The sequence below is a fragment of the Poromitra crassiceps genome (genome assembly GCF_964638095.1).
Source record: "Poromitra crassiceps genome assembly, chromosome: 25".
NCBI classification, from domain to species: domain Eukaryota; kingdom Metazoa; phylum Chordata; class Actinopteri; order Beryciformes; family Melamphaidae; genus Poromitra; species Poromitra crassiceps.
Window position 1 is genome coordinate 1,107,168 of NC_139649.1, and position 66,116 is coordinate 1,173,283.

Here is a 66,116-nt window from a genome sequence, read left to right on the forward strand (position 1 = left end):
AGGAATTTGTTTTCTGGAGGCACTGAAGATGTATGTGCTTCACAACAGGGTTACGGTGCAGGATGGGGCCATTTTGCCAATAGAGCTCAACAACAGTCACGTGACTTTTTTCGTGACGTCATTGCCCCGGAAGTAATTTCCCCATTCTTCATTTTCTCCATATAGACATTTCGAAAATATCCTTATAGAACGAGTTTGAAGGCTGGACCCAAGCCGACCCCGTGACCTACTGAATCATGAGTGACCATAAAACATTCGGTTTGAGCAAGAACAAAAAATAACAACGGGGGAATGACGTCACGAAAAGTCACGTGACTGTGGAGCTCTCTGTCTGACCTGTGACTTGCAGTCATGGGAGGTTAGACCTCTCCAGCCAAACCACCCCTGTTAGCGACGTTATTTTACATTACATTACATTACGTCATTTGGCAGACGCTTTTATCCAAAGCGACTTACAATATCACGTTTTTGTCGGCAATAGAGCAATCAACTATGCAACACAGTCTACGACAACTACAACTTCTGAAGGAACAGTGGTACAAGTTTAGTTCAGTTTTTTTTAGTTCAAGAAGGGCCCAGATGGAGCCTGAAAAGGTGTGTCTAGTCTTTTCCGAAATATCGGCAGTGATTCAGCTGTCCTGACTGAAGGTGGAAGCTCGTTCCACCATTGAGGTGCCACGGACGAGAAGAGTCGAGATCGGGATGAGCGACTTTTGAGCCCCCGTAGTGAAGGAGGGGCGAGGCGTCCTGCACTGGTGGAGGAGCGAGGGGAGCGCTGAGAGGTTTGGAACCTGACCATAGATTGTAAGTACAGGGGGGCTGTCTGGTGTACAGCCCTGTAGGCCAGTACCAGTGTCTTGAATTTGATGCGAGCTGAGATGGGAAGCCAGTGAAGGTCCCGGAAGAGGGGAGTGACATGAGAGAATTTGGGTTGGTTGAATACCAGATGGGCTGCAGCGTTCTGAATGAGCTGAAGCGGTCGGATGGCTGCAGCAGGTAGCCCAGCCAGAAGAACATTGCAGTAGTCCAGGCGAGAGATGACCAGTGCCTGGACCAGGAGTTGTGTTGCTTCCCTTGTGAGAAACGGACAGATTTTGCGGATGTTGTACAGGGAGAACCACCATTATCACAGTGCTTTACGCTCCACGGTGGCCTGGCTTGCTTTCGATAGCATCTTGGCCCCAGTGGACACACCCCCATTGTTCGGTTAATGATGTCATCTTACGGGAAATGCCGAGGCCCCGCCCCTCGCCGTCCGCTTTTTGGAGCGAGGCAGCGGAACGGGCGGGGTCAAATCAGTGTAAATACCAGCACAGAGAGATGGGAGGAGGAGATCTGAGTCCAACCTTTCCTATTAACGTGCTTTGTTTGGCTTGGCTAATTCAACTGCAGCTGCCTGTTACTCATTTAGAATTGTGTCTTAAAAAGTTTCAAAGAGCAACTGATGGTATCGTTCTTCTAAGCCGATTTGTGGAGGCCTTTCATCAGTATGTAGAAGTGAATACACTGCCACATGGCGCTGAGGGTTAGCATCTGGGGCCGGTGGTCCCACTGAGCCTAATGCATCTTGCGGGGGAGCAGGATGCCGGAGGTAGAGCTCACGTTACTGCAGTAGTACCTCCAGAGCCTCAGACACAGCAGCTGAAGGGGTTTCCCCAGCAGGCTTGATATCCTTGCCACTCAGATCCTCTCGCTATTAATAACACAGCCCTTCTGATGCTATTAATAACTCCTTCTGATGCTATTAATAACAGCCCTTGTGATGCTATCCCCCACAGAGCTCTCTCTCTCGTTCTCTCCCTTCCTTTTCCCACTTGTTCCTCGTTCTCCCTGCCCTGCTTTAGACCCTCCTCATCTGCCCTGCTTTAGACCCTCCTCATCTGCCCTGCTTTAGACCCTCCTCATCTGCCCTGCTTTAGACCCCTCCTCATCTGCCCTGCTTTAGACCCTCCTCATCTGCCCTGCTTTAGACCCTCCTCATCTGCCCTGCTTTAGACCCTCCTCATCTGCCCTGCTTTAGACCCTCCTCATCTGCCCTGCTTTAGACCCCTCCTCATCTGCCCTGCTTTAGACCCCTCCTCATCTGCGGGGGCATCGGCGCTCCCGCTGCCACACGACCCAGTGTGGAATTCCCTCCCTCTTCCTGAGTTTCCTGCCGCGGTAAAACGCCCCTCCTCACAAACGCCCCTCCTCACAAAGGCTCTGAGGGAAGAAGGCCAGAGCAGGAGAGGTGTCCGAGGAGAGGAGAGGAGAACGAGGCATTTCACCGTTTGTTTGAAGGCGTTTTGCGGATAAGCTGGTGGAGGCTCCGTTTAGCCCAGGGGATGATGGAGTGAGCGAGAGGTTTAGCGGCTCACAGGGCAACATGTGGTGTCTGCACTGTGCCTCTGACAGGACTCAGTCCTTACTCGAGCTGGAGCCAGACAGCTGGTAAGCACAACCTTTGTGTGTGTGTGTGTGTGTGTGTGTGTGTGTGTATGTATATGTGGATACACACCTAATAGTTGCCTCATGCTTCTACCCATGGGATCAGTCTATGCTTTGGGTCTGAATTTGTCTCTTGATGCGGGTTGTACATTTCATTAATGGCCGGTCCTTTTATTTAGGGACCGCTGTGGGACCGCCGCCAGACTCAACAAAGATCAATTGAGACTCAACTAAAGTGCTGCGACCCTTTTTACTGGATGAATTGCCTTGAATACATTGGGGCTTGAGGCCAGGCCGGTGCTGCTGATCACATTCAGAGGGAGCACGCTTTGTGTCAATTAGGGATGTTCATTTTGAAAAATTTCCATTATCGAAAATCGGGAAAATTAACGATCAATTATCGATCATATTAATAATAATATTTTTTAATATATATTTTTTTTACAAAATTAATACCTATGGCAGAAAATACGAAACACAACGTGTTCTCCTCAATGAACTCTTTATTTCAATGTGTCTCCTCTCCAACACTGCTGTCCCCGGCGCATGCCGGTGTGAATTCCCCATGTTTAAAACAGTTTTGTTGGCACAAAGGCCCGTGCCCAGCCAGAAAACAGACTATATGAAGCTCCACCTCACGTTAGTCGGCTGTGCAATGGAGTGGGGCGAGGAGGAACGAATTCCACCCAAACCTAGTCAGAAAAAAAAAAAAAAAAAAAAATTATAATAACAATAATCGATAAAAATTCCACATGATCGATTCAATTCCTTAACGATCAATTATCGATTTTCGATAATTGATGAACATCCCTAGTGTCGATAATGTCTGCTTTATTTAGGCTGCCACTGAGTTTCCTGCTCCATCTATCTATGAGCCACTAGTTGATTTTCCCGCTGCGTGCCGAGCATGTCAATTCAGCTCAGTCACATTTTACTGACCCTCCTATTTCATCAACTTCAGCGTGGAAAAGTTCACTGTGAATACAATAAGCAAAACTAAGAAAACTGCAGAAAAATAGGTGTGTGTGTGTGAGTGATGGGGGGACTATGACTATTCTTCCTGGGGTCTACAATACACACATATACAATATAAAAAAAAGAAAATCGGTGTGGATCAGTTTGTTATCTCGACGCCTGGCAGCTCAATGTTATTGATTCGTCATGGTGGAGTGACACGAGAGGAGGTAGAGCAGTGAATCTTCGCTGGCCTCACAGTTCGATTCGATCACGATGCATCTCGATGCAGCTCAAAGTATCGCAGCTCCAAGTATCACTTCCTCAATTCTCTATATTATTACTGCACATGGCTACTTTCTCATCGGTTACTACAAGCATTCAGATATATATCAACTCCCTTTTTTACTTAGAAAGTGCTTTAAAATCTGAATGTCAACATAAATTGAATTTGTAATCAACGATTCAACGATTCATCTGTCAACGAGTCGATTCACACGTCCGCATCGTGTTGCATCAGTTAAACGGTTAATTTTGACACCCCTAGAGGAGGAGGCTCATCTCGAGGAAGCCACTCTCCAGAGATGGTGCTGCTGACACTAGAGAGCTGTCCTCACATCACCTCCATCGCCTCAACTTCCTCCAGAAACACATTATTAATAGAAATCCCGTCCGGCAGCAATTTAGGCATGTGATGCGATGGTACCTTCTGCGCTTTTATGTATAAATGATCATCTTTCAAAGGAATAAATAGCTATGATCTACAAAGAGGCTGGATGAAGTGTGCCCATTTTCTGTGGCTTTCATCACCATAAGGAGCTGCTGATACCAGTTTTAAGACTTTAGGTTGTTAAGCTGCACGAGGTAATTTTGTACGTTGGCAGCGAGGTGACTGCACACACACACACCTAAGGCCTAAACACCCCTTTCCTTTTAGATCCGTCTAAAGCTGTGTTCACACCCAGATATTTATTTTTCTCTCCGTCGCTCGATTCAACCCTTTGGAATCTCTCTGTCGCTCTGTTTAAAATCGCTCATCAACAGGCACAAGAATTGACGACATCTGGGGGCTATAACGTTACGCAATGTCATGATATTTGTCACCATTTGCCACCGTAGTTGTTTCCAAGCTAAGCCTATCAGCGTGCTCCTAACGCGAGCTCTATACCGGTAGGACAGACTTCACTTCATGTCAGCTGTCAGCCTGTCAATCAGCTGTCAATGCGGTTTGTTGCCACACAATAAACCAGCGGTTTGTTCCAAGCCAGTGTGATCCTTGACTCGCTCTCACACGGCAGCCAATCAGCGTTGAAACAGCGAGCGACTGATGCCAGCGTAATTTCGCTCGAGTCGGGATATTTCATCTCGGGCGACGAGCGAATTTTCTCCCTATCGCTCTGTCTCATGTCGCTCGGACGACCAGCGATTTTTCTCCCGGGCGAATATACGCTCAATCGCTCGTTTGCATTGACTTTGTATGTAAACTCGATGCCAGCGAAAAACTTTAATAGGTCGGTGTACAAACTGCTAGTGGGTTGGTTACGGGTGTAGCCTCAGCAAGTGGGACACCGATTAGAATGAAGAGGACCAGAGGAACATATGCCAAGGGTGTTTATTTAAAGCAGATCCCTTGATGATGATGTACAGGCAGATGCAGATGATTTTGCCTAAACACAAAAAAGGTATTAACAAAGGTTTCAATCAAACAAGGGAAAACATTCAACTGTAAAGTAATATAATAAATCTAATTCAAATATACAAAGGAAATAACTAACTATAACAACAACTTACTGTCAATGATGCATCTGCACATTAGTGAACATCAAGGGAAGGACAAACAGCCTCCTCCACTGCTGTCTGGAGGCTCTTAGAGCCTCTTAACACATTCACTGCCAACAGTTTTTTTTTTACTGTTCTTCTGCCAAGTTTTTTTTTTGAGGATTCTGGCTCATCTTTCAAGAGCCGAGGATTCTTTTCTGTTAGGATTTTGTGAACACAAAATATCTCAAAATAACTAATAGAATGTGTGCTTTCTCTGTCTAAAAGAGTTAGTTTGTAGAGTTAGTAGTTATGTAGGCATTAGCAGTTGAATACAGCATGGTTTCAGCGTCTGAAAATGAAAGGTGAGAAAAATGCCTTTTTGTGAAATTCGATAGAACAGTCACTTTAACCATTTATTTTTGGCATCAAAGACATCAGACATCTAAACAATTTGTTCTGAACAGTATTTTCCTCCATAACAGCAGGAAACCCCCCTCTCCTTCAAACTCCTCCCTCCGTGGGCGTTCTCCTCCTCCCTCCTTGGCTCTGCAGCGGGTGTGTCACAAGCGAGTTTCTGCTGCCTGTCTGCTGCCTGGCGGCCCCTCGTCGGGCGAGCCTGGATGGGGCTCGCTCGTTTCTTGGGGTTTCGGTTGAGAGCTTTGATGAAGCTTTTGCGATTCTGGGCTTTATGCTGCGTGTTTCAAAGTGTGTTCCACCCAGTCTATTTTTGGAACCCCCCACCGTTGTGCCCCACCGTTGTGCGCCAGCGCGAAAGCGTTTTCGCCAAACCATTCTACAGTATGAGAATGGTTTCCTCACGCTTTTCCCTGCAGTTTTGGCTCGCTTTCTCTAGTCTGGAGAGCACTGTCGCCACTTAGTGGGTCGGTGGAATGGGTTGTACACGTTCGGTGGCTCCCATATTTTTATAGGAGACGTAAAAGGGTTTGATCCACGTCCCACCGCCAATTTTTTTTTTTTTTTTTTTTTTTTTTTTTTTTTTTGACGAGTTGACTCGTCATTGGCAGTCAACCGTTGGTTTCTGCTTGACGAGTTGATTCGTCAACGGCAGTGAACGTGTTAAGTGCAGGTGTGTGGTGGTGATCAGTCCAGAATTAGGGGCAGGTGTGCTTAGGTGAGGGAAAATGGCTGGAGGTGAGGGAGTGATGGGTTATGGGAATCGGAGTCCGACAGTCACTTTTGTACAGTCGGTGTGAACACAGCTTAAGCAGAGGTCTGAACAGCTGCAGCTCACTTCTTCACTGTGTCGAGAGTAGATAAGGAGAGGAGAATGACTAAAGGAGGAGAGCAACAGCCCTGTTCTCCGCACATATGCAGATGACATTTCACTTACCATTACATCAGAGGAGGTCAACCCCTTCCCTTCACATAGGTGTCTGGCCTGCCATCCCTCTGTCCATCTGAGGAGGAAAGTCACACTGACTCCCAGCTTCTCTCTGTCCATCTGAGGAGGAAAGTCACACTGATTCCCAGCTTCCCGCTGCCTTGACATATTCTACTAACCACGGATCTTATTCCTCCTCCTCTGCCCCTTTTAGCACATTTTCTCTGCTTTAAGGGATTTTTTTTTAGAAGCTTATTAATTTGAATGAGGCTGGATGAATGCTTGGCACAAGGCTGTATAAGACTGGTCTGACGGGTCTGACCAAAGTCATCTCTCTCCATCGCGCCCTCGCTGTCCTCTAGTCTGAGGGAATTGGATCAGTAATGCATTCACTGTGCTGGGGTGACTCAACCTCTCTGTGCTGCGGGGGAAGCAGACTGGACTCATGCATATTGAGATATAAAGTGCCTTGTCGTCTATTCTACAATGGATCCTCAGCTGCCTTTCCCCGTTTAGGTGAAGCTGTCTGTCTTTATCGGGAAATTGTAGTGTTTTATTGTGTTGCTCCTCCTTCGTCTTACTAAAGCGCATGGCACACCAACCAAACATTCTCCAACAACAGCTGTTGGCAGTTGTCGGAGAATGTTTGATTGGTGTGGCATGGGCTAAGCACAGACGAGCGAGGATTGAACATGTGGAATCTGACCAAACATCTGTGTTTGTCTGTGTCCAGCCACCGTGCGTCTGCTTTAAACACCAGAGGCATTTCAAGCAAGGGTCAACCTCCGCTTCTGAAAAATGAAGCCAATGCGGAAATGCCATAACCCTGCATTCTTTCAATTGGCCTGCAGGGGGCAACACCACTGGTTGCAAAACAAAAAGGCCGATCACTGGACAGGTCGCCTGACAGGTCGCCAGCTGCATGCTGTGGCGTGCAGTTGGTGTGATCGGTCTCGCCTGTTAACAAGGACGCCAAAATGAAACCACGTCCGCGCTGCGTAGCTTCAGCGTGGCTTCGGCGTACCGTGTGTTCGGACTGTAAGATGACGGTCAAAATGACAAACTCAAGGCTTCACAAACCAATGATGGGTGACATAGTGGCTACGTCCATATTATTATATGGTCAATCATTTCAATCATGCTAAGCCTATCTGCCTTCTAAACCAATGAATATTTCATATTGTACTTCACTTTAGAATTGAAAGTGCTACGACGAATGCATGGGGAGGAGGATGACGGTGCAGGGAAGCTTGTCAGGATGAGTACGCATCTCTATCTATTTGTGGAGTGTCCTTCTCAGACAGAGAGAGAGCATTTTGTCTGATGGGAGATGTGATTGCGTGCCAGATGACCCCCACCTGCCTCAGTGTGACTAGGCAGAAAGGACAGGTGAGGACCCCCACCTGCCTCAGTGTGACTAGGCAGAAAGGACAGGTGAGGAAACACACCTGCCTCAGTGTGACTAGGCAGAAAGGACAGGTGAGGACCCCCACCTGCCTCAGTGTGACTAGGCAGAAAGGACAGGTGAGGACCCCCACCTGCCTCAGTGTGACTAGGCAGAAAGGACAGGTGAGGAACACCTGCCTCAGTGCGACTAGGCAGAAAGGACAGGTGAGGAAACACCTGCCTCAGTGTGACCAGGCAGAAAGGACAGGTGAGGACCCCCACCTGCCTCAGTGTGACCAGGCAGAAAGGACAGGTGAGGAAACACACCTGCCTCAGTGTGACCTGGCAGAAAGGACAGGTGAGGACCCCCACCTGCCTCAGTGTGACTAGGCAGAAAGGACAGGTGAGGACCCCCACCTGCCTCAGTGTGACCAGGCAGAAAGGACAGGTGAGGACCCCCACCTGCCTCAGTGTGACTAGGCAGAAAGGACAGGTGAGGAAACACACCTGCCTCAGTGTGACCAGGCAGAAAGGACAGGTGAGGACCCCCACCTGCCTCAGTGTGACTAGGCAGAAAGGACAGGTGAGGAAACACACCTGCCTCAGTGTGACCAGGCAGAAAGGACAGGTGAGGAAACAGGTTAGCTATCATACAGTCTGGATTCAACCATCAACAGCTATGATGCAGTCTGGATTATACTGTCTTAAAACGTTCTTTTTTGTTCTCCCCAAAATTGGAAACACGGAGCACGTCCTTTGCATGTATATGTTCCACTGCTCACTGGAAAAGCTCCTGTGCATGACAATAGTTTAGCCGGAAAGAGAACTGCTTCTAAAGTCACACACTGCTGGTCTGTTGGCACAGGATTATAGCGGGCACTTTATCCACGCCGTTCATTTCACCTTGCATGCATTTTGTGGCTTTGAGCCTCAGCAGAAGCTGTTGGTGGACATCAAATCTCTTTCCCGTTAACGGACGGCTTTACCGGTAATCAACCCACTTTGTATCATTCATAATCTCAGTAATAGAAGCACATGCGCAGTGTTTACCTTCTCTCTGTGTTTTCCTCACGGAGATCTCCCATTTCCTCCTCTGCCAAAGCGCTCCGTTCTGATGCGTTTTTACATCACAACACGTCAGAACGGAGCTGCGGAAGTTCTGCTGGAGAGGCAGAATCTGCTCCGAAGGGCGGCTGTTATTGTTTATTTAAATTTTTTAAGTATCTGCACATCCGCAGAGAATCTCATCGAGAGCCTTACCGAGCCTTGATGACTTGCAGCTGGTGGGGGCGGAGTTTCTGCAGACAGGAGCTAGGAGCATTTTTCTCCGTAAGGTAAACGGAGAGAGAAGGCAAAACACTGCCCATGTGCTTATAATACCCAGATTATATATGATACAAACAAAGTGGGTTGATTAGCGGTAAAGCCATCCTTTAAGCATTTTATTTCAGGCTTTATTTTCTAACCTTGGCACATTCTCACACAGGGAGAAAGCTATTGTAACGTCCCGGTCAGGGACGAGACACGAAAGGATGAGAGGAGATGCTATTAGAACCTGCAACAGGGCCACTATAGGCTATAACCCACGTCCTATTATACAGGAGACACAAATGCTAACTATAGGCTATAACCCACGTCCTATACAGGAGACACAAATGCTAACTATAGGCTATAACCCACGTCCTATACAGGAGACACAAATGCTAACTATAGGCTATAACCCACGTCCTATACAGGAGACACAAATGCTAACTATAGGCTATAACCCACGTCCTATACAGGAGACACAAATGCTAACTATAGGCTATAACCCATGTCCTATACAGGAGACACAAATGCTAACTATAGGCTATAACCCACGTCCTATACAGGAGACACAAATGCTAACTATAGGCTATAACCCACGTCCTATACAGGAGACACAAATGCTAACTATAGGCTATAACCCACGTCCTATACAGGAGACACAAATGCTAACTATCGCTCTTCAGCTACCCGGCATCGAGACTGAATCATAATAACACCATTCTCCACTTCCTGTACGCTCTCTCAAGTGGTGCGTTCACGTAGTAATACAGCTGCACCACAAATACACAAACACCATTTACAGGTTTGTCACAGAATATTTGACAAGGCTGCGCAGCGATAGATGTTTCAGGATGGATGTCCTTATTCTGTTCATTCTCACATCGTCCATCAATTGGGCAGATTTTGGATGGGGTCTGTACCAGCTGATAGGAATGTACTAGCTGTCTGCAGCATGGAGTCTGTACCAGCTGATAGGAATGTACTAGCTGTCTGCAGCGGGGTATGACAAACTTTATGGTAGGAAAGGTCACCTCTTAAGCACACACTCACTGTCACCCCGCTACTGACTTGATCTATGCTTTGATAAATTCTGTTTTGCTCTCAGAATGATTGCCTGCGCTGTTTTTTTCTTCTTTTTTTTCCATATTTTATTTTGTAATTTTCAGAACCGCGCCGTTGATACAAGGTCAGACAGTACACTGGCGGCAGTATGTGGGCACATGTATTTTGGGGTTGTAAAGCTATATACTTTTGGAACGTTTGGAAACAGAATGAAATAAACATGTGTCTCGAATTATGATGATTTATGACAATATGACAATTTACAACATTAAGTCAAAAAAAGTGGAAGTAAAAATGATATAGCCAAATAAAATTTAGGGTGGATCTTTAACAGCCCTCTTTCACCATTTGTGTTTGTCCCTGGGCATCATGATGAGTTTTCCTCTACTTTATGATGGTCACACTGTAAGCTCTAGTAGCTGTGTATAAGTTATGAAGGAACTGCTGTGTGCCTCACTCACACTATAAATCACCACCACAATGTTTGGTATCGCTTACAACTACTTGTTGATACAATTTAGTCCTTTCCTCACATACACACAGTCTCTATGCCACTCTGGTCTTTTCACAGAATGATTATCAGTATACAGTCCATGCTATAATACACAAAATAACTGTTTTCATGGAAGTGGAAGTTTGCATGGTCTCTTGTCTATTTAGATTCATTTTCCAGTGAAAAGCATAGAAAATCTACTTCCTGACCAGTGACCACAAATGAACCTTTTTGAGGACAGTGTTTCTGACCCGAGTGGTCAAGTGTCTGTTTAGTGTCATTTTGGCTGTCTAAGGTGTTACTTATGCAATCTGATCAGTTCCATGCATGCAGGATTCACATCTATCAGTTGGAGGCTACTGACTTTGACTGCCAAGTCCACATCAAGTCAATTTGACTGAGTGACCAACATGTCTGTTTAATAAGGACACATTAATATCTTTTTGCCAGGCATCTCTATCTGTCTGGTGGCCTAAAACTGGCTCTGTCTGAAGCTGACTGACTGACTGACTGATTGCCTGACAACTCTGAGGACAAATGACATCATCAGTGATGTCATCAGTAAGACACATGCTGCCTGGCATACTAGGTTTCACCCAGTCTTGTTAGTTTTGGACATTTTTGGATCTACGCCCTCACCCAAAAAAATATTCTTTGCTGAGCTGGGTGCTAATGCATTTAATTTAAATGTCGATATTCAATATCAATGCTAATCTGCTTGTACTGCCAGTACAGATTCAGTATGAAGAAATAGGCTTACTTCTCACTGTCGGGGCTTCTGCCTCTAAAGCTGGGCAACTCATTATTCCACAGATCCAGAAAGCAATCAGATCAGGTTCCTGGCTTTTCTTCCAGTAAAAAGGCTTTGATTTCTCAAAGGAAGTAGTTGAGCCGTCTCCATGCACCAAAGCACAGTGCACGTTAACCCTCTCCACTAATCATAATAGCCTAAGATAAGTGGAGGCAGTGAACAGACCTGTGGTTGACATTAGCTAGTTAGTGGGGCAGATTCAATTCACTTCACTTTTAATGTAAAATCATTCACTTCTGGAACGAAGCACCAAAATTGGCACAAATACTCCTTGTGGGTTGTTATTTTGATAAAAGCGATTAGCCACGCAAAAAGAAATCACTATCACTCACTAGGTGTCCACGGCAGCTGGCAACAGCACTGCTGCACTGCACTAGGAGTAGTCATGCTGCATAACAGACACAGGCTAGCTCTACTTTGGCTACTAAATTTGGCAGTTGTAAAACAATTATATCAACAAGCAACGGATTGTCAAAATGTATTTTACCATTGATGAAAAACGTGACTCGGACATAACAAGCAAGCTATTAATCAATCTGGCCCCTAGCTATCAACAGCGCTGCTAGGCCGTTCTGCGCCGGGACATTTCCATGGCCGCCTGGCCGGGCACGTCTTCACTTACCACCGACTGCCGCCGACGTAACGTTACTCCCCGCCCTGGGAGCTTCACACTAATCAATGTTGTTGTTTTCAAGTCACAACTGAACAAAAGGTTCCATATTATTATCTTATTTGTAGCTGTTTAAAACATATCGCTGGGGTTTTTTAAAACAAGGTTACAAAAACAAAACAAACCAAAATTCTCAGAAGGAAACCTCCAGTTTCTGTGTGTTGGTGACAAACGGCTAACGCAAGCTAGCTAACTAGCAAATGCTTGTGACTTTGGAGGGCCAGAGCTGCATGAAACACGTCTCCTAGCAAAGGCTACAGGGACCAGACAAAAATGAGGACTGGAGAAGTCCGCAAGTAAGTTGGACTAACGTTCTGAAAATGTGTGCCTTCTTTACTATTATTCCAGCGCAATGGTATCGGTTGTTCATTGTCTATGAGAGGCAGCCGTGGAAGGCTAACTTTAGCATTAGCGAGCGCTAAAACATTAGCGCTTTAGCCTAGCACACAGCACGTTGTTGGTTCGTAGTACAACCAATGCTGGAATGAGACACATATTTTCAGAACTTACTACTTAAGTCCTACATCCTCGCTCACTTCCAAGTCATCTCCTTTTTTATTGCGGTCCCGACATCATTATTCCATGAGACTGGTGTGCTAGCCAAGTAGCCAGGAAGCCCAGACAGATAAACCTCCAGCAGCCAACAGCGATCTCTCGCAGGCAAGACTGACAGCAGCGTTAGCCAATCAGTGACCGTGATTGGATTTTCAACGGGAGAAAAAGCTTTTGCACATGGCGATGCCAGACCAAGAAGAGCCAAATCCACAGCTGTAGAGTGGGCCTGGCTTCGAAGGTCTGGAGCCAGGCTCCCACAAAGTCTTGTGTGGCATAGCTAGTTGCTCAACACCACTCTTTGTGCTTGTTTGGATAGGTAGAGGTCGTTTTTACCTCCGCCAAGGAGGTTATGTTATCAATGCCACTTGTCTGTTTGTTAGAAAGAGTCTGAAAAAAACGACTTGGCAGATTTTCATTTTCAAACTTGGTGGAAGGTGTAGCATGGGCCAAGGAAGAACCCATTACATTTTGGAGCGGATCCAATCTGCCTCACTAAATGTGCATATCATAGCAGACTGGAGGACTATTGGCCTTGGAATAGGTCTGCATTCTCTGAGTGCACATGTTCTGTCATGTATTGATGTGTGTTTTTCACAGAGGATTTAGATCCTGATAGTGTAGCAGTGATTTCAATATTTGGTGCGCCTTTTTGTTGTTTGCTATTCTTAATTCAGATCTTTAATAGACAGTTTGAATTTCTTCCATTCATGATATACTACTACAATCTTATAGCATTGAGTTATTGGTTATGCATTCAGGAGGCTCAGACTGCTGCTACAAATGCTCTCACTCATGTTTATACCCTGCGAATGATATCAAAGTTCACCATGTGCCACGTGCTTTTTTCGGACTTCTACTGGGTGTGCCTGGAGTAAAGTGGCAGAGCAGACTAACTCAGAGCCTATGTTGTGTGTGTTTGCAGTGTGGAAGGTGATGCTCCAGGCAGCGAGGTGGGCTCCGCTCTGGACACCACTGGTGGATACAGTTGTGGTCCAGTGACCCGCAGTGCCGGGCTTGGCCCAGACCACCTGGACAGCCAGCTGTACGGACACATCGTGCTGCCCGGCCAGCGGCCCCGCCGGCCCAAACTCCAGCACTCCCAGTCCATCATCCGCAAGCAGGCCGAAGAGGAGGCCATCAAGCGCTCCCGCTCGCTGTCCGAGAGCTATGAGCTCTCCTCCGACCTTCAGGACAAGCAGGTGAGGGGGGGGGAGGACCACACAATTTCCTTGTAAAAAAAAAATAGGGCTTCTAGGTCATGTAGCCCACCCTCTGGCAGCCATATTGGAGGTCCTTAGCTCTTGGGCAACAGGCTGTGACAGCTGGTTGTGTTTCCAAGTTGACTTCATCATCTCAACGGAATTGAATAAACCTGGTTAATTTCTGTGCTGTTTTTGCTGAGCAACTGATCATTTTGTTATTGATGAATCCACATCATTTTGTCTTTACAATCTAAACACAAAATGCTAGCTAACAAGCTGACATCATCTAAACTTAAACTTTAGATGATGTCAGCTTGTTTGCTACCAAATTGTAGCATCTGTTTAACTAACACTGTCTAGGGGCTAGTTAGCACTCACCAGTGGAAGCAAAAACTCAAAACCAAGTTATCGGAATACAAAAATGCCATGTTTATTCTAAATCTATCTGACCAACAAAATGCCATGTGTTCAGGTGAAGTGTTTTCAGGCTACCCCATCATCATTGCAATAGATCCATTAAAAGATAAGTTCAGCAATTTTGGGCCTACCAGTATCTATAATTTGTCTCCTACAGTACATACTGTACCTGTAGAACTTTGAGAATAGAACAGAGACTATTGACTCAGGAGTCAGCTGTTGGTCAAAATGATGAGCTCCCATTGCCTCTTGCTGCTTAACAGTCCAAGTCTATCTACACATAGATACACCATCATAATAATAATAATAATAATAATAATAATAATAATAATAATAATAATAATAATAATAATAATAATAATAATAATATGAAGTATATATGGTATGGCATATTTTTGTATGATATACTGTTCATATTGTAAATATGCACATACACATACTTTTATGTCCCAAATTTCCCCCTTATTTTTTCTCCCCAATAGAGGGTATGCATGTGATGTCACAGAGGCAGAAGTCACTGTGGGGTCACTGTGGGGTCACTGTGGGGTCACGCCCACTGAGTCACAGCTGCATGTGATGTCACAGAGGCAGACGTCACTGTGGGGTCACGCCCACTGAGTCACAGCAAGACTGAGCTTGAATGCAGTAATCAGCCTAGATAAGTGACACCTGCTGCTCAGGGAGGAACTTGACACTCATTTTGACACTCATTCCCGATTGAGGGGGCGTGTTCCAGTGAGTGTGCATACCCTCTATTGTACTTGGCCAATTCTTCCCCCTGCTGCCCCGGTCACTGCTCCACCCTCTACCGATCTGGGGAGAACCGAGACTAGCACCATGCTTCCTCCGACACATGCGCAGTTGCCAGCCGCTTCTTTACACCTCACAGGAGGAGAGCTTCACCGGCAGGACGTAGCACGCTATCCCCACCGGTTCCCTTCCACCCTGACCAGGTGCCCCGACCGACCAGGGGGAGGCGCTGCTGCAGCGACCTGGGCACATACTGTACCCCCAATCTGGCTTCCTTCCCCCAGACACAGCCAATCGTGCCTGTATGGATACCCGACCAAGCCGGAGGTAACACGTGGGTGCGAACCTGCGTCCCTCGTGTTGGTAGACAGGGAATCTACCACTACACTACCCGGACACCCCCAGGGTCCCCCATCTGATAATATTTTTGCTTTAATATTTTTTATTACAGAAAGTGTCTGAAACACATGACTGTTCTGTCATTGTGTTACTTATGGATGGTATTATAGTGAAAATAAATGATCCCCCCTTTTGGCTGGGGAAACCCCTGGAACCCCTTCAACGACCCCCCCCGGGTTCCCGGACCCTTTTTTGAGAACCTATATACTATATATTCCGCAAAGCCTCTATAGGGGCTGTGTAGCAGTAGCAGTTAATGCAATAACTGTCGGATAATGTAATAACTTGTCAAAATATAATAAAATGCCTTTCTAAATGAGTAAAAAATGTAATGACCCTGTTAATGTGATAAATTGCACTGGATCATTTAATGTCTTCGGACTTCCTTTGTAATCATTAAAGAATGTTTCCCCTTATCATAATAATTGCTGGTTAGTGTAATTATGTTTTACATGGCCAGGAAAAGATTGACATATATGAGGTTTTAGCACATATTTATTACATTATCCAGCAGTTATTACATTCCCCGTCACTACAAGCTGGTATCATGTTGGCTGCCCCCGGCTAGAGCTCCCTAAAGATGGCGGACAAATGTTAAGTCATAAAGTGCAGCCTAGTTTTGCCTTCTGGATATAATAGAAGAAGTGTGTGTAGTGGCTAGACTGGCCTCCTGTTGAGCTGTCACAGTGCTACCTGCTGGGAGTGAGACTCACTGCTGTGGTTCAGATGCCTCCTGGCAAGCTGGAGTCCACTCGCCTCCCTGGCCCTAGCTCCCCTGGCACTGCAGAACGTGATTAGTGTTGTAATACACCATGTGAGCACAGAGGTAGATGACTGCTTCAGTGTGTGAAGCCACAGGGCTCGGAGAGGGAGAGGCAGCAAATGCAGCAGTGGTTCCCAACCTTTTCAGACTCATGGCCCATTTGAAAATCTCAAAAATGTTAGCGGCCCACCAACAGTACAGAGGCCGAATTAATTTGTTCTTCTCAGAACACTTTCTATTTTAATGGTATAAGGAGCTGTCCATCAGCACCACACATAAATTAAAGAAACTAAAAGGGGCTGTCTGCTATAGGCTAATTAACCAATAATTTATTACAAATTAAATAATGTAGCATTCAACAATGGAGAAATGCATTCTCATAAATAAAAATAATTTAAAAGAAAATTACAAGTCATATTTTGCAAATGATTGCACACTTGCCATACCTTCGTGGCCCACCACAGGTTGGGAATGGCTGCAATACAGCATTAGACACTTTTCTAAATTTCTGTATGTAACCTTCACTGTAGTGATCTGTTCCTCAGCCATTCAATGTCGATTATTGTGCTATAATGTACTCATTTTGATTCCACTCATGTCTGGTGATTTTCATCCTTTTAATGAAGGATACTTAATGGTGCAGCATCCGACATTAATCGCTCAATATGTTTTATATTACAACATTTAATTTGTGGTCTCTTTTCCACTATATCTTCTGAGCTTATGTTTTTAGATATTTCACTCAGGGCAAAGATTCATCAGTATTTGTCTCATTAGCGGTTTTATCAGTCAAATTGGGTTCTCGTCATCAGTGACTTTAGTCACCATTATCCATCTTCTTTTGGGGTCTATTTGAGTATAATGAACCTTAAACCCAATTACTTTTAAATTGCATCATCACTCTACTCCTCTTCAGTTTTTCAAGCCATGACAAAAAAAGAGATGAGTCCGCTGTTCCACTCCTCATTCCACCTAACCCAATCCTTCGTTAGTGAAGGTGTTTTGTAGCCTGAAGGTGTTTTGTAGCCTGGCTCCAGACCTTCGAAGCCACGCCCACTCCACACACACTCCAATCAGCTTATGCTTGTGACTAGCAAGACTGCTGCGGCTGCCCTGCTGTGCCGGCCGGTTGCCTCGGGAAGAGCCTGGTGATGCGAGGTTAGGTTGTCGTGGACACCGTGGTCTCTAGTGATTGGTTAGGGAAGACCGAAGCCCGCCCCCTCATAGAAGTGCTCTGAAGTGACTGCAATCTCACACCAGAAGAGGAAATGAGTTTATGAATTGACGATGCAGTCTGAATATCAGGTGTTTCGGTAATTGTCTTTCTTTTTTAGCCAGGTGAAAATAGCTGGTGAAAAAAAAAAAAATCCAGACCAAGTGTTCACTAATAATTCTGTTCATTTTGTGTGATCCTCTGTCTGTGCCCTCACCTTGAATTTCATACATGGAACCATTGACAGGTTCTCCCAGTTGTCCCATTACAGGGAACATTTGCAAGGATTGCCACAGCTATGTAAGGGACTATTTACATTTACAAACTGCTCCCAGTGTTTCTAAGAGGCTTTTAAGTCATCAACGGTTTTTCTCTTCCTGCAGGTGGAGATGCTAGAGCGTAAATATGGTGGGCGTTTCATAACCCGGCATGCAGCCCGCACCATCCAGACAGCCTTCCGCCAGTACCAGATGAACAAGAACTTTGAGCGTCTTAGGAGTTCTATGTCTGAGAACCGTATGTCCAGACGGATTGTCCTATCCAATATGAGAATGCAGTTTTCCTTTGAAGGACCTGAAAAAGTCCACAGCTCCTACTTTGAGGGAAAGCAGGTGTCGCTAACGGATGACGGCACCAAAATCGGCACACTGGTGCAATCGGAGTGCGGTGGGGACATGGGCGTACCGGCCAAGTCCCCCGCAGCACAGACCGACTTCACAGACGCTATCACAGAACTAGAAGATGCCTTCTCCAGGCAGGTCAAGTCTCTGGCCGAGTCCATAGATGATGCGCTGAACTGTCGCAGCCTGCACGGTGAAGACAGCCAGCCAGAGCCAACTAGAGGCCACCCGGATATGGAGAGGGAGGTCAGCTACCAGGTCAAACCCTCCCACGTTACCTCAGAACACCGCAAACTGGACGAGATGACGGCGTCTTACAGCGACGTCACCCTTTACATCGATGAGGAGGAGCTGTCGCCTCCCCTGCCCCTGACTCAGTCTGTAGACCGGACCTCCAGCACAGAATCAGACTTACGCCTGCGCTCCCTCAACTCCTCCCAGGACTACTGGTCCCTGGCTCACAAGGACGACAAAGGGGACACGGACACCAGCTGCCGCAGCACTCCCTCTCTGGAGTGCCAGGAGCAGCGTCTGCGGGTGGACCACCTACCCCTGCTGACCATCGAGCCCCCCAGCGACAGCTCGGTGGAGCTGAGCGACCGCTCTGACCGCAGCTCTTTGAAGAGGCAGAATGCCTACGAGCGGAGCATCAGCAACCAGCAGGGCAGCCCCAAACACGTCGGCCATGGCTTGCCGCCCCGAGGGCCTTCCAGGGACGAGGAGGCCACCCGGCATCGACCGCGACAACTGGAGGCCCATTTGGCCATTAACGGCACCGCCAACCGGCAGAGCAAGTCGGAGTCTGACTTCTCCGACGGGGACAACGACAGCGTCAACAGCACGTCCAACTCCAACGACACCATCAACTGCAGCTCCGAGTCCTCGTCCAGAGACAGCCTGCGAGAGCAGACGCTCAGCAAGCAGACGTACCACAAAGAGACTCGCAACAGCTGGGACTCGCCCGCGTTCAGCAACGATATCATGCGCAAGAGGCACTACCGCATCGGCCTCAACCTCTTCAACAAGTACGTACACTTCAGTGCCATGAGATCCATTCACACCATCTTCATCCAGACCCACAGACAGATACATTACCTGTGCTGGCCCTTTCAGAGTACGCTAAATATAAACCACAATCACTTTCTGCAGTCACTGCTGTGTCACAGACTTGAACAGATCAAAGATGGAGGACATCATTGTTGTTTCTCTCCATTACACACAACGTAGCCCGTGGGAATACATGACACAATCACAGGTTGATGATTAAAAGCTTCTAAATAAGATCATTTATCAGCACATTAATTACAATTCAGAGATGTTTTTCTTTCTGTCGTAATACATTAACCCACACTGAAAAACTTAACCAAGATAAACATCACTGAAAAACTTAACCAAGATAAACATCACTGAAAAACTTAACCAAGATAAACATCACTGAAAAACTTAACCAAGATAAACATCACTGAAAAAGTTAATCAAGATAAACATGCTGCGATGGCAATTGAAACATGAGCATCTGCTTGTTCTACTTTACAGATTCTCAACCAGCTTTGTAGCATTACAATGTGGGCAGCCGTGTGGGTGGCGGCACATGAAGCCGTGTGGGTGTCGGCACATGAAGCCGTGTGGGTGTCGGCACATGAAGCCGTGTGGGTGTCGGCACATGAAGCCGTGTGGTTGCCGGCACATGAAGCCGTGTGGTTGCCGGCACATGAAGCCGTGTTGCAGCCGGCACATGAAGCCGTGTGGTTGCCGGCACGTGAACAGGGAGCTCTCGTTGTTTAACTTCTCGTTAGGAAGTTAAACAATGTTCATTTGCATAATGCAACCCACATTGTAATGACACGATGCTCGTTGAAAATCGGCAAAGTTTTCCTTTAAGGTGCAAAACAAGCCTGCAAATCTATATACTGCTCCACTTTGCTTTGCCTTCAGCTGAGGATTCAGCTGAGCCTGTGTCATTCTGATCAATCAGTTGATTGTGGATGTGGTTTCTGTCAGAACCGACCGTTAAGTTCCAATCATTTGTGATCAACACCGTAGAGAGAAACGGCTTCCTCGCCTCACCATGTCCCTCACTTTCTCCCCCCCTGCCTCCCTAAACCCTGTCCCTCACCATGTCCCTCACTTTCTCCCCCCCTGCCTCCCTAAACCATGTCCCTCACTTTCTCCCCCCCTGCCTCCCTAAACCATGTCCCTCACTTTCTCCCCCCCTGCCTCCCTAAACCATGTCCCTCACTTTCTCCCCCCCTGCCTCCCTAAACCCTGTCCCTCACTTTCTCCCCCCCTGCCTCCCTAAACCATGTCCCTCACTTTCTCCCCCCCTGCCTCCCTAAACCCTGTCCCTCACTTTCTCCCCCCCTGCCTCCCTAAACCATGTCCCTCACTTTCTCCCCCCCTGCCTCCCTAAACCATGTCCCTCACTTTCTCCCCCCCTGCCTCCCTAAACCATGTCCCTCACTTTCTCCCCCCCTGCCTCCCTAAACCATGTCCCTCACTTTCTCCCCCCCTGCCTCCCTAAACCATGTCCCTCACTTTCTCCCCCCCTGCCTCCCTAAACCATGTCCCTCACTTTCTCCCCCCCTGCCTCCCTAAACCATGTCCCTCACTTTCTCCCCCCCTGCCTCCCTAAACCCTGTCCCTCACTTTCTCCCCCCCTGCCTCCCTAAACCATGTCCCTCACTTTCTCCCCCCCTGCCTCCCTAAACCATGTCCCTCACTTTCTCCCCCCCTGCCTCCCTAAACCATGTCCCTCACTTTCTCCCCCCCTGCCTCCCTAAACCATGTCCCTCACTTTCTCCCCCCCTGCCTCCCTAAACCATGTCCCTCACTTTCTCCCCCCCTGCCTCCCTAAACCATGTCCCTCACTTTCTCCCCCCCTGCCTCCCTAAACCATGTCCCTCACTTTCTCCCCCCCTGCCTCCCTAAACCATGTCCCTCACTTTCTCCCCCCCTGCCTCCCTAAACCATGTCCCTCACTTTCTCCCCCCCTGCCTCCCTAAACCATGTCCCTCACTTTCTCCCCCCCTGCCTCCCTAAACCATGTCCCTCACTTTCTCCCCCCCTGCCTCCCTAAACCCTGTCCCTCACTTTCTCCCCCCCTGCCTCCCTAAACCATGTCCCTCACTTTCTCCCCCCCTGCCTCCCTAAACCATGTCCCTCACTTTCTCCCCCCCTGCCTCCCTAAACCATGTCCCTCACTTTCTCCCCCCCTGCCTCCCTAAACCATGTCCCTCACTTTCTCCCCCCCTGCCTCCCTAAACCATGTCCCTCACTTTCTCCCCCCCTGCCTCCCTAAACCCTGTCCCTCACTTTCTCCCCCCCTGCCTCCCTAAACCCTGTCCCTCGTCTGACACACATTTGGCCATGGGCATGTGCAGTGGGATAATCACAGATTTGGATTGCGTCCTCTCTCTCTCCCTCCCTCCCTCCTCTCTGTCTCTCTATCTCTCTGTCTGTCTGTCTGTCTCTCTCGCGCTCTCTCTCTCTTCCTGCCCTGTACCGTGTCTCCAGGAAACCAGAGAAAGGCGTCCAGTATCTGATCGAGCGAAACTTCGTTCCGGACACCCCAGTGGGCGTGGCCCACTTCCTGCTCCAAAGGAAGGGCTTGAGTAGGCAGATGATCGGCGAGTTCCTGGGCAACAGGCAGAAACAGTTCAACAGAGATGTCCTCGAGTGAGTTTCCATCGGCTCCTTTCTGTTCATTTGCATGCAGATCATCTGCAGATGCGTCGTGTTATCGCAGCCCTGAAAAATCTCTGTCAACCAGGCTCTGGATTTACCTTCTCATCTGTGCCAGTACACAGTCGTTTATTTACATTTGCCTCTCAGACGATGCAAATCAGAGACGCTTCTTCCATGCATAAATGTGTTAGAGCGAAATATTCATGAGCAGTTATGGTTGCGCCAGTTTGCAATCTACACTCGTTCAAATAGACTTTTACAGTTTACTACATAATGACTCGGAAGTGCCACTGAGGAATTACACAAATAGAATTCATTGAGGGAGTCTATATGTTGCTGTCCACGGAAGTGATTCAGACGGTCCATGTGTCATTCAAACACAAGGGCTGTATTTATAGATTCTTCAATCCTTTTTTGCAGAAAAGGGAAGTCAAAAGGTCATAGTGGTTCTTTACATTGTTAAAATAGCGCCTCTAGTTTCTACTTGGGATGTGACAGTCTCGTCTGAAACAGTGAGTCATGGCTTCTGCTTTAAGCAGCCTCGCACCAGCAGAGCCCATTGAGATGCGCTGGAGGATACGGCCAGGAGCGCTCCGTCAATGTCAGTTTGACAGGCAGATATAAAGGACTCCTCGAAAGAACGTCTATAAATCCTGACATGTGAGACCTCATCTGCTCTGGAGAGCCCAGTCACTATCCACACATTCAAGTGATTTCCACTCAACTGAAACCCGCGTCTGTTGAGTTCTAATGACATGCAGCCTTTTTAACGATTAAGTTATTCCTGTTGGTTGGGATCATTCATTGATGTGCGTGCGTGTGTGTGTGTGTGCACGTGTGTGTGTGTGTGTGCGTGTGTGTGTGTGTGTCCATGCGTGTGCGTGTGTGTGCGCGCGCGTGTGTGTGTGTGTCTGTGTGTGTGCGTGCGCAATGCAATGCACAGGTGTATACGGTGGATATCCAAACTCTACGCACCCTTTCAAATATCTATATTTTCTTGCCTCAAGGGCTCAAATGACAACCTAAAAGCCTTCTTTCATTATTTATTTGATACGCTTTTTTTTTTCAACACTGCCCTCTTAGTTCTCTGACAAGGTCTGTACTGTACTGTACTGTACTGTACTGGTCTGTACTGTACTGTACTGGACTGGACTGTACTGTACTGTACTGGACTGGACTGGTCTGTACTGTACTGGTCTGTACTGTACTGTACTGGTCTGTACTGTACTGTACTGGACTGGTCTGTACTGTACTGTACTGTACTGGACTGGTCTGTACTGGTCTGTACTGTACTGGACTGGTCTGTACTGGACTGGTCTGTACTGTACTGTACTGGACTGGTCTGTACTGGACTGGTCTGTACTGTACTGTACTGTACTGTACTGGACTGGTCTGTACTGTACTGTACTGTACTGTTTGTTGGCTCGGTGTTTTCGCTCACGTCATCCTCCATGCTGACAGTTTCGCTTTGAGTGAACGCCTGAAGTCGGACTAACGAGGGAGTGGAGGGGCGGATGCACGTCATTGAACACAACATATTATTTTTAATTGGACAGTTCATGAACGCACGTATCGGGGAAAGTATTAACCCAATTAACATTAATTCATTGAATTAATTAATTTATTAAATTAGGTCTGTTAGAGGTTCTAAATGTAGGTTTCGATACATTTATGTGTATGCGTGCCTGCATGTGAGAGCACGAGCTGCAGTGGCTGTTGTGCGGCTGACACTGACGGTGTGGTCTCTTCACCAGCTGTGTGGTGGATGAGATGGACTTCTCAGCGATGGAACTGGATGAGGCTCTCAGGAAGTTCCAGGCCCACATCAGAGTCCAGGGAGAAGCACAGAAGGTGGAGCGGCTGATAGAGGCCTACAGGTGAGAGACTCTCATTGGCCGTTGCTGGTCTTTATTCAGATTTGAGTGATTGAGCAGATCATGATCAAGGAAGACTGTCAAGACTTAAATAAATACAATAAATAAATATGATCATGTTTGAACTAATCGTGTGCTGATTGTAAGTGGGGGCAGAGGGAAAGTGTCCTCAATCCTCAACCCTCCTAGCCTGGGTAAACCCAGCCTCCACGTGACCTGCTCTTAGACCTGCTCTCAGTCACTGTAGTGACTGAGAGCAGGTCTGAGAGCAGGTCACGTGGAGGCTGGGTTTACCCAGGCTACAACCCTCCTGCTACAAAATCATCTGTGCTGACTGACTGTCTCAAACGAGTGCATTGGTCTTGAAAATCAGTCATGATGGCAATGATCAGCCCAAAAATCAAGATTGTCCCCAGTCAAAAGGAATAAACTGACTCTTTTGCAAATAAGTTCTTCTAAGATCAACTTCGATCATCTTATGATTATATGACAGGATGATCGGTGATGGGTTCTCCTCTGTGTTTAGTATTTATTTAATCCACACATTTTAATGCACAATGCACCCTGTATGATAAGTGGATAGTACAAGTGTAACAGTAGCACCCCCCCCCCCCCCCCCCCCCCGGCGCCTTAATGGACGCCCTAGCGACATACGCAAGGGACATATGGCTTTCGCCTCCTCGCTAGAGTGTCTGCGTCCCATGCTGAAGGTTCCGAGTTCGATTCCCAGTGCGGATTGTTCCACACAATGCAGGTTACACAAGATAGGTTTGCATCATCTCAAAAGCACCATAGCTCACTATAAATACTCAAAATAGAAGTGAAACTCCTTCTGATTTTTCCATGCTGCACTGCTAAGTTGATCACAGACCTTATGGATTCCTTTAACTCTATCATATACATACGAATAAAAGTTCCACGGTGGGGGGGGGGGGCAGTTCACACCCAGACACTGATTTTGTTCAGCAGGATCACAGCAGAGAGAAATCTTCAGAAAATGAATTTATAAGGTAGAGCAAACCCCTTCAGGGGCCCTCGGACTGTTTGTCCCTCATGTATCTTCTCTCCTGCAGTCCTCCAGTAGAAAGCTGCTCTCATGCCCACAGAGGATTCCGCTTCGATCAGCACTCAGCAAGGACGTCTCGCCTCGGCCGCAGTGACCGTTGCATCGGGGGGGGAGAGATAACAATAACTGATCATCTGACACTATAGCCCACAGGCCGGTCCAGATATAATCATGGCCTCGCTGTGGTGACTCACAAAGCCATTAAAGGCCTTGTCTGATGGCCTCAGGCACATTGTTGCCTCGCCTGGCGGATGAGAGGCATCATCTTAATGAGCACAGTGCAGACAGTGGAGAAGCACAATATCAATGTCAATATTGATACTCCTGCCCACGAGTGGAACTAATCACTAACACATCGGAAAAGGTTATTGATTTGTTTTCGCTTTGAAGGAAAGTCTTCATCCTGGTGCTTTGTGCGCAGTTTAACAACCTACCATCTGTTAGTTGGGCCCGTGTTCCGGGATACCCATGTCTATTTTTTCCTACCTTCAAGTTCATTTCCTCTTTGTCCAACATTCCTCTCCACAGCCAGCGCTACTGTATTTGCAACCCCGGCGTGGTGCGACAGTTTCGCAACCCCGACACCATCTTCATCCTGGCCTTCGCCATCATCCTCCTCAACACCGACATGTACAGCCCCAACGTCAAGCCCGAGAGGAAGATGAAGCTGGAGGACTTTGTTAAGAACCTTCGAGGTAATTGGTAGTCCCCCCTTTGCCTCGCTCACTCCAGCCGGCTGTCACAAGACCGCTATTCTCCGCTGAGTTGTTTCTGTGCAGCTCCAAGCATAAACACTGGTGCCTTATCTCAAATTGAGTTTTGTGCATGCATTTTGCCTTGATTAATGGCCATGTCAATAAGGTATTTATGTTCTGTAAGCCATGGCTAAGCAAGCATCGCAGTCGAGGCAAAGTGCTGTTTAAGTTGCCTTCAACAGATTTGGAGGGTATTAGCTGGGGCTTTGTGGCATGGTTAACTCATTTCTCTGCCTATTGGAGTGTCGGTAATTGTGTGAGTGGAGGAGGAAAATGTGTCCTCAGAGACCTCTGAAGGACATTTCTGTCTGTGCTGTGAGATATTTGCAGGGAAGCAGGGACCATGTCATCGGAGTCATGGTTTCATGAACTCTCATAAATGTATGCATTAATCATTAATATCTCTATCTTCTCTCTCTCTCTCGCTCTCCCTCAGGAGTGGATGATGGGGAGGACATCCCCAGGGAGATGCTGGTCGGGATATACGAGCGGATTCGGAAGCGAGAGCTCAAGACCAACGAGGACCATGTGTCCCAGGTTCAGAAAGTGGAAAAACTCATTGTGGGGAAAAAGCCGGTGAGTTTGAATTTGACCTTGACTGCAACCACTTTGACCTTCGCTTCCACTCAGGAGCCAAATCTACCAGGAGGGCAAATTACCCAATGAGCTGTCAGACGCAGCCACTGGTTTATTCACAGCCAACATTGTCCAAATACGTAAAAAAAGAAAAAATCAGCAAGCATCCTTTGCCAGAGCAGACCTTCCTTACCGTGTGACACATCCAATTCCTCACGGCTGGAGACCTTCATGCTGAATGACTTCAATGTGTTTATAGTCCTCACAGTTGGTCGAAAAAAGTGCGGGCCGACACTCTGTGTAATAATAAATGGGATTACCCGTCCAGACTGGATCAGAGCAGTAGCTGCTCTCGAAGGGGTGATACAAAAATACAACAAATACACGGAGCATCTATTTTCCTTCATGTATCATGAATGAAAAAGTTAATTTCCCACATGTGTTCACGGATAATGCTCCTAATATGTGTGTCTGTATGTTTCCCTCTCTCTGCAGATTGGCTCTTTGCACCACGGTCTGGGTTGTGTAAGTATTAGTCTTTCTGTCTGTTGGAGTTGCATTAAAATTCAGTGTGCGTAACTGTATGTCTCAGTGTGCGTAACTGTATGTCTCAGTGTGCGTAACTGTATGTCTCAGTGTGCGTAACTGTATGTCTCAGTGTGCGTAACTGTATGTCTCGCCGACTTGAGAACATAAACTGTTTAAGTGCTCTTTGCATATCCCATTGACTGCATCTCGGTGGTATTTGAGAGAAATACCCAGAGACTTTCTGGAACAGGCTCAGATGTTGAGGATTGTGTAAAGTTATATTTTTTGGCAGACTTTACTTTGAAAGGCCCCTGGGAGGCAGCAGGAGTCCCAGTCAGAAATGTTGCTGTTTATTTAGTGTATGTCAAGGGTGTTTTGTGCATGCAGGTACTATCCCTACCCCACCGGAGACTGGTATGTTACTGCAGGCTCTTTGAAGTGCCTGACGCCAACAAACCACAGAAACTGGGACTGCACCAAAGGGAGATCTTCCTCTTCAATGACCTGCTAGTGGTATGGCAACCACGCTTCTTCTCAGCACATTAAGATTATGAACTTAAACATGCTACTGGAAGAAACGAAAATATAGTATCTCCTATGTTTTCATTTCCCCGTAGGTTACGAAGATTTTCCAGAAGAAGAAGAACTCTGTTACATACAGCTTCCGGCAGTCATTCTCACTGTACGGCATGCAAGTTCAGCTCTTTGAAAATCAGTGTAAGTCTCTTGGAGATGTTTTGTGTGGGCTAGTCCATCTTAATCATGGCAATCATGGCATATCTATTGTGTGCCATAGGTTAAATACAGTGTTGATATTATCACTCCTCAGATTATCCAAATGGAGTCCGTCTAACATCAGCCATCCCCGGAGCGGACATCAAGGTCCTCATCAATTTCAATGCACCCAACCCCCAGGACCGCAAAAAGTTCACGGATGATCTGAGAGAATCTATCGCTGAAGTCCAGGAGATGGAGAAATACCGGATAGAGTGTGAGCACAATTTTTTCTTTTATGTTCCTCTCTGGAGGTCTTAGTATTGGCTAAAAGTAGCGACTCCATCCTTAACCACCTTCTTCTTACGTCACTTCCAATGATGTAATAGTTCACCGAAATGCCCAATGTTACCAAAGCGTCCACAAGAACTCAAGAACTCATTCACTTTCACTTTGATGCGTATGTGTATTGTCTACAATGTAGACGATATACATGTAGACTCTACATGGATGTGTGGATCTATGTCACCTTATGCGTGTGTGTCCTCTGCACAGCTGAGCTAGAGAAGCAGAAGGGGGTGGTGAGGCCCAGCATGTCCCAGGGCTCCGGGCTAAAGAAGGAGGCGGGCAACGGCAACCTGAGCCGGGTCAGCCTGGACGACAGCTACGCCATCGGAGAGGGCTTGAAGAGGAGCGCGCTCAGCAGCTCCCTGCGCGACCTCTCAGACGCAGGTGAGATCAGAGGTTGCTGCGTCTCCAAATAGGATGTACTTAGGTCTCATCCTCCCTGCTAGACAAAGTAGATTGTATACCCAAGCTGGATGCTGGCATGATACTATTTACTCCTCTTGGACCGGGTGTTAATCCATGTACTTGTGCACTGAGAATAAGGTGGAGTTCCTGTTGCACACAGTTGTGTTTTGGGTTGCAGCCACTGTCAATCAATCAATCAATCAATCAATCAATTTTATATTTATATAGCGCCAAATCACAACAAGAGTTATCCCAAGGCACAGGTAACCTGCCACTTCAGAGTCTGCCCACCTCTGTGCTAACGGAGCCGCTAAGCCGCTGAAAGAAGGGTGACTCTGAGTAGGCAGCAGGAGATGGAGATGGATGTGTTTACTAATGGGCCCAGGTGTCATTTACTGGAGGCAATCAACTAACAATCCCACCGGCATGGGAGGAGCCAGCACTATGTGGGAGGAGTCAGCACTATGTGGGAGGAGGCAGCACTATGTGGGAGGAGGCAGCACTATGTGGGAGGAGGCAGCACTATGTGGGAGGAGCCAGCTCTATGTGGGAGGACCCAGCACTATGTGGGAGGACCCAGCACTATGTGGGAGGAGCCAGCACTATGTGAGAGGAGCCAGCACTATGTGGGAGGAGCCAGCACTATGTGGGAGGAGCCAGCACTATGTGGGAGGAGCCAGCACTATGTGAGAGGAGCCATCACTATGTGGGAGGAGCCAGCACTATGTGGGAGGAGCCAGCACTATGTGGGAGGAGTCAGCACTATGTCGCTCACTGATCGATCTGAGTGTCTGAGCGGTGAGGAGAATGAATGTAGTATTGTTGACTCAGGCAGGGCCTCGAGAGTCGCCTGCCCTGCACAAACACACAGTGACCTAAACACACAAACACACAGTGACCTAAACACACAAACACACAGTGACCTAAACACACAAACACACAGTGACCTAAACACACAAACACACAGTGACCTAAACACTGGGTTCAGACTAGTGAGGCAACATAGGAGAGTGAATTGAGCCTCATATTTTGAGCTGTTGTTTGAACGAGAGACACTTGATGACACATTCTTGTGACAGTCATAACTGCTGTTACGGCGAAAATCTCATGAACTAGGTAGAATTTCTTTGTAGTGATTATTTGTTACCACTTCATAATCCAATATGACTTTGAGCAGCAAGAACAGAGATATTGCCGGCCCCCAATATTTTTAAACAGCATTGCAGACATTAGTTTTAGTCTTTTTGTGAATATGTCCACCCATTGCCGTCACTCTCATCATCAACTGCAGGGCCTCACGGCCATAGCCGGGCGTTTGCGTTTCATCCGTGTCGTGGTGTGCTTTCAGCTTGGCAGAGTCGATGCCCGTATGAGCGTTCCAGTGCTCAGTTGTGAGCTGTCTCTCTCTTCCTTTAGGAGCTGTTTGAACATCACATCACAATGTCACCCAGATGAAACTTGCTGGAGTTTGGCAGGTTGACTTTGGCTCAGGGAACGGTACAGCGTGCTGCTCTCTGCCCTTCACGCAGACAGATTGCAAGGCTGTTTTTTTTTTCCTACGGGAAGGTCTCGTGCCAGCTGTGCCAGACACGGAGAGTAGTCTCCAAGCTCGACTTATCCTAGTGGTTGACCTCCTGGTGGAGTAGCAATAGCGCTGCTTACCCGCTTCTCCCTTTCTCCCTCTAGTCCCTGTTCGCTTCTCTTCCGATCCACGGGCATACTGCGAGTCTAGCCCGCTAGCTAGTTGTGAGCTACCTTCGTCCCCCTAGGGTCCTAGAGCCTGGACGCTAGACAGAAGGGAGGTTTATGCACACCTCCACGACGTGTTGAGACCTGTCTAATCTGTCATGTTACGTATGTCCTGGGCAGGCAAGCGTGGGAGACGCAGCAGTGCAGGATCGCTAGACAGCAATATGGAAGTAAGTAGGACGCAACTGATGTGGAGCTGTGAGCTCCTCTCACTTGATGTTCATGTTGTTCGCTCTGAAAACACACTTCTCTGTTGTTGTTGTTTTTTGCACTCTTTGTTTCTTTTGTAGTTTGACAAGCTTCTTTTGTTTTGGTGGTGTGTTTGTGGCGAGCGCCTTGCCTGTCTGGGTCACTGTGCATGCGTGGGGGGTTTGAAGGGGTTTGGTCTGCTGTGGCTCACCTATGTTAACCAATCTCATGTACACACTACAGCATGACTAACGAGGGCTGCTCAGGGGTTAACGATACACTTTCCTCCTTTTCCTCCTCCTTTATTTTGAGCGCTGCAGCTCCCGCATGTTCACACAGTTTGGAGTGACTCTCTGAGTCTTATCTCACTGCTTCCACTCTGGAGTCCAACCACACCCTCTTCTCTCTGTATCCTGATGTTAACCAGCAGTGCTGCAGCCAGAGAATCCATGACACAGAGGAAATGATCACACTGTAGCTGTGGAAAGCCACTCCAAAGCCATTCATTATCAGTCTTGCTTCATTATCAGTCTTGCAAGCCAGACAGTCTCTGTGACCAAGTAGCAGGCTCATCTGGCATGTGAGGCTAGTTGTTCATTCATCAGTAGAACTACTCAACAATATTACCCACCCCAGCTTTTTCATTTTGTTGTTTTTGTTTTGTTTTAGTTTTTATTTCCCAACCCCAATAGACTCTTCTCACGGGGGCCATTTTGTGCCGAAAAGGCAGGGTAAACACAGGTGCAAGCCTAACACTAATGAGGGTTTCCAACTTCCATGATTGGAATTTGGAAACCCTCATTAGTGTTTTGCTTGCACCTGTGTTTATTCTGCCTTTTTCGACACCAAATGGCCCCCGTGAAAAGGGTCTATTACGCCGCTCTTATCAGTTAAGTCAAACACAATGCCTAATAATGGTTTGGATTTGCTGAAAGTCATCTGTGAAGAGTTCAGTGTCTGCTCAAAGGTTTGCATGTCACGCATGGCTGAAAGATCTGCTTTATTTTTCTTTAATACACACAAACGCTTTTGTTTTGATTGTCCCGTATTTGATCTTGTTACTGCGCTTTCGTTTAAGCTGATGTAGTCCTAAAGGTTTAAGCTGATGTAGTCCTAAAGGTTTAAGCTGATGTAGTCCTAAAGGTTTAAGCTGATGTAGTCCTAAAGGTTTAAGCTGATGTAGTCCTAAAGGTTTAAGCTGATGTAGTCCTAAAGGTTTAAGCTGATGTAGTCCTAAAGGTTTAAGCTGATGTAGTCCTAAAGGTTTAAGCTGATGTAGTCCTAAAGGTTTAAGCTGATGTAGTCCTAAAGGTTTAAGCTGATGTAGTCCTAAAGGTTTAAGCTGATGTAGTCCTAAAGGTTTAAGCTGATGTAGTCCTAAAGGTTTAAGCTGATGTAGTCCTAAAGGTTTTCATATCCAGGTATTTGTTCCTCTTGTTGCTGCGTGGGAATAGAGAACAACAATACTGCAGTTAGGGTGCAGGTATACTGACAACAAACTCAAAATTGAGATTGAAAATTGGGGCATCTACATTTTCATGGAGGCATGTGAAGATTCAAACTGTGACAGAAAATCAGAACAAGCAAATTAATGGCTGCAGTGAAAGAGCGGCAAATGAGGGAATCTAAGGATTTAGAAGCCATTTGATTGGTCAAAAGGTGCAGAAATCCTTTGGACAAGCTCAGCCAGCCGGGCCTTTTGTCTGTCTTTATGTCCCACCCCACATGTTGTGTCTTGGCGTAATATATATTAGCTCCCAGATAGCTGGACAGAGCCGGACGACAACATGGTTGGGCTTTTCACCTGTACAGTACCGTTTCATTCAGATACTTGTCCAGCAGCATACAATGCCTGTGTCTCCACAGCACGATATTCTCTGTAGATAATAGTGTAACACCAAAATGCTACTTCAGTGACTGAACCCTTACTGGTCAGAAGAGTGGGAGTAGAACAGCAAATAAACAATGTTCCAAAAGCACCATCGGCCTATTTCTGTTCCACACAGCGGAGTGCACCTTCTCCTCCTCTCTTGCTGTATAAAGAAGCAGCCAGTGAGTCTGCTCTGCTTTGTATGTGTGTTCTGTGACCTGACCGTCTCCTCTCCTCTGCAGGGTTCCATCATTAGCAGCCCCCACATGCGGCGGAGAGCCCCCCCCGGCCGGGACTGCCCGTCGCGGCACAGCGGCCAGTCCCTGCCCAACTCCTCCTCGCTCCTGGGCTCGCTGTTCGGCACCAAACGGGCGAAGTCGCCCAGCCCCACCCCGCAGCCCCAGCAGCAGCAGCACGGCCCCACCCTCATCTCCCACACGCCGCACCCGGCCAACCTGCACCACACGGCCCGCTCGGAGACGTCGGAGACGGCGGCGCAAATGCACGGTCCGCACCACGGACAGTTCTGCCCCATGGGCCAGAACCCGCCGCCCTACCACCACCACCACCACTACCACCCGCCGGCTCACGTGCAGCAGCACCCGCAGCACCAGTACCACCCTGTGGCCTCCTTGCACGGCGGCGCTCAGCAGCCGGCTGCCTACCCGCCGCACGGCCATGGGGCCCCGCCGCACGGCCACGGAGGACACCCACCCGCGCACCCCCCGCACCCCGCCCACCCGCCCCACGGCCCCCACCACCACGGCCCGCCCCCTGGCCCCGCCCCGGCCCCCAGCAGCACCAAACCCAAGCACAGTGGCATCAGCACGGTGGTGTGAGGCGAGGCTCCTGCCTGACGACTGAACTTTCACCTCCGAGGCTTCTTGAGTCGATGAGAGGGACAAGCCGCCACCGCGCCGACCCCCGCTCCGAGTCGGGACGTGCAGCCAGACTAGATCCTGTGCCTCCTCCACACATTTTGTTTTGTTAGGATCGTCACTGCGACGACTTTATTCAAAGATTTCCTTTTCGGGTTGCTCCTTTTTGTTTCGGGACTTGTTTTGCAAGTCACGTCTGTCTGCTTGTAAGAGCGACAGCAGACAGCAGAGCAAGAGCATGCACAAAGACCACAACTACTGTTTTCCCTTAACAAATTAATGGGGCATCTTTATGAATATGATCAAATATCTTGCTTACTAGTGTTTTGCAGAAGACGTACAGTAAATGGTCAATCTTGACGTTCGCGTGATCTCATCTAGTGCAATGGCTGGAAGTGGCCTGAACAACAGACAGAGTTACAGACAGACAGACAGACAGACAGACAGACAGACAGACAGACAGAGCTGTAGCTGTGCCAGTATTTAATGTAGCAGTAGCTCACAGTACACTGTGATATCTCAGTTAGCGGTCATAAATGTGCCAATTATTGAAGCATTTACTAATTTAGTCTAAAAAAAATTGCTTTTATGTATATATAGTATTTTGTAAAATAATGATAATATTATCACCCATTATTATTATTATTATTACAGAATAAATAACAGACTATGGCAACAATTAAAAATCTCAGTATTATACTCTTACATAGTTTCACTATTAAGGAACCAGTCAGGAGCTTCTGTTTGCTAGGCGATTCAGTGAGCTGGAATACTATAGCCTCAGGTTGCCTTTTGCAGCAGAGTTCTTTGGTGATTGTTCAGAGCTGACTGGTGGACGGCGGTCTCACACCTCCGCCCCAATCACCCCCCCCCCCCCCCCCCCTATCCTCCTCAGTCCGGGCTGCTCGTCCACCATCGTTTTATTTTTTTAAAACCTATTTTTTTAGAGTCCGATATAAACAAAACAAAACGCTGCTGGTATGATTCAAGCTCGTTTCTTCTCAGAGAGATATATTGTGTGATTTTTGTTTTGATTTGTTCCGTTGTTGTTTGGCAGCCGAAAAGCAGGAAGGAGTGCGAGAGAAAAAGCGGGAAAACAGCCACGTTACTGTCCAAGTGTCTCTTTCTGACATGGAAGCTCTCAGCTGGCTGAGTGTGCCCCCCCCCCACCACCTCGCTGTGTGTGTGTCTCTTTAAGCCATGAGTGTGTCGTTTCCTCCCTAAGATCTGACTTTGATTCTACCTGGAGCCGCATGGACGCCATCAATACTTATCCTTCTGCGGCGGTGACAGCACACTCTCTCGCGCGCTTCATTCGCTGCAAATGGCAGTTCTGTTTTATATCAATCATCATTCTGACATATTATGAGATGGCTGATTGTACCTTTAAGCCGTCGTGTGTGTGTGTGTGTGTGTGTGTGTGCGTGGTGCGTGCGTGCGTGCGCGCGTGCGTGTGTGGCGGAGGCAGCAGGTCGGTGTGTCGGAGCAGGTTTTGTGTTGCGTGGTGAAGCGATAGACACAGCACTTGTTTTACTTAGCTGATATCAGTGGCAGAAATTAGTCTGTATCTGCTTAAAGACGATGAGATGGATTTCTTCCTTTTTTACTTGTACGTGCAAATATGTATTTAATATGTATTTACTATATATATATATATGTATTTACTATATATATATATATATACGGTATATATGTATTTACTATTTTGTCTATGAACAATTGCAATCAGGTGGTTGTTCCATTTTGTTTACTTTTGTTAGTTGCCCCCCCCCCCCCACCCAACAAACGTCTTTTGTCATTTTTTCCTCTGTTTCAGTGAACTGAAAGTGTCCACATGCATTTGGAGGGACTGGACCTTCTGCAGTGATAAAGAATGTCAAAGAAAATATTGCATGTAACATTGTATTTTGAGGCTATTTTCTAACTATTGTGTATTCCCAAACTATATCAGTGTTCCAGTTGACAGTTGTTGAAAATGAATGGTAGAATAGCATTGACTTCGACAAATACAACTAACTGAAGTCAATTCTGTATTTATGTCCCTTCAGAGGATAACCAAATCTGTATCTTTTCTTGCTCAACATACAGTAGTTAACAGGCTGTCAGTCTGAATCTTAGTGTACAGTAGTTGAAGCTGGACATTATTACAGCTGTCAGAGGAGAGTTCTTTGCCAACGACGATTTGTGTAACTTTTAGTGTCGGCGTGACAAAAGATGTCCTCTATCATCTGGAAATCAAAACGATAACGGAGTGCTGCTCTTGCAGACGGAAACGACTTATTTTGAATGGAACTATCTTATCTTCATCTTCATCGTCTGTCTTTAGTCCATGGCTCACACATTACTGTTGTCAGGTGATGTCCAGTAGAGCGGTGCTGTTCAAACTTTTCTCCAGAGATGCAAATGTTCAATAAATAAGTAAATATATAAAAATAACAGGACCAAAATGGGTCCTGCGGGCTTTGTCTAGACTAATCACACACACAAAATGGACTGCTGATGTCATAACCTGCAGCGTTCCATTCATCCTAGTTTATGTCACACTTACGTACCGATACGTACCGACTTTGCATTGCCAATTCCATTTAAACTAAATCGGGGACCAAATTGAATCTCCCAGCGACCCACGGCAGCACCACAATGGGCCACTGAACTGCTGGGTCCAGATCAGACTCTGTCAGATGAGTTAGAACGGGATAACAGGGCAGACAGCAGCCAAGAGGAATCCCAACTCTATTCCCTCTGGATAGTTCTCACTCTAAAATAGGACAAGTCAAAGTATCAGTCACTCCCCTTCAGCTCCCTCTGCAAACTGATCTAAGCCTGTCCTGTCCGGATTCCCCTTCAGCTCCCTCTGCAAACTGATCTAAGCCTGTCCGGATTCTGTGTGAGGTGCTTTGTTGCATGCCATTGATGCCTACAATTTTTCATTTTTCTCCTTTTTTTTTTTAAATTAATTTAATATATTATTTAAAGTAACCGCTATAAACAAGACTCCCAAAGTTCAAATCGATCAATCAAATAGCTTTTTCTCTTTAGACTAAAGCTTGTTTACATGTAGATGATTTCTGCTTAAGGCTATGTCCTCCTCCGGCATGCATTTCACCTCAGTGTCCCACTGTTCAGTATAAAGACATGGCGGTATTATACCGCTCATTGTAAATAGCAAATTCCATCTGCGGAAATGTAATGTAACTCTTGTTCAAATGAAGAGGGGTCTAAAAGGGAAGAGTTAGCGGGTGGGAGAGTCGATGAAGACAGGAGAGAAATATGTAAATAGTCTGTAAATTATTATTATTGATGCTCAATGTCTGCAGTTACTTACATTGAAGGTGCATTCCCGCTCCCCTCCAATATTTACATAATCATCAACTGCTTCTCTCCGCCTCCAACAATACTGAGTTATCATAGGATCTAGATACACTGCTTCTTCTTCATGTCCTGACACAACAATACTGAGTTATCATAGGATCTAGATACACTGCTTCAATCTTCATGTCCTGACACACTTCCTGTTCTCTCGCACACTTTGGAAGTCCAAGGGGGAAAGGGAGGAGTGCTCTCATGTTATGTTATTATTGCATTCAGTTTCTAAGTAGACAAAAACCCTATTGATGTAAAACTAGTACTGTGACCATGTTGAGAACGCAAAATAAAATGATATACTGTTAAAAAAAAATCTATGTGATGAGGCTGCTTTATTGACTGAATCATAAACTTGTGGTGTGTGTGTGTGTGTGTGTGTGTGTGTGTGTGTGTGTGTGTGTGTGTGTGAGTGAGAGAGAGAGAGAGAGAGCCACAAACTCCCTTTAATGATCATTTTATTTATATCTTTTATTTTATTAGATATGGTCCACTCCCCGGACCTCACGTTGAGAACCAATGAACTACTATTGCAGACTGAAGCATTGTAATTACAGACTGAAGCATTGTAATTACAGACTGAAGCATTGTAATTACACGCTGCAGACTGAAGCATTGTAATTACAGACTGAAGCATTGTAATTACATGCTGCAGACTGAAGCATTGTAATTACAGACTGAAGCATTGTAATTACAGACTGAAGCATTGTAATTACATGCTGCAGACTGAAGCATTGTAATTACATGCTGCAGACTGAAGCATTGTAATTACATGCTGCAGACTGAAGCATTGTAATTACATGCTGCAGACTGAAGCATTGTAATTACATGCTGCAGACTGAAGCATTGTAATTACAGACTGAAGCATTGTAATTACATGCTGCAGACTGAAGCATTGTAATTACAGACTGAAGCATTGTAATTACATGCTGCAGCTGCATCGATATTTTCTGAAGGTGATGACTCCCATCGAAGGACAAAACAGCAACTGGATCGATGTCACATTCTTCCTGGCCTCTGACTGCATCATCCACATATTGTTATTGTAATTCTAACCCCATCCGAGTCTCACTCCATAAAGCACACTTGGACGGCCTGTGTGCTGCTGGGTGAGAGTGAGGCAGGTGGTCTGAGTTGACTGTCTGTAGCCCTGCTGGGTGAGAGTGAGGCAGGTGGTCTGAGTTGACTGTCTGTAGCCCTGTGTGCTGCTGGGTGAGAGTGAGGCAGGTGGTCTGAGTTGACTGTCTGTAGCCCTGTGTGCTGCTGGGTGAGAGTGAGGCAGGTGGTCTGAGTTGACTGTCTGTAGCCCTGTGTGCTGCTGGGTGAGAGTGAGGCAGGTGGTCTGAGTTGACTGTCTGTAGCCTGTGTGCTGCTGGGTGAGAGTGAGGCAGGTGGTCTGAGTTGACTGTCTGTAGCCCTGTGTGCTGCTGGGTGAGAGTGAGGCAGGTGGTCTGAGTTGACTGTCTGTAGCCTGTGTGCTGCTGGGTGAGAGTGAGGCAGGTGGTCTGAGTTGACTGTCTGTAGCCCTGTGTGCTGCTGGGTGAGAGTGAGGCAGGTGGTCTGAGTTGACTGTCTGTAGCCTGTGTGCTGCTGGGTGATAGTGAGGCAGGTGGTCTGAGTTGACTGTCTGTAGCCTGTGTGCTGCTGGGTGAGAGTGAGGCAGGTGGTTTGAGTTGACTGTCTGTAGCCCTGCTGGGTGAGAGTGAGGCAGGTGGTCTGAGTTGACTGTCTGTAGCCCTGCTGGGTGAGAGTGAGGCAGGTGGTCTGAGTTGACTGTCTGTAGCCCTGCTGGGTGAGAGTGAGGCAGGTGGTCTGAGTTGACTGTCTGTAGCCCTGCTGGGTGAGAGTGAGGCAGGTGGTCTGAGTTGACTGTCTGTAGCCCTGCTGGGTGAGAGTGAGGCAGGTGGTCTGAGTTGACTGTCTGTAGCCCTGCTGGGTGAGAGTGAGGCAGGTGGTCTGAGTTGACTGTCTGTAGCCCTGTGTGCTGCTGGGTGAGAGTGAGGCAGGTGGTCTGAGTTGACTGTCTGTAGCCCTCTTGAGTTCTGGAGCTAAAAATAGTTCCCCCAGCTTTGAAGACCACAGTCCTCAAGGTCAGCGGGATTGCGTCATCAGGCTGGGAGGGACAGTCTGTAGGCCCTCCATCCAGACCCAGCATGATGTGCACAGTGCACTACAGCAGTACACAGTGCCATACAGGTTTTGTCCATTCACTAAATAATATTTAAATAGACATTTCTAGAGTTTGATGTCTTTGTTGTCTGTTTTATTATACTGCCATTGACGGCCATAATAATCATAATCATAATAGCCAAGCGGCCACTACAGGGGTTCAAGCCTTTTCCCAACTACAATGACATCACAAAAAAGTGGCAGTGGTTCTGGTACATGGTCCAAATATGTCCCTCGGTATATCTGACAAGTTTCGCAATCATTGAACCAACAGGCTTTAACCCCTAATAATAATAATAATAATAATAATAATAATAATAATAATAATAATAATAATAGTATCATCATCATCATCATCATTATTGAAGAAAAAGAAGGAGGAGGAGGAGGAGGAGGAGGATGGGTCATTGTTCTTAAGTAAATACCGCCACCAAGTGGCATGATGGCAAAGTTGCAATGTTGCCTTCAGGTGCTGTCGGATTCAGAAACATCAGAGCTAAACCATAGAGGCGAGGTTGAAATGAGGTCTAAATACGTCTAGTCTCACGTAGTCAGACCCACCGTCACCGTCGACGTCATCAAGCTTCTAGCGACGGAGATATCATCTGCGGCTGGCCTGGCACTGCGAGACTAAAAGACGTCTATTGCTCAGTGGGTTGATTTGTTATTTCCAAAGAATAGCCAGTGAATTTGCGAGAAGGACCTGAAGGCAGCATTACAAACATTGCACGTCATCAGCATGAGACAGAATCAGGTGAAAGGTACCAGACTTTTATAAAAAAGCAAAGCTACGTACCAGTTGTCAATTTATGTCAGAGCGATGAATATAAACAGAATTATCGTCCTTTCCAAACCTGTTCAACTCGGAAAGCGTTTACTCGCCTGTAATGTTCGGCATACTGGGAAACAAGTCTTTCAGCTGCAACATCGTCGGACCATTAAAACCCACGCAAGGAACCTCGCATATGCCAAGGATTTGTTCCTTGGTCAGGTGAACAAGGTAAATGTTTTTTATTTTATTCATTTATTTACTGAAAGACGAATGGGCTTATCGTAGTTTATGTCGTTAGCTATGACGCATTCCTCTTGGAGAGAGAAGGGATGCAAACAGTCACCTTTAGGTGACAACTATCGCTAGCCCTTCTCAGGTCGTATGATCTGAATATATACCAGCGTCGTCCTGAGAAGGGCGAGGTGACAATCACCTTTTTAGACCCCAAAGTACTGTAGTGCCTTAGTGGTTCTCAAACTTATTCACTTCAAGGACCCCTAAACTGACATACATTAGACCACTGACCCCCATCTGATAACATTTTTGCTTTGAAATGTTTTACTACAGAAAGTGTATGAAACCCATAACTATGGAGTTATTGTGAAAATAAATGATCCCCTTTTTGCTGGGGACCCCCTGGAACCCCCTCAAGGACACCTGGGGATCCCCGGACCCCACTGAAAGTGATTGGTACTTGTCACACTGCATGAGTTTGCTTCCCTGGAACAACAGCTAGGCAAAGTCTGTCAGTTTAAATGTGCCTTCCTAGCCCTTGTACACTGTTAACTAATACTTACCCCTCAATCTTATGCCCCTCCCATTGTCCAGTTTTGGTCAATTATTTTTCTAATGATAAGAAAGGTAAAAAAAAAACTTTTTTTTCTTTTCTTTTTTTCCCCAAACATTTTACCTTCAGATGAAGCTATACATACCAAAAATATTTATTCATTTTCAGAAATGTAACCCTCTATAAGCCAGTTTGTCTTGACTATAAACAGTTTCACTTGCTGCTTTTTCAGATTTCCACAATCTCTGCACAAAATATAATCCAAAGGGAATGTTTTTGGGTGGGATTATCACAGTGGGGTCTATGTAAAAGATTATTACCAATATTTATTTTGTTCCATTCTTACTTTTTATTCAGTGACAATTTAAAAAACAAATGCACTGTATACTTTTTTAGACCATCTAATTGACCATTTTTGGGCAATTAGAGTGAGTCCTTCTGGGCAAGTACTAACCATTTTTGGCCAACAACAAAAATAGAGGGAGAATCTTTTTTTCCTTTTTTGCTCAATCTCATGTTTGCTCAATCTCATGTCTCAATGTTCATTACTTTTCAGAATTTCAACCCTTTCAATGCCAGTTTTTAGTAATTGACCATTTCCTTGACCGGCCAAGGGTGCATTCTGTCATTCTGATGCAGGTCATAAACAGACTCTGTCTAGCCTAGTATGTGCATGATCAGGACACATCGGGATGGGGCTTTGGTGGGGGGGTGGGGGGACAGCTCAAGTTGCTTGTGTGTGTGTGTGTGTGTGTGTGTGTGTGTGTGCGCACACACACACACACACACACACACACACACACACACACACACACACAACTTGAGCTGACTTCAATATAGGCATGTTTTTTTTGTCCCTCCCTCCCCCCAAAACCCCATCCCTAAAATGGTGTTCATATGGATGTGTGTGTGTGTGTACACACACACACACACACACACACACACACACACACACACACACACACACACACACACACACACACACACACACACACACACACACACACACACACACACACACACATCCATATGAACACCATTTTAGCTGAAATTATTTATTCCATTGGGCTGTAGTGGTCCATAATGCAGCACAAACAGAAACCAGCTAAATTGATTGCAATAGATGCATGCCATACATGAGAAAATGTTGCAATCTGCTGAAAAATATTAAAAACCATAATTTTGAAGCCTTATGTCCAAAATATCTGGAGGAAGTCATAAAAAAAATGCTTTTTTGTAAAAAGTGTCTTGGAGCTCAAAAATAGCACTTTTTTGCACTTTATAGTGGTTTTCAATGGGGAATTATCTATTCATTTCTGGATATAACAAAAATGCAGTAAACATTTTTGATTCCCGGGGCCAAAAATGAGCTGAGGCACTGAAGTGTGAAAATCCTTGATATATGCCCCAATCCCCCACCCAATTTCAAAATTCATCCCCATTTGACCATTTATATCACATTTATAACAATGCGAACACAGAAAATTACACTGCACTAGCCAAAAATGTACCAACACTGTACAAGGGCTAGGTATAACGTTACACCTCCCTGCAACATCACTAAAGGGATTTTACCAATTGGTTAGGTCCACTCTTTGATTCAGAATACATTCAGTACAATAAACAGCACTTCCATCATTAAAATGTTAACATTTCGTCTTGGTTTGCCACAGCTATTCCCACAATTTTCCTCTACCAAATACACAGTATTGGGCGGTAGTGCACTGGGCAGTACTGCAAACCAATTATAAAACATTGAAATTCTGTTAAGTTAGCGTATATATGTAATGATGATCCCTTTTATTATGCCAACATTACCATACGACCCTCTTAATTACTAAGCAGGTTCTACCTTCTTTGCCAACTCAATTTTTCTCTATTGAGTAACGTTATGCATAGACATAAAGTTACCTGAAATATAACTGTCCACATTGTGGAGAATGTAATTTCTTTCCTTTACTGAAACTCTTCCCCTGGAATTCTACATTTGTTTGATACGGTGGCGCAGTCGGTAGCGCTGTCGCCTCACAGTTAGAAGGTCCTGAGTTCGATTCGCGCCTGGGACACTGTGAGCGCTGTGGTTGTGTTCCCCCCCATATCTTCAGTGCCTACTGCCCAGTTGGGGTATCTCGTCGTAAGGGCCTTTCTCTCTGTGTGGAGTTTGCATGTTCTCCCCGTACCCCCCAGGGGGTTCCTCCGTATATAAACCCCCCACTAAAAACATGCAGAAGATCAGATCGTCATCGTCATCCGACCAGTGACGACAACATCCGAAGTTGGTCCCCGGGCGCTGTATGAGAAAGCGACCACTGCTCCTGGCCTGCCCCTCGGAGGAAAGGACATGCCTGGATGGGTTAAATGCAGAGGACACTTTTCACCGGCCACCGTCAGCATGAGTGTGTTGTGGCCGCATGCATGTGTTGTGGTGTTCGTGTGACAATAAAAGACGGGCTTGTCCGTTACGAGAGAGTCATAGACCATCGGTTTGATTCTGTAATCTGTTGACAACCAGACCAGTTTACTTCCTGGTGTGAGGTCACGCGAGGTCACCTACACACCCTGGTGTGAGGTCACGCGAGGTCACCTACACACCCTGGTGTGAGGTCACCCAAGGTCACCTACACACTTGAATGATCAATGCTGTGATATTATTAGTCGACACAATTTGCATTCAGCAGGCTTATTCACTTGACCCTCCACTAGCATTTAAATCAAAAGAAGCCTAGTTTCCTTAGAGTTAATTGTTAAGTTTAGTCAATGGCTCTAATAGGAAGTCTTGACTGCCACAGTTGTTTTGCATTATTTAGCATCCTTCAAGCCAACTACCTTATTACTTGTGTTACAGTGTCCATTTTGTTATTACTTTTGGGCAAAAACAAGAATGGACAACAAGTTGTATTTATAACTTCCAAACTCTGAAGGAAGATCTGACCAGGAACAGTTGAATACGTCCTTTGAAGCCCAGCAAAATTGTGAAACTACCCCAAACGTGTCAGTTTAAGAGCTGTTTACATTTCTTTCATCTTAACTCTCTTCCAGGCCGAGGTCTTCCCTTATCCAGAAATTGGAAATGAAGAGTTGGAGGAGATTAATCAGTTTGTCGCGCCGGTGGAAAGATTCTTCAATGAGGAGGGTGAGAGAGGAGACCTCCATGATTAAGAGTTACATTGGTATCCACTTTCATTTGCACACCTCACTGCGGTGAGGTGTGCAAATGAGTGTGAGGGTTTTGCATACATCCACCTGGATTAATTTAGGTCATGTGCAATCTATGCCATGATTAATTTCATGATTTGACAATGAAAGGCTTGTCTTTGTGATTTCAGTTGACTCCAAAAGGATTGACCACGAAGCCAAAATCCCTCCAGAGACCCTAAATGGGTTGAAAGAGCTTGGGCTGTTTGGAATCCAGGTTCCTGAGGAGTATGGTAAGGTGATTTACTGGCAACAGAGGGACTTGAGCACACTGATAGATTCGCAGCTTTTAATTGTGCAAACAGGTGACTTTATGTTTCAACACTATTGTGTCTTCATCTGATGATACACAATTTATCCTGAAATGTGTATTTTTCGCACTCTTTTTTTCTCTGTAAACCTAATTTGCACAGATTGAAACGATTTTCCTGGGGCATTATTTTGTATCCTTCCTTTAGCATTTTAACTTGACACGCCGTGGAGTCGTGGACAAGTTTCAGTCACAATGTGTTAAAGAGGCACTATGCATTATGCACTTTGTTGTGCATTTTTTTCATGTCAATTTTGTGAATAAATACATCAATACTGCTTTTTGCCTTTTTAGGGGTATTTTTTCCTCTTCAGTTACACAGATATCATGATGTATCGTAGATGAAATTTCTTGCAATCTATCGATTATCACAGAATCGCAGTATCGCGATACCATCGTTATGGAGAGCCAAGTATCGTGATAGTATCGTATTATTAGTTACTCTGCGATTCCCACCCCTAATTATACGATTATTACACAACTGAACAAAGAAGGGATTCCCATTATGCACGCACATGTTCCCCGCACACAACGACCCAAAGTTGAAATGCCACACTGCAAATGTTTCTCTCACACCCCCAAACATGGCAAAATGACTTTGTCATTTAAGTAAACGAAAACAGACATTGTTTTTTTCCCCAGGGGGTCTCGGACTGTCCAACACCATGTATGCACGACTGGGGGAGATCATCTCACTGGACGGCTCTATCGCCGTAACGCTGGCTGCTCATCAAGCCATCGGACTGAAGGTCAAACTAAAACAAGTGTTTCTTTTTTTACTCGATCAGCAGAACATCTGGCGAGCACAAGGCCTGAGGGTTTGATAGTAGGAGGACGCTGTAGTCATTGCGAGCATGATCGCTATCTGTAACTCAAGTAGATTACGGTATTAGGCATGAGGCCCTCGCTGTGATTTGTAAACAGGTGTTTGGTGTTTCAGGGGATTCTGATAGCGGGGAATGAAGCCCAGAAACAGAAGTATCTGCCCAAGCTGTCCTCAGGAGAACACATAGCAGCCTTCTGTCTGACGGAGCCTGGAAGGTAAAGGCCTACAAGTCCTGCTTAGGATTCTCCTCCTCAGTCAATATTTCACGCTGTCTCCTCTAGCAAATTGTGTCATTCGCTGTACCACTCTGTGTTCTCTGCATCTGCAGTTACACTCATGCCAATCTGGGAATCCAGAGTTTATTTCCATGCCGACATAGACTCTGGGTTCCCATATTGCACTCATGCATGAGTAATTATTTAGGATCATCTGGCCCTGGTAATTAAGAGCGTCTGGTTTCATAATATATTTTTGATAACTTACAAATGATGTGCACAGTCTGCATAACAGTATGCATAATTGCATTAGCTCCACTTGTAATTGGTGTGATGTTTCAGCGGAAGCGATGCCGCCTCCATTCAGACCCGCGCCGCCCTGTCAGACGATGGGAAGCATTTCCTGCTCAGCGGCTCCAAGGTGAGAAGTGGACAACGTAGCATTTTCTTGTGTTATTTTCGGTTTGCTTCCAACTTTCCAAGGTGTTGATCCCAAAGTGTTTTTTTTTTCTTTTTTCAATTTGTGTATCAGATTTGGATTTCCAACGGAGGCATGGCGGATATAATGACGGTCTTTGCGAGGACTGAGGTGGTTGACAAAGACGGAGTGAAGAAGGATAAGATTTCTGCGTTTATTGTGGAGCGCGCTTTTGGGGGCATTACCAGTGGCAAGCCGGAGGACAAACTGGGCATCCGGGGCTCCAACAGTAAGGCCTTCACTCACCGTCGGATAGCATGGTGGACTCTTGGAAATGGTCAGTTTCTAAAGTGGTTGCAACCTGCTCCTTTGTTGTCTTCCAGCTTGTGAAGTGTCCTTTGACAGTGTCCCAGTGCCAGTGGAGAACGTAATAGGGGAAGTTGGTGGTGGATTTAAGGTAATCGTCATTAACGTTTGTCTCGTATTGCACATTTCAGCATAATATGCAAGGTTATGGTGATTTTACACTAAACCACCACAACCAACGGCTTTTTTTCTCATGTCTCTGGACAGGTTGCCATGAACATCCTCAACTCTGGGAGGTTCAGCATGGGCAGCGCTGGGGCTGGAATGATCAAAAAACTCATCGGTATAAAGACAAGTTGCCTGTACTGAACAAGAGGATACATGTCAGGCTAACTTGCAGAAATTTTATTTGTCTTTTGTCGCTCTCATTCATTGTAGAACTGACCGCAGAGTACGCTGCAACCAGGAAGCAGTTCGGCAAAAGCCTGAGTGAATTCGGTATGATTCAGGTACGCTCCGCTTGCCCTTTGCAGAATCCAGAACAAACGACACTACTCAGTCTGGTCTAGAACTGAACGTGCGTCTGCCTTCGCCTGGTTCCCTCTTGTAGGAGAAGTTTGCAGTGATGGCCCAGAACGCCTTTGTGATGGAGAGCATGGCTTACCTGACAGCGGGGATGATGGACAGACCGGGGGTTCCAGACTGTTCTCTAGAGGCCGCCATGGTCAAGGTGAGAGGACTCGGTCATCAGTGTCAAACAAATACGACGTGAAGAGTCTAACTATCGGAGAAAAGAGCCCCCCCCAGAGGTGTTTGTTATGTTTTCTCAGTCTTTGTGTCGCTGTGTGGCAGGTGTTCAGCTCGGAGGGAGGGTGGATATGTGTCAGTGAGGCTCTCCAGATCCTCGGAGGGCTGGGTTACACCAAGAACTACCCCTACGAGCGCTACCTGAGGGACTGCCGCATCCTGCTAATCTTCGAGGTATTGTATATATATAGGCCGTGAAGTGGACCGTCAAATCATTTGCAAAACATGATTATGATCTTTGTGAAGAAAATATATAGATATATATATTATTACGTATGTGAATGCATTTGACCATTGTTGAATGACGTTATTTAATTTCTAAGCAATTGTTAATTAGCCTCTTGCAGACAGCCCCTCACTTTTAGTTTCAGATTTCTTTGTGGTGCTGATGGACAGCTCCTCTTAAAAAAGGGCTCTGAGAACGCATTATTTGGCCTCCGTACTGTTTACGGTCAGATGTGGGCCGTGGACAAATTTTTATTTGTATTTATTTATTATTGTTTTATTTATTTATTTATATTTTTTTATTGTTTTTTAATTTTTATATTTTTTTATTGTTTTTTAATTTTTTCATTTTTTCAAGTGGGCCATGAGTTGGAAACGGTTTGGAAGTATTCATTTGAAGCATTAGAATATCAAGTACTGGAGTTTGCTTAAGATAGCCTGTTGTAGAGGTGGCCACCAGAGGGCATATTCTCTTTGAAATAAACTATCCCTTTTGTCTCAGATTACATGAAGTAAACTGGAGACTTGGTGGTTCAGTCTCTCCCTGTAATCCATGAATAAAATGGTCTGGACAGACAAGTAGCTGACTGGCTTTCCTTGAGCAGATCTGGAAATCAAACCTGGATATTGAAGAAAACTTGCATGTACACCTGTATACCATGTATACAAAATTTGGTGATGTTATAATGTAATCTATAATCAATGTTTGTACCAATTTCGGCATGTTCCTGGTACAGAACATTTTAGGCACCCCTTTGATGATGGCTAAGGGTCCCCCAATAATAAAGTACACCAAATGTTGAAGCCGTGTACAGATAGACGAGTACACATATTGTATGATGAATACTGTTTTTATCTATTGTTTGTCTACAGGGGACCAATGAAATCCTGCGGATGTACATTGCTCTGACTGGAATGCAGTATGCTGGGAAAATTCTGACAGGCAAAATAAAGTAAGAGGATGGAAGTTGCACTGGTCAAATTTCCAGAAGAGTCTGGGTCAGTCTTTAGACTTCAGGTACTGTATGTGAGCCATTTCTCTGCTCTGCCCCCAGGGAGATGAAGAAAGGCAATTTGGGTCTGGCTTTGGGCATGCTGGGGAAGAAACTGAAGACCTCTCTGGGAGCGACGGTGGACCTCGGCCTGACCGGCAAAGATGGAGTGGTGCATCCCAGCTTGGCGGTAAGAACTTCATCTCAATCAGCTGTTAAGGGAGAAATGCCCCACCAGCCTCAAACGCACGCTTTTTCAAATGCGCCATTTGTTTTCAGGCGGCCCCCATACTCACGCAAAGCACTAGGCCACACATCAAACCTCCTCGACAGGTCTGCTCTGAACTTGGTTTGGTTTTGGAGCGTCAATAGAGGACTAAAATAGCTCTTTGTTAGAGGTTTCTGAAGAGTTAGTGACCAATGATCTACTTTTGGGTACAGTTGAAATTGGAAGTTTACAAACAAAAAGGAAAAAGACTTCAACCTAAGTGTATGCAAAGGGACACTGTACATTTTACAGTGTAAAAGGACACGATTCTTGTTTTATTCAGGTTTGTTTAGGTCAAGAAGTCGCCTGCAGGAAGGCAAGATATGGACGAGCAAAGGCTAATGAGCTAAAAGCCAAGCAGCCCTGTGATATATATGACCAAACTAAGGGGCTGATTTCGTTTGGTCGCATATAATTGTTGAGGAGTTTGAACGAAATATGAGCATGATGTCAGCTGGTCTCATAAGTTACGCTCACATGTGAATGTATCTATTTTCATTAAATAACTTGGCATCGTTCGTTGCTCAGCTGGCCTCCTGACCGTCCTCCCCTCTCGCCTCAGTACCATGGGTGCCAGGGCCTTCAGCTGCTCTGCACCCAGACTCTGGAACTCCTTGCCCCCACACATCCGACAGTCTGACTCCATAACCACATTCAAACCCCGCCTCAAAACCCACCTGTTCAAACTGGCCTCCTCACTTTAATCATATACAGCACTCAATCTATTTTTTCTACTTTTATCTACGCTTGTCGTATTTTAATGATGCTGGTGTTTGCCATGCTTGTTGTTTTTATGTATGATCTTTTAGAATGTTATGTCTCTTTTATGCACTGTACAATGACCTTGGGTGTTTTGAAAGCCGTCTCCAAATAAAATGTATTATTGTTATTATTATTATTAAAAAGGGGAGGACAGGTCCTTCAGTCCTTATAGTCCAATGATAAAAAACATAGTCCTTGCTGTCAAGAAACATCAGGCAATACTAATAACTCCACCTGGTTAGTCCATTCCTGTGTTTGAGCCTCCATGTATCAGTGGAAAGCATCATACTCACTGTAAGCTTCATATCCAGTGTGTTTGAGCCTCCATGTATCAGTGGAAAGCATCATACTCACTGTAAGCTTCATATCCAGTGTGTTTGAGCCTCCATGTATCAGTGGAAAGCATCATACTCACTGTAAGCTTCATATCCAGTGTGTTTGAGCCTCCATGTATCAGTGGAAAGCATCATACTCACTGTAAGCTTCATATCCAGTGTGTTTGAGCCTCCATGTATCAGTGGAAAGCATCATACTCACTGTAAGCTTCATATCCAGTGTGTTTGAGCCTCCATGTATCAGTGGAAAGCATCATACTCAATGTAAGCTTCATATCCAGTGTGTTTGAGCCTCCATGTATCAGTGGAAAGCATCATACTCACTGTAAGCTTCATATCCAGTGTGTTTGAGCCTCCATGTATCAGTGGAAAGCATCATACTCACTGTAAGCTTCATATCCAGTGTGTTTGAGCCTCCATGTATCAGTGGAAAGCATCATACTCACTGTAAGCTTCATATCCAGTGTGTTTGAGCCTCCATGTATCAGTGGAAAGCATCATACTCACTGTAAGCTTCCCGCCCTCTCCTCTGTTCACAGGATAGTGCAAAGAAATTAGAACAAAACATCTTCCTTTTTGGATCAACTGTGGAGAGCCTGCTCTACAGATATGGAAAGGTAACACCATGTAGTTGCTTTTACTTTCCCCCTTTTTTAGCTGTGTGTGTGTGTGTGTGTGTGTGTGGGGGGAGGGGGGGGGGGCTGTGGGATTTTCAGCTCCTGCTCAAATATCAAAAATTTCCATTTGTGTCAGATGGCTGAATGTACAATATATATTTCTTACTCAATGGGGTCCCTGTTTTTGTACAGTAGAGACCTATCCTCCACTCACTGTCTCGCTGAGGTAATGTTCATCTGCTGGACAGCTGGTCCAAAGTGTCCTTTTTTCCTCCCTGCAAATGAGCCTTTATGTGACTGCTCTATTGTAATCAAGGCCTTCCCAGAGACGCACTAAACCGCTTGGAAACACGTCGGCTTTCCCAATCCCGTCTTCCTGTGTGATTTGACTCCATTTTGATCCATCACACGGAGGGGCTTGTCTTCGGAAGGCTTTAATCAAACTGGAATCTCTAGCAGCTGAGGACGGACACCTTGAACAGTTCAGTTAGGAACGCTGAAATACGACCAAACACATCATGTAAACGTAATGGTTTTGGATACAGGAATGCATGTAAAACAAGAGGAAAAAATAAATGTCAAGTTTTTCTTTTCTTAAAATCTGCTACTCAAGCGTCTGTATGAATAATGGAGTCCTAATGTTACAAGCTTGAAGTCGAAAGGCTTTTTGGTTGTTGGACACAGGGGTGGGACTGGAGTAGACTCACTGCAATTCACTCAATGGATTCCAGACCAAGGAGCCCACACTGAATCAGGGCATTTCATATTTAAATCATTGCCGATGCGGGAGATGATTGATAAGTGTCCATGCATATTTGCATCCGTACATGTTGTCAGACGATCGTGGACGAGCAGCTTGTCCTGAAGAGAGTAGCAGATGTGCTGATCAACCTCTACGCCATGACGGCTGTCCTGTCCCGGTCCAGCCGGTCCATCAGCATCGGCCTCAGGAACCACGACCATGAGGTACACGCACGCACGCACGCACACACGCACACAAGAGCTTTGATCAATCACTGGCTTGGGAGAAGGGAGGCCAAAGCACGATCTGCCTCTAATTGTGTCTAAAACATAATGGGCCTCGTAAGAAAGAAAGAAAGAAATTGATTGATCGATCGATCGAGTGAGTGTGTACAGTGTTCCATAGCAGTAGAGCAAATTTGTCTTTATAGGCCATGTAGGCCCCCTTTACACCTGGTGTTAACATGTGTCCCGTATCCAGAGTGTGTCTAGATCTGATGCAGCTGGATTATATTTACACCTGCTATTAAAATGGGTCTTTGTTATATATATATATATATATATATATATATGTATATATATACAGTATATATATATATAATACACTCAAATTCAATTGATCTTTCTATCACTCCCACCACTCAGAATGCATGCTAATGCCAGCTAAAAAGGCGATCATAGATTAATTAACCGGTTACATTGATCAGACTGCATAAAACCTACATTGTTATTACAGACAGATCTGGCTGTTGGCTGCTACAGGCAATCGCACCAGCCAGTCACAATATGCCGTCACCTGATAGGCTCTGTGTACTAGCCCATAGTTGCAAGTTTGTGTTTGAATGATTTTATGTGCCAAAATGATGTTTAATTAGGCCTGTTATCTGTGCATCCTTTGACTTCACTTCTCTCTGAATTGAGGCAGCTTTGTGGGATGTGTGTGTGTGTGTGTGTGTGGGGGGGGGGGGGTAGCTGGATGGCCGAGAGTAAACGGTTACTATAGAACGGTCCTGTGTATAATCAGAAACATTGATGTAGAACAAAGAAGACTCATGTAGAGCAGAGAGAGCAGGAGTGGATTATTTGCGTTGCACTGTTTTGATTCCCTTCTGTTTGTTTCAAACAGACAAGCCTGAGCTCTGTCCGTTCCTCTCCTCTCCTCTGTGGCTTCAGGGCATGTGTCGTGTCAGGCTCCAGCAAACACAACAGACATCCACCTCTGCATTTTGATGCAAAACACACTGCTTGTTGTAATCCTCCCCAGCAGCTCTCCATTCCAAAGATGCCTCTCTTTTTCTTTTTTTAAGACTGCAATGTTTTTGCCTTAGGTTCACTAAGTCACATGAGATTCAAGACATTCAAAACAATGTCTACCTTAATGCGCTCATCTAATGTACTTCCACTGGGGTCATAAACAGGTGTTTTTGCCAATGGACATGTAATATACAAGAGCTTTGAATTGGGTACATTGTTTCAAATTTGTGTGCGTGTACACGCAGATCAAAATAGAATTCAACATATGGTTGCAATTGTCTCACTTCACATTTGATTACTTGTTGAAGTTTATTGCTTTTGCGTTTGATGCCTGCGCTGTATTTAGTTTTCATTTCTCTCAGCTCTGTTTTACAGTTGGCTTCACATGTGCTGCACGTTTTGGTGAATGGCTGTGTTCTCCAATTTTCTAGGTGCTGCTCGCAAACACGTTCTGCAGCGACGCCTACTTCAAGAATAATTATTTGATGACTCAGTTGCAAAAACGTAAGTACAACACAAAACCGTAATTGGGAACAGCCCTGCGCCCCTTTTATTGCATCTCGGTACAAAATACTTGCATGTGTTGCGGAATTTCCCCACTAACCCTGCATACCAACAGCCAGGCTCCCCTGTTGCGTTTGAATTTCACATTGTGGGAGTTGTTTTAATTAGCGGGGGTGTAATGCACAGTTATCCAGAGGGAAGAGATGTCACGTTTCGTTTTTGACAAATGGAAGCGACTCGTCTTGTCATTCAAATTCCTTCCTATCCGTTCCAGATTCTCCGGAGAACAACGACGCCAGCATCAAGAAGATTGCCCAGGAGGTCCTGGCGAACAGGGCCTACGTCTGCTCTCACCCTCTGGACAGAACATACTGAGCTGTCCCTACGTCTGCTCTCACCCTCTGGACAGAACATACTGAGCTGTCCCTACGTCTGCTCTCACCCTCTGGACAGAACATACTGAGCTGTCCCAGGTGACCGTAATACTCAAAAGTCCCCTGTGTTCTGATTGGACGCTTGGACTGCTCCACATCCTGTACTCTGAGTCCTAATGGTTTGTCTCGTCTCTGACATTATGTGCATCGCTTTGTCCGTTCTAAAGCAGCACTTGTTCGGCACGACTAATTTAACAATGTACATTCAGTTTCTAACTTAACGTGAAAGATTTGCTTAAATAGGTATTTTATTAGCCGTGACGTCAAAGATAATAAACGGAGGTCATCGGAGGGTGTTGGGTCTCTTCTAATGGTATTATATGAAGTTCTATCCGAAGTGCACCTTATCCTTAGCAGTGTAACGTGATATAGGGGGTTTATTGCTTATCAGGCTGTTCAGCAGACACGGTGCGGTCTCTGTTTGTTCCGACCTCTCCGCGGTTTCTGAAAGGTTGAACAGCTGCATGCGTCGTCTCGTTAGGAGCGCGGCTCTGGAACGGGTAGGCGCTCCTCTCCTCCAATGTCAGGGGCAAGGCTGTCCGCTTGTACCGGTACGAACGCTGCTCACAGTGTCCCCTGCAAAAGGCAACAACATTCTGTTTGAACGCACCGTAACTTCACTTTTGTTCTAGTTATTTATTTTATTTTTTCAATAAAAGTTGTCAAGTTGAACTGACGTGAAGTGGTACTTCTTGTACAGGGAGTTGTGTCGGGGGATGGCGTTGTTTTTGCAGCTGAGGTTGCGGTCCGTGAAGGGGCCGGCGTGGTCATCGTCACCTGAGTTGATCACTGACAGGACAGATGAGGTCTGCAACACAGAACACAGCCGGTCTCACCAGCTCAAGGCTGTTACACTGTAACTGTTTGTTACACTATAACTGCAATGAGAACGACTGAAACTTGAAAGATTTCATGGGGTAAAAAAATTGGAGAATAATCCATCTGTTGGGGTGTAAATTAGCATATAGGTTACACCTTTCTATATACAATTCCACATTTACACTTTTGGCTGCATGCTAAAAATAATAACTAATAAGATCTTAAACTGCCAGCTAAAAATGGATACAGTATGTCCCAAAATACACATCGTCATACATAGTCGTTGGGTTGTTTTATATCCAAAATAAATAATGGCTCAAAGCATCTGAAAATTTGCCGCCGTCCAAATATTCTTGGGGCAGTGTGTTAAAGTGCGTGTTCATTATGTCATCTGCACTACTCAAAAGCTAGTCACCTCAATAACTGACTGACTGACCATACCTTCAGCACCATGCCTGGTTTCTTCAGCGAATACTTCATAGGTTCATCTTTCAGTATTTCCTGAAACTTCCCCGAACCTCCTCCCATGTGACACTTGAACTCAGGGATGTGGCGGCTGCCTGGTGGGATGCCGCTGGCTGGGAGCAGCTTCCTCAGCCAGCGATCATACTGCCCCCTGGCTGCCTGGAGCTGTTCCTCCTGCAAAGCCTCTCCTGAGGAGGAACAAGAGAGACGCACGCAGTTGACAGCTCTTAACAAACCCGGAAGTCTTTTAGAGAGAGAAAAGCCCCCAGATGTTTGTCACAAAGAGAAAAGCCCCCAGATGTTTGTCACAACGTTTGTTTTGCTACTTAGGACTGATGAACTAAACAGGCTTCACAGTAGGGTTAGACAGATATAGCAAGCTGATATTGCTTTTTACTATTACTACTTATTGCTATTATCAGATATTTTGGAGGTTCCTCCCTGACCGAAGTGTATGTAACTCAAGTGTTGGTCTGTAAACCCTGCAATGAAAAGCTGCCCGGAACGTGTTTTGCATTCTGGTCTATTGAGGCTAATGTTGATGGAGAAATGGATATTTCTGCCTCCTCCACAATGGATTTCTTGCTGTATGGTTGTTGAAGTCAGTACAAAATTATGAAACTATAAAGAAGCCCTTGCTCTTTGATTCCCAGAGGCCGACGCCAACACCTGAAGTTTACTGGTGATGTATGATGTGATTTACATGGCTAGAATATTTTTGGTCCAGAAATGCAAGACACAACAGTAATAGCCGTTTTGAACAGCATTAAAGCAATTTAGAGTAGATTTCCCCTTTAAGAGATGCAGTACAGCCTAATGTCACCATACCAGCCAGGTGAATGGTGACAGGAGCCAGGCTGAAGAGAGGGGCTGCTTTGCTGTAGAGCAGGAAGTCTTGGGCACGTTGGTCCCAGGCCCATGCGTCCCGTGTCAGCGTGGGCTTCAAAGTGTTGGCATGGAGGATGTTCTCTCTCCATGGCTGGAGGCACACCAGACAGTAGTATTATTTGCAGCCCGTCAAAAATATTATAAACACAAGCTATCATTGGATACTTCTGGAGAACAAAAATACTATAAACACAAGCTATCATTGGATACTTCTGGAGAACAACCAGATGCTTCAAATTGTTTTAAAGATTTGACTTTGCTGCCATGGGGCCAATAAATTACTGCACGGCCACAGCAACTGAGGCAACAACAAGGTTGATATTTGACAACTATGAATCAATCTATATATTAGTCATGTCATAGCTACTCTATATCACCCCTCAACTCAGTGGACCATATAGGTGAAGAGGACCAAGTAAGCAAACAGCAATAAAACTCAATCCCTGTGGCCAGATTCTAGGAATGCCTATAAATTTAACATTCCTCTACGGGGACTTAGGTGAAATCCCACACTGCTGGAGGTTGAAGAGTGACGACATCACCTTCCTCAGCTCTGCCACACGTGCTTCGTCTGGCCGTCTGGGGTGTTCACCGGACCCGTTGCTGCTGGTACTGGTGCACCAATGGGAAGAAGGGCCAGTGGTGGATTGAGACCTCTGTTTCTCACCTGGCTCCACCGTAGCACTGTGATACTGCTGGCTGTAGGTGAACCTCCCACCTGGCACCTGGAAATATGTCCAGAGAAGCTTGATACATTAGAACAGAGTCATTCTCTACCCACTTCATCTGTTTCAGGGTCATGGAAGATTGCAACCTGTCCCCGCATAGATTGGACAGAAGGGAAACAGAAAGATAGATTCACATTTAAAGCTATGGACAATTTAGAGTGTCCAATCCACCTTACGGTACTTGCATATCTTTGGAAGGTGAGGGGAAACCTAGTAAAACACAGGGAGAACTTGTAAACTTCACTCAAAAAGGTTTGGGAATTGACTCCAGGTCTTTCTTGCTCTGAGGCAACAGCGCCGAACGATCAAGTCACCGCGCCTCCCAGATAATGTCTGCAAAAGTACATCATGCCCCGACCGACAAAGCTTTTCAAACCTGGGCCATCTCCTTGCGCAGCAGTTCCTTCGCTTGCTGATTTGAGTTGAAGGTCTGGATGCTGTAGTTGTGGGCTGGCTTGTGTGCAGCCTGCTCGACCCTCAACACAGCGGCCTTTGGCTTCTGCAGCAGCACACTGGCCTCTTGCACGTCGTTAATATTGGCCTGTAATATGATGTCAGCATGAGTGGCTAATATGTACGGATGTTCAATCGGATCATATCCAGTCTCATTTAGGCTTACAAACCTGAATGAAGTCCTTGGTGTGTTTGTTGAGTAGCAGCTGCCGGTGGTGACTGATGACTTCACTGTTGTGGGTCTCGAGTGGTATATGTCTTTTCACAGAGACGGGCGGAGGAGAGGACATGTCTGTCTCATCCTGGGTGTTTGCTTCAGGCGGAGGAGAGGACATGTCTGTCTCATCCTGGGTGTTTGCTTTGAGCGTTTGCTCCCACTGCCCTGGCACTATGCCAAATGCATTGCTCAGGCTGAGGAGCATGTCGGCGGAGGGGAACAGGTTATTCCGCACGACATCTTTGAGTTGCCTCACTTGACACAGCTGGCTTAACCTGGGAAAATATCGAAGATGCTTCACAGAAGAGAATATTGTGACAGTGGTGAATTGTATCCTGTTACTGGGCTTTCCTATATAAATGATCTATTATAAAAGGGAGCATGTTGGCAATGTTCTCTGTTTCAATTTTGTCCCGGAAGTGATGTCATCAGTGATGCCACTTGAGCAATTGTGCATTGTGACATCGCTGATGACATCACTTCCAGGACAAAATCGTAACGGAGAACATTGCCCACGTGCTCCCTTTTATTTGTGCATTGTGACATCACTGATTATGTCATAGGCGAGGCTGCTGTAGCATAGTGCGCGAGATGCCTAGTATTAAAAAAGGTCTTTACATTTTCATGCAAGAGCTTGATGTCACTGTAATCTGTGTGTATATAAATACCGTGACAGAGCTTGGAAGCAGGAGTGGGGGACCATGTCTCTAACATAGACCAGAGGCTGTTTCATGATGCTCTCCAGGGACTCGCAAAGATGGACAGGGCTCAGGCCCACATCTAGCGAGTCATAGATGCGCTTGAAGAAACTCAGGCTGGAATTGTAGAGGACTATCACCTGCTCCTCCTCACTCCCACTTAGCCTGCAATACATCACACAACCACTGGTTTCTCATTGGAATTTGACCTCAACACTCATACGAAATGGAGAGCACAGCTGAAAACTGTTAACACAAGCTGTTAGGGCAAGATAGTGTTCATAGACTTACTTCATAGGAACTGTCTCCCAAAGTCTCTTCACTGCTTTATGTTTTAGCCCTTCAAGAACAAAGACGTGCATGCTCTTATCTAGCATGTGGAATCCTGTAACAAAATCCAGATCCTTGCTCTCCCCCTGCTTCAAATGCATTTTGTCATTTGATAGGACTTTCTCAATATTTTCCAGGGAGTGTGAGTCGAGATGGAACGCCGCCGCGTTGATTCTCAGAATCTCCGTCCTCAGCTTTGTCATCACAGAGACATTGCTGTAGCTGAGGAGGTAGATGATGCGCCCAAACGGACCTTCTGACCAGGCCAAATCACAACTATCACGCGCGACATTCAGTGGACAAGCTATTTCAATCTGGACTTTGAGCTGAGAATTGGCATCAAAGTAATGGCCCTGACACATGGGCTGTGTGCCAGCAGCTGGCGTGTTCATCTTCTTCCTTCCCCACTTACTGATCTCCTTATCCAGGAGCTGAGGTGGAGGGGAGCACTTGATAGCTAGGTGTAGCTTCTCCTTATCCAGGAGCTGAGGTGGAGGGGAACACTTGATAGCTAGGTGTAGCTTGAGACTCCGCCGACCAAGCAACAGCTCAGAGAGGTCGAGGCTTGCGATACCAAAAGAGTTATATACCTTTGTCTTCTGTTTGGACGGATTGTGATAACTGCGTTTCCCACTGACCAGCGCTGCATTACTCGGCTTGTCATCATCTGGCCCTGTGCCAAATATCAAAGCGATTTTGGGTGGTTTCTCCAACTTCTTGTCGCGATCATGAACTTCCATCTCCAGAGGAGGACCTGCGAGGAACTCCTGGAGTTCTCCAGGATCCATCAAGCCAGTCAGAATCACATTCACGTCTTTGAAGTAGACATTGGCACCCTGCGGTTGATAATTTGTCCTGTGCGTTTTCAAGTTGTGGAACTTATACTGGCAATACACAGGCAGACATTTCTCCTGGGAAAAAGAATACAATATATTAAACTATGTCTTACATTAAGGCGTGCGAATCAAATTATTCGTAACATGCCACTAATGAGACAAAACAGATTAAATTCACACCTCCAGGACATCAAAAGGGACTGGCGATGAAGGCATCGAGTTGGCTGACAAAATGGTGATGACCAATGGATTGAGTGCCGCCTTCAGTTGATCAGACATTAATGGTCTGTCCAGAGAGATGTTGCACATGGCCTCACATAACCCAGATGAACAGATAGAGAAGCAGTCAGTCAGTGAGGTCTCACCTAGTAGGATGAACAGATAGAGAAGCAGTCAGTCAGTGAGGTCTCACCTAGTAGGATGAACAGATAGAGAAGCAGTCAGTCAGTGAGGTCTCACCTAGTAGGATGAACAGATAGAGAAGCAGTCAGTCAGTGTGATCTCACCTAGTAGGATGAACAGATAGAGAAGCAGTCAGTCAGTGTGGTCTCACCTAGTAGGATGAACAGATAGAGAAGCAGTCAGTCAGTGTGGTCTCACCTAGTAGGATGAACAGATAGAGAAGCAGTCAGTCAGTGAGGTCTCACCTAGTAGGATGAACAGATAGAGAAGCAGTCAGTCAGTGTGATCTCACCTAGTAGGATGAACAGATAGAGAAGCAGTCAGTCAGTGTGGTCTCACCTAGTAGGATGAACAGATAGAGAAGCAGTCAGTCAGTGTGATCTCACCTAGTAGGATGAACAGATAGAGAAGCAGTCAGTCAGTGTGGTCTCACCTAGTAGGATGAACAGATAGAGAAGCAGTCAGTCAGTGTGGTCTCACCTAGTAGGATGAACAGATAGAGAAGCAGTCAGTCAGTGTGATCTCACCTAGTAGGATGAACAGATAGAGAAGCAGTCAGTCAGTGTGGTCTCACCTAGTAGGATGAACAGATAGAGAAGCAGTCAGTCAGTGTGGTCTCACCTAGTAGGATGAACAGATAGAGAAGCAGTCAGTCAGTGTGGTCTCACCTAGTAGGATGAACAGATAGAGAAGCAGTCAGTCAGTGTGATCTCACCTAGTAGGATGAACAGATAGAGAAGCAGTCAGTCAGTGTGATCTCACCTAGTAGGATGAACAGATAGAGAAGCAGTCAGTCAGTGTGATCTCACCTAGTAGGATGAACAGATAGAGAAGCAGTCAGTCAGTGTGGTCTCACCTAGTAGGATGAACAGATAGAGAAGCAGTCAGTCAGTGTGGTCTCACCTAGTAGGATGAACAGATAGAGAAGCAGTCAGTCAGTGTGGTCTCACCTAGTAGGATGAACAGATAGAGAAGCAGTCAGTCAGTGTGATCTCACCTAGTAGGATGAACAGATAGAGAAGCAGTCAGTCAGTGTGATCTCACCTAGTAGGATGAACAGATAGAGAAGCAGTCAGTCAGTGAGGTCTCACCTAGTAGGATGAACAGATAGAGAAGCAGTCAGTCAGTGTGGTCTCACCTAGTAGGATGAACAGATAGAGAAGCAGTCAGTCAGTGTGATCTCACCTAGTAGGATGAACAGATAGAGAAGCAGTCAGTCAGTGAGGTCTCACCTAGTAGGATGAACAGATAGAGAAGCAGTCAGTCAGTGTGGGCTTTCGGGTTTTGTCGAAGAGGCAGATGGCAGTTGGATAGAAACTGCATCATGGATCACATCATGCATCGTGACATACAGTGTAAAACACTGACATTTTGTGGAAATATTTGTGCTATAATCTCAGTCTAAATACCGATTCCTATTGTTTCTGAGTGATTCAACAAGTAATCCCCTACATTTTCAAATAGATCTGAGGTATTATTACTTCCTCCCTAACCCCGATGGCATGCTGCTACCTATGTAGACAGCATGGCATGCTGCTACCTATGTGGACAGCATGGTTGATTCCTTTGGACAGCATTCCTTAACATTTGTTTTGGATGCTGTGACAGCTGCATTTGACACATTTTTGGGTTAATAAAAAGATACTTTTTGTCCCTTATTTTTGTCTCTTGTGTCCTATTCGCTCCCTCACACATGCTCTTTGTGTCCTATTCGCTCCCTCACACATGCTCTTTGTGTAAATAAAGGGTTGACTCACCTGCCAACAAATGCATTGGACTGATTTCAGCTGAAGCAATGCCATTCCTTTTGATATACTCAAGGTCAGGAGCATCCAGTGTAGGTTGTTGGAAACCTCTTCTCCTTGATGCAGCCAACCATGTGGCCATGTCCTTTGTGTCTGAAAAGTGTTTTAATATCTTAGAAGCACATCAGGATGATGGCTGGCACAGATAGAGAATCTCACTATTAGAATTAGATGTGCATCAGAATACGGATTGCATACCAAATACTTTAAGAATCCAATCTGAATCACAAATGTGATTTAAGCTGTCATGTATATTATATTTGGTTTTTACTTGGTCAAAATTACATGTTCTATAAGCTCATCAAATGCACACACAAAAATCCCCAGAAATGTCATGGCATAAATCCAGGTTGGAGTGATATGGGGGACCTGCTGCTCACCACACATGTGCGTTGCATCCTGGGGTGGAGGAGCCTGCGGCAGCCTGAAGGCCTTGGGTCTGTCATGCCGGGCCTTGCTGGACACTTTGTCCTTGCCGTTCCAGATCCGGAGCCAGATCTTATGAGAGAGCAGCTTGATCAACAGCTCTCTGTTGACTCTGATGTCGAAAGACTGAGTCCAACCCATCCACTTCTGATCTCCCTCATGCCATGCTCTCAAAATCTGTCCAAAGTTGACACACATCGATATTGCAATACAAAAATGTGACGATACATATTGTGGGGCAGAAAAAATAATTTTAGCAAAATTTTATTCTGCTGTAGTAATCACAAATGACAATTGACCAGAGTTTATCAAGCTCTCCATCCAAATGATTGTATTGTCACTTTGTAATTACATTTTTAAATTGTTATTTACATTCTAGCGAGCCAATGCCATCGCTAGAAAGATTTGTGGCTCAGAAACTTGACTTGACTTGTCCAAAACAAAATGACTTGGGACTTGCTTGAGACTTGGACCAAAGTGACTTGGTCCCATGTCTGTTATTATGCAAAGTGGTATTACATACAAGCCTGATCTTTCTACAGTCTTAATCCTCCATCATTCACTGTAACACAACCAACTACTGTAGCTGAGTTGTCTTTGTCCATTCAGGATGTTCATGAATTATTAATGCAGAGGACACACACACACACATCACCATCATCAGGTGGCAGGTTACCTTCGACTCATATTCTTTGTATATTTTTGCTGCTGGTCCAAACATCACTAGGTCCACTTTGACAGTCTCTGTGTCCCCTGGCAGCAGCTTGTATTCAATATGATAGTAGCTTTGAGCTTTGGGGGCTTCCACCAGAACACTGCATGGGACTTTCTTCAGTGTTTTCTTGGCTTTCACAGCAGCGACATGGATCTCCTCCTCTTCTCCTAAAAAAAGAGAATATATCTTTGTGAATGAGATTGAGGATGAAAGCAAAGCTCTAATGTCTGTTGCTAGCCTATTATTAAGAATATCAGTCATTCAGTACACTGACCCTGACAGTGATGTTGCCCACACCCAGATCCTGCGCTTAACAGTCAAACTTGTGTTTGTTGATCATACATGAAATATGGAAATTACCTCTTGGAACAGCTATTGCAATGTAAACTGTCCATGTGACGTTATAGGAGCCATCATCGATGTGTGTGCCGAGTTCCTCAACAGGTGAACTTGTGACAGGTGGACTCGATCCACTTGCCAAGTCCTGCTGCACATATGGCAGTTCAGCCTGAGAGGGAATGATAGCTTCTTGTCCTTTAGCAGAAACACCGCTCTCTGTGTCACCTCCAATACCTTCAATATCACCATCTGAGATGCTTGTCCTGGGGTCTGATTCCACTGCAATGGTTTCCATAGAGATCACTATATGAAAAAGATAGGGGGAAAAGGCATGCCATGACTTCTTTTAGATACAACCATATAGGCTATTCTGAATTCATTTTACAGCGATTATTCACAACTGGGACAGAATGTGTCCAAGAAAAAAGTTGATTTCATGAATGATGAAAAAAGGATTACAATTTTCCAACAGGGAATTTATGAGCTGCATTTCCCCCCTCACAATATTTGAAGTCTATCCCACACATAAAAAGTGAAAGTATTCATAGATATTGCAATTGAATATGAGATGAGCTGAGTTTCAAGTTTGTGTTTCACACCATAACACACATCACATTTCTTTCTGTGTGCCCACCTTGAGTCCTGTTTGTCTGTAATGTTCAAAGTCTTCCTGAACTGGACAATTCAGTTGTGAACGGTGACGCATAGTTCCAGGATTGTCTGTTAACTGTTGAATCCACTCTTTAAACTCCTGAATAAAATGTTGAAGTGGTTCAGGCTGTCACTCGGAATGCAACGCGTCGCCATAGCAACCACTGTCCCAAGAGGAAGTGAGGTATTGTATGCATGGTTTGCTGCCTTCAGGTACTGTTGGAGATAGCAGGAGTACCCTCGACTTGACCAGTGTTTAAATTCATCAGGGGAAATTGGATGTTTTTTTGACGTTTTTCTATTCATTATTTATTGACAACGCGAGTATTCATAAATATCATGCCCTAAATCAAAACCATTCCGCCTTGATTTTATTAATTGCCTGACTAACAGTTATGTAATGTTCATTGAGCAATTTGGAGAGAGGAACGTACGATGAGCACTTGAAGGTAGCATAGTGGTTTCGCCGTATGTGACGCTAAACTTCATGTAAACTTCCCATTACTTTTGGAAATGTAGTAGACGACCTACCATGCCTACAAGCTCTATGTATGCACATTGCAACTGCATGGTCTGAAAAGCAGACAGACAGACCATCGAACAAGGCTATTAACTATTAATTGAGATGAGGAAAAAAGATAGATCGATAGATTCGCATTTAAGGCGAAATGTGCATGTTGTGACCACTGAGAGATAGGCTATATGTCGATGGTTGTTGTGACTCATGTGGGCATAGGCTATAAAGAAACGTGTGCAAATAGGGCAAACTGCAAAAAAGCCTGCATCAAATAGATTTGTGCCAGAGAAAAAAATGTTTCATTCCAGCTTACAGACCATGCTTAAAAAATAAGGCAAATTACATCTAACAAGATGAATGACAAAAGTAACGTGGAGCAAATAGCTGTGGTTTATACACCTGGTGGCAATTATGGCTCGTGCAAACAACGTTCGAGACCGTTATGTCTCTGTGTTATTGAATTCTGGATAGCACCCCTACATTTGGATTTGGGGGGGCAGTGCTAAAATTCAAATGTGCACGAGTCCGTGCCCAGCACACGCCTCGTTTCAGTTCAGTCTGTTCAGAGTGCTGCTGGGGGGATGGAGGAGACGACACGGTTTAGTTGAAAAGAAAGGGGACCCGTCATGATAAGTTTGCAGAGGTAAAATAGGATGTTGCTAATTGGAAATCATGGATAAAGCAGACTTCAATGATCCATACGGGAGGCCAGCGCGCAGGACACAATGGATAGTCAGCACTCTGGCGTACCACTACGGCCTGGACCGGGGAGTGGAGAACGAAATCATCGTTTTGGCCACCGGGCTGGATCAGTACCTACAGGAGATCTTCCATCACATGGACTACCAAGGAGGCGGAAAGATCCCCGTGGAGGACTTCAACATCTTGTGCGAAATCCTGGGCTTGAACAACAAAGATCTGGAAGACTCTGAGTGCGCCACGGAACTTCTGGACAATTTACCCGGCGGGGGCGAGTTCACCTTCAGACAGTTCCACGCCAAGCTGTGCGGCCACTTCAGCGCCGAGGCGGGCTGCCAGTATGAGAACGGCCGGCTGCTGGTGGGGAAGGACAGCGAGCACATCGAGACCCAGATCCGCCTGAGGAGCCCTCTGAGGCGGCGAGAGAAGCTGCTGCTGTCCGGGGGAGGCGCCGGGGGGAGCACAGGCGGCTCGGAGGTGGAGCACCACGTCTCCGGCTGCAGGCACGGCTCCTGCACCCGGGAGTGCTACGAGGAGATCGTCGCGCTGGAAGAGGCCGAGGACAGAGTGGCCAAGCTGGAGGACGAGAACGCCAGTCTGCGGGAGCTGATCGAGGACATGCGCGCTGCGCTCCAGAGCAGCGACGCCCGCTGCCTGGCTCTGCAGGTGAGGCTGCTGCTGCCTGGCCATGCTGCCGTGGCATAACCTCCAGTCATATTCATGTGATTCACATGGCAGGGGAATGCCAATATGGGATTATGTTGTGCAAATGTCACAGCAAAAATAAGTACAGGAATATTATAGGGATATAGAATATTCTATACGGCGATAAGTCCCTATTGGGTTATTACCGGTATAGGAATATTATAGTGATACCATAGCATAGGAGATGAAAAATATACCATCAAGTAATATATAATAGCCTATGAGGATACTGTAAACTCATTGAGTAACCATACACCAGTGGTGATCAAAGTGGGGTCTGGGGCCCCTCAGGGATCCTTGAGGGGGTTCCAGGTGGTCCCCAGCAAAAAAAAAGGGGGATCATTTATTTTCACTATAATTCCATCCATAAGTAACACAATGACAGAATGTGTGGCTGTTTTGGTCATGGGTTTCATACACTTTCTGTAATAAAACATCTAAAAGCAAAACATAGTATCAGATGGGGGACCCTGGGACAAAATCTTATCAACTGGGGGTCCGTGGTATAATTTGTGTCAGTTTAGGGCCGGGGTCCTTGACGTGAAAAAGTTTGAGAACCACTGCCATAAACCATAAGTCCCTGTAGGAATATAAAAGGAACAGGCGTGCTATAATTCTAGGCTCCCTGACAAGATGTGGTGTGTGCCCCCCCCCCCCCCCCCCCCCGTAAGTTCTCTCTCCAGTGATTTTTCATTAGGGCATATCTTCCATAACCTGGTTTCTGATGCAGCTCCTATCTTGTCACCCCGCTGCTCTTTACTTCAGGTAGGACTGTGGAAAAGCCACTCCAAACATAAACCAGAGGAAGGCTGCTTCATCGCCCACCAGAAGCAAGGTGCCCAGAAAAGCATACGCGACGCGAAAAGCAGTGCCTACAGCGACCTGCAGAGTCTGCAGAGCATCATCCACGAGATAGAACTGCTGCGTGGCTCCAGGGACCGGCAGGTGGAGGAAGCTGTGCTCTCTAAGCAGAGACTGGAGCAGGAGCTGAGGAGCTCCAAAGAGGCTGTGGGGGCTCTGAAGAGAGAGCAGGTGGGGATGAGGAGGAAGGTGGAGGAGGCCAGGCAGGCGCTGCTCAGCGGCCTGGGCAAGGTCAAGGAACTGGAGTCCAAAGCCAGTCACGTGCCAGCGCTGCAGAGACACGTCCTCCAGCTAGAGTCAGAGATCCTCTACTACAGGTATGAACGTCAGGTGTTCGCTTCACTTGGCTTTACATGTAGTGTTTTAACATGATGTGATACATCTTCACCACATTCATTTTGAGACATTTGGTAAAATGATGGTACACAAACGAGACCATCGCTGAGAAGATTGGCAGCCTCTACTGGCCTCTATACTGTATTTTACATTGGTCGGCAACCTATACATGCACTGGACCAGTAGTTCTCAAAGTGCGGTCCAGAGACTTCCAGGTGGTCCCCAGCAAAAATAAATCCAATGGCTGCAGATGAGATTTATTAACATAATTCTGCCTTTTATTTAGTTTTTCGTTTAGTTTTTCTTTGAGATCCTTTGGGGCCGGATTGAGATGGGGCCAGGTCCGGCCCTGGGGCCGAAATTTGCCCATTTTATGCATTAACATGATCCAGCTTTAGGATGATTGTAGCAAAAACTGAAGCGTTGTGGACTGCAGGACTCAAAGTATGACAAAAGTAAGATGCTTATCACCCCTACCTATGATCTTCAAAACTATATTTAGTGTTCGATTTCACAATAATCTTTACACCTGAATGAAAGCCAAGGCTACAAAAATCTGGCGAAACCCCAAAACAGCCGAAATCAATATTTCTAATCAAATCACATGACGCAGGTCACATTTTGTCTAATCTGATTCATCCCTCTTTTAGTTTTGTCAACATGCTCTTCTGGGAGACAGTCCACTTCTCATGTTCCAAATCTTTAATCTTGTGCCACACTTTTGTCATTAGGAACCTAAAAGGTTAATAATCTTAACCGCTAACAAATTAATTGTTTTTTTGCGCTAGGATAGAAAAAGACATAGGCTAATGTTGAACTTTGCGTTACAAACATGCAGTCTTTTAAAGCTTAAAACAATATGCCCAACTATAATCTTTTACAGTCATAAGCAAAGAAATATCACAAAATAATCACAACATACTGAAGAAAGACAAGAAGCTCCAAAGTGTAAGAATTTCGCCACAAATATCACAACTACGGTTCTTTGTCTGTTTGTGTCCGCCGAGCTCCATTGGCAAAACGGCGAGTTTTAACAAACTGCTGTATTTAGTGTTTTTAATAGTTCTTCTAATTACCCGAGAGCGAGGAAGCATCGACCGCCCCTAAATGCAGCCAAATACCCGTATGTATGTCTGAAAGAATTAATTTGGATTGAC

The 66,116-nt window shown here is 45.8% G+C and overlaps 3 protein-coding genes across 3 annotated transcripts in view; all 3 read left to right on the plus strand.

Annotated features, from left to right (window-relative positions):
• The first annotated feature begins 13,717 nt into the window (after window positions 1-13,717).
• On the plus strand, window positions 13,718-32,858 carry iqsec1b (IQ motif and Sec7 domain ArfGEF 1b). The gene is made up of 13 exons (XM_083660800.1): window positions 13,718-13,968; window positions 17,897-19,158; window positions 21,647-21,808; window positions 23,572-23,694; window positions 25,286-25,452; window positions 25,949-26,088; window positions 26,584-26,613; window positions 27,004-27,129; window positions 27,234-27,333; window positions 27,446-27,607; window positions 27,886-28,062; window positions 29,953-30,002; window positions 32,134-32,858. Exons 2-13 carry the CDS (start codon window positions 17,903-17,905, stop codon window positions 32,728-32,730), a joined length of 3,090 nt encoding a protein of 1,029 aa, XP_083516926.1. The 5' UTR covers window positions 13,718-13,968; window positions 17,897-17,902; the 3' UTR covers window positions 32,731-32,858.
• Window positions 32,859-39,054: 6,196 nt separating this feature from the next.
• Window positions 39,055-52,674, plus strand: acad9 (acyl-CoA dehydrogenase family, member 9). The gene is made up of 18 exons (XM_083660654.1): window positions 39,055-39,301; window positions 42,900-42,993; window positions 43,187-43,288; window positions 44,008-44,114; window positions 44,306-44,406; window positions 44,749-44,827; window positions 44,939-45,113; window positions 45,208-45,281; window positions 45,398-45,473; window positions 45,569-45,639; window positions 45,741-45,860; window positions 45,983-46,111; window positions 47,036-47,115; window positions 47,218-47,344; window positions 49,059-49,136; window positions 49,974-50,102; window positions 51,563-51,635; window positions 51,910-52,674. The coding sequence occupies exons 1-18, from the start codon at window positions 39,122-39,124 to the stop codon at window positions 52,008-52,010; spliced, it is 1,896 nt and encodes a 631-aa protein (XP_083516780.1). The 5' UTR covers window positions 39,055-39,121; the 3' UTR covers window positions 52,011-52,674.
• A 10,356-nt stretch (window positions 52,675-63,030) lies between these two features.
• efcc1 (EF-hand and coiled-coil domain containing 1) overlaps window positions 63,031-66,116 on the plus strand; it is a gene marked incomplete at both ends in the record, with an annotated part of 38,750 nt that continues 35,664 nt past the window's right edge. The window contains 2 exons of the mRNA XM_083660977.1: window positions 63,031-63,723; window positions 64,528-64,940. Of these exons, the coding sequence (XP_083517103.1) occupies window positions 63,031-63,723; window positions 64,528-64,940 (1,106 nt within the window). The remainder of the gene's footprint in view (window positions 63,724-64,527; window positions 64,941-66,116) is intronic.

What these genes read in the sequence shown, in the direction of transcription:
- iqsec1b (XM_083660800.1), top strand. Translation starts at nt 17,903, where the DNA reads ATGCTAGAGCGTAAATATGGTGGGCGTTTCATAACCCGGCATGCAGCC. An exon ending in TCATTGTGGGGAAAAAGCCG is followed by an intron (nt 26,089 to 26,583) that starts GTGAGTTTGAAT and finishes CTCTCTCTGCAG; the next exon opens with ATTGGCTCTTTGCACCACGG. An exon ending in TCAGCTCTTTGAAAATCAGT is followed by an intron (nt 27,334 to 27,445) that starts GTAAGTCTCTTG and finishes ATCACTCCTCAG; the next exon opens with ATTATCCAAATGGAGTCCGT.
- acad9 (XM_083660654.1), top strand. Translation starts at nt 39,122, where the DNA reads ATGAATATAAACAGAATTATCGTCCTTTCCAAACCTGTTCAACTCGGA. An exon ending in TAGAGGCCGCCATGGTCAAG is followed by an intron (nt 45,861 to 45,982) that starts GTGAGAGGACTC and finishes GCTGTGTGGCAG; the next exon opens with GTGTTCAGCTCGGAGGGAGG. An exon ending in TGGTGCATCCCAGCTTGGCG is followed by an intron (nt 47,345 to 49,058) that starts GTAAGAACTTCA and finishes CTCTGTTCACAG; the next exon opens with GATAGTGCAAAGAAATTAGA.